This window comes from Phyllobates terribilis, unplaced genomic scaffold (genome assembly GCF_046119375.1).
Source record: "Phyllobates terribilis strain yellow unplaced genomic scaffold, ASM4611937v1 Scaffold_460__1_contigs__length_1441810, whole genome shotgun sequence".
NCBI classification, from domain to species: domain Eukaryota; kingdom Metazoa; phylum Chordata; class Amphibia; order Anura; family Dendrobatidae; genus Phyllobates; species Phyllobates terribilis.
In genome coordinates this window covers 264,089-336,177 of record NW_027363220.1, presented here as the reverse complement: position 1 = coordinate 336,177, position 72,089 = coordinate 264,089, and the positions used below count along the sequence as shown (strand labels likewise).

Sequence of the window (72,089 nt, the reverse complement as noted above, 5' to 3'; positions counted from 1 at the left end):
TCTGTCGGCTCTCCTGTGTGGTGTAGTATATAGAGGATCTGTTCTGTGCGCTGTAATATATAGAGGATGTGTGGCGCCCTGCTGCGCAATAGTGCCACAGATCCTAGAGGGGTGCTTGGACGGATTTCTCCACAAGAGGCCCTCAGAGCATACACACACCTCCACCCTACCTCAGACCACCAGACGGAGCCCGGATAGGGACATATATATACGGAGGGTGGAGTTAGGCAGGCAGAACAGAGCAGGAAGCTCCTGCAAGTACAGCCTGTGAGTCTGCTGCAGCCACAGAGCAGAACAGTCTAGTTGTGTTTTAGTGTAGGCTCAGACACAGAAACAGGTCTGCAGCCAGTTCCTGCAGGAGTCAGTCTGCAGAGGTAGGCCAAGCTAGACTCAAGTAGCTCAGGTTAGTGAGCTTAAGGTGTACCAACGCCATAAGAGAGGTGAAGCGCAGCCTGCCAGCTGCTAGTGTGTATAGCCTAGTGAGGGCCCCGAGTAGGCTGAAGGCTAGTGGAGTGAGTAGCATTGGGGGCAGAGGAGCTGTACAAGCTCACCCCAGAAACATATACCGGACACCGGGTCCGCGTCTACAGGGCCATATATTCCCCTGTAGAGACAACCGGATTCCCTGGAAGACTTCAGGTCCCAGGATCACCCAAGAGCTGATACGTACCAGAGCCAGGAGTCACGGAGGCCCCGCAAGCAGGGAGTGTGAACTCCAAGAGAAGGCCCTATCAGAAGATCAGCAGGTGCAGGACAGTGACAAAGTTAGGCCTAGCTCCAGGCAGGTCAGAAACTTACTACACAAAGGCAAGAAACAGGAGGCCCTATACCTGCTCACTGGGGAGAATCCTGATATGCACCCTTCACCCTATAGTGCTCCGGAATGTGACTGAATTTCCACCAGTAAAAGGTACTGAAGTGAACTGTGTGTGGTTGCCAATCCTTCTTCAGACCCGGCTGGGTCCCCTCTGTCCTGCATCCCTACATTTACACTGCCCTGAGGCCCAGCTCCACCTGTGGGGAGCTATACCACCCAAGCTGCCTTAACACCGGCCTCAGCGAACTGCCGCAGCGCTGGTGATCCTCACCAGACACCACAGGTGGCGTCACGAACTTTCACATAATTATCCACCTTTTTAAAGAGAGGCCCAGGGTACGGGCCCGGGAGCCGACTACCGCGACATCCCCCAAGGCCAGGCATCAAGGCCCAGGCGCCAAGTACATCCCCATCCCCTGGGCTCGTCATCTCTTTCCTGGCGTCACGAACAGGATAGCGTGCCCGCGGCTACGGAAGGAGTTGTGCCCGTTGCCACCGGGTACTGTGCGCCTTTATTCACGAACTGTATATTGTACTGTGGCGAAGATTGATGCCATTGTTACGTCACTGTGCGAGAAGAAGGGCGTAACCACGCGAAAACTAGGAGGCGTACCTGTGTAACCGCGCGAAGTCTCTGACACGCCCCACGCACTGACGCAGCGTCAGGTCCTGGCAGGAAGCCCCAACGCACGCTCTGACGTAAGACGAGAAGCGACGCAAGGTCCTATCCGACGACCGTCACCTGCAGAGCTGCGGCCTACGGAAAAAGAAGGTAGGCCACGGTTCGCTAGGGGGATGCCAGGATGTCGCAGGAGCAGCCCGATACCGGGGTTCGGGTCGAGAACCCCGATGATCCCACCGGGGATGATGCCGCGCGGGATGGAGCAACCGCCCCATCAACAGGGCCTGTAGCGCCTATCGTACCATTGACTTTACAGTACATGCCTGGAGCAAAGTGGCTCCCCCAGTACAGCGGCAAGCCAGACACCCTGTCTGGATTCAAGCGAAAAATATGCAGCATACTGGACATGTATTCTATGATGGGCAAACAAAGAGCTGCACTTGTTGTGGGACAATTGACTGGTGCTGCGGAGAGAGAAGTAGAGACTTGGTCAGCCGCAGACCAGGAGTCAGTGTCCGTAATCTTCAAAAAGTTACAAACTTCTTTGAGGCAGACCTCCAGATGAGGTTCTACCACTGCTCACAGAAACCGGTGGACAGTGTTCGGGACTATGCCTGCCGTTTGCAAGGGGCCCTGCGGGCTCTGAAACAGGTCAGTCCAACCAGCATAACTGATGAAAGTAAAATGCTAAAAGAACAATTTGTCCGGGGGCTGAGGTCCCAAGAGGAGAGCAGGACTGTGCGTTGGTGGTCCTTGGATCATCCAGATGCTACCTTTAAGGACATGGCTATAAAGGAACTGCAACCCCTGGAAACAGCAGATACTGCTATACAACATTACCAGAGTAGGGCCACTCCAACGCCCGCAGCACCCACCTTTTCCCCACTGGCTAATGAAGCTAAAGTGCAGGCAGCGCCCCCTTGTGAGCTGGACAGTCTGGGCTCAGAAGTGCGCCAGCTGACTAAAAACCTGGTCACTCTGATGAGTGCCCTGCAGCTACGGACGGAGCCAGAGACGGAGGGAAGGATCCTGCTAGCCGACTGCCCTGAGGATGTCCCCTGGATGAGAGGAAGGAGGAGGACGCCGTCGCCCCGGAGGAGGACAACGCCGCCCGGGAGGAGGAAAACGCCACCTCGTGGAAGGACCAACAATCAGCGCCACCCTCAACGAGAGTTTGTCAGCCACCGCTGCCAGAAGGCAGGCCACACAGTGCGCAATTGCCCTTTAAAAGAGCAAACCCTCGGTCCGAGGGTCAACACCCGGGAATAGACTCAGCAGGCCCCTCAGACTGGCACAGCAGGTTCGTGGGAGGAAGAACTTTCCTGTCCATAATCCTGGACGACATTGAGATACCTGCCCTGCTGGACACTGGATCTCAGGTAACCATAATGCCTGATGCCCTTTACAAGAGATTCTGGTCCATGGACAATCTCCAACCCCCAGATACAGATTTCTCCGTTTATGCCTCTAACAACCTCCCTCTTAACCTAGTCGGGGTTAAGGATGTGGCGGTAAAGGTGGGGAGAGTGGAGCTGAAGGACCAGGGGTTCATTGTAGTAGAGACTCTCTCTGATGAGAATGGACTGTATATGGTACCAGGTACTAATATTGTTGATAACTGTTTGGAGGAAGTGGTGTTTTTACTCCAACAGCTCGCTGACGTCGCCAGACCGGGGCAGAGGAGAGCCCTCCAGAAGGAGATTCGAGCCCTGATGTACCAGCAGCAAGTAAAGTTATCCGGTGGTGAGATTGGTAATGTGCGGGTAGCAGACCCGATGCCCATTGTGATTCCCCCAATGAGTGAAATGCTTATATGGTGTAGAGCAGCAATAGGTCTTAAAGGACAGAGTTACCAGGCGGTAGTAGAACCCCTTAGCTCAGAGCACAGACCTACAATCTTAACTGCCAGAGGGGTAGTGGATGTACGCAATGGGAGGGTGCCCGTCCGTCTTCTCAACTATGGGGAAGACGAGGTCAGATTACCACGATATACCACTGTTGCCAAGTTACATGCTGTAAATAACAACTCCATCCACACGGTGGAGTCCTTAACCTCCCCAGACCAAGTGGAGGATAATGACCCGGCAACCCAGGTGGAGGACTGGTGTCAACAGATCCATGTTGGGACAGACACCACTCCAGCTCACCAGAAACAGGGGGTACACCGGGTGGTTCAGGAATACGCGCAGGTATTCAGCAAGCACCCACTTGACTTTGGGAGGATTTAGGGGGTACAACATCACATCCCCACAGGCAACCATCCCCCCATCAAAGAACGGTACAGGCCTATACCACCAGCACACTACCAGAAAGCCAAGGAGATGTTGCACGACATGAAAAAGGCAGGGTAGTAAGGGATAGTTGTAGTCCCTGGGCAGCTCCCCTAGTGTTAGTCAGGAAGAAGGATGGAAGCATGAGGATGTGTGTAGATTACAGAAAAGTAAATCGCATTACACATAAAGATGCATACCCTTTATCACGAATAGAGGAATCCCTGGCTGCCTTAAAGTCTGCAAATCAAATTACTTTTCCACCCTTGACCTCACTAGTGGGTACTGGCAAGTAGCTGTGGCTGAGGAGGATAGGGAGAAGACGGCCTTCACCACCCCGATGGAACTCTGCGAGTTCAACAGTATGCCGTTTGGACTCTGCAATGCACCTGGAACGTTTCAGAGATTGATGGAGTGCTGCCTGAGACACCACAACTTCGAGACTGTGTTACTATACCTGGACGACGTGATTGTGTACTCCAAGACGTATGAGGACCACTTGAAGCACCTGGCGGAGGTATTTGAGTCACAGTCCCAGTATGGGATGAAGCTGAAGCCCTCAAAGTGCCACCTGCTCAAGAGAAAGGTACAGTACCTGGGGCACATTGTCAGTCCAGAGGGAGTGGCACCAGACCCGGAGAAGGTCACTGCCATCCAGAAATGGCCGGAGCCGAAGAACCTCAAGGAGGTACGTCAGTTCCTGGGACTAGTAGGATACTACCGGAGGTTTGTAAAAGATTACACCAAGAAAGCAGCGCCTCTGCAAGACCTCCTGGTAGGACAGTCCCCCCAAAGGCAGAAATCCCCCATTCCACTGGGGTGAGGAGCAAGCCGAATCATTTCAAGAGATGAAGGAGATACTGACAGGCGACGAGATCCTAGCCTACCCTGACTACAGCCAACCGTTCTTGCTGTATACTGATGCCAGCAATGAAGGATTAGGAGCTGTCCTAAGTCAGAAGCAGAATGGCCTAGAGAAAGTGACAGCCTATGCAAGCAGGAAGCTCCGCCCGACTGAGAGGAACCCAGAGAACTATAGCAGCTTCAAGTTAGAGTTCCTGGCCTTGGTCTGGGCCATCACTGAAAGGTTCAAGCACTACTTAGCCTCCAGCAAGTTCACTGCCTACACTGACAATAACCCCCTGACTCATCTTGAAACAACCAAGCAAGGAGCCATGGAACAGCGATGGATGGCTCGGCTGTCCAATTACCAATTCACAATTAAATACCGGGCGGGCCGCAAGAACGCCAACGCCGATGCCCTGTCCAGGATGCCTCACCAGTCAGACACAGAAGAAGAAGTGGATGACCTGGAGGAGATTGAGCTACCTGCCTTTCACCGGAATGGGATGATCCACGAGTAATGAGCCTCCAGGAGGCAGCGTGGTAAGACGTTAAACCCTTTGCCTCACCACAGCTGGAAGGAGACCAAGGACAGCGACCTGGTTGTCAGCCGTATCAAGGAGCTGATAACCCAAGAAGGTTCCTCCCTGGAGAAAGATGCATCTTTCCAAGCAAAACAGCTGTGGAATGAGAGAAGCCGGCTGTTCATCTATCGAGAGAAGCTGTGCCGGAGGTACATCAATCCCAAGACCCACGAGATGGTATGGCAGATAGTGGTCCCCAAGATGGACATCCAGATGGTGTTGGAGGCCTACCACAATCAGGCGGGGCACTTTGGCTGGAAAAAGCTAGAAACCCTGCTAAAGTGTCGATTCTACTGGGTGGGAATGCGCAGCTCCATTGAGAAGTGGTGCAGAGACTGTGGATCCTGTAGCCTCAGAAGAAAAGACTACAGCAGCCAGAAGGCGCCCCTGCAACCCATCAAGATGGCTTGACCCCTGGAGATCGTGGCGCTGGACCATGTCAAGCTGTCACCCAGCAGGTCAGGGTACTCCTATGCCCTGACCATGGTAGATCACTACTCCAGGTTCCTGGTGGTCGCCCCTGTCAAAGACCTGACGGCAGAAACAGCAGCAAAAACGTTCCAAGCATATTTCTGCAGACCCCATGGATACCCTGAGCAGGTGCTGACAGACCAAGGCCCAGCCTTCGAGGCCGAGTTGTTCAAAGAGTTCTGCCATTTGTATGTGTGTAGGAAGATAAGAACTATACCGTACCACCCCCAAACCAATGGTCTCTGTGAAAAGATGAACAACATTGTCATCGACCTGCTGAAGACCTTACCACTTGAGGAGACAAATCAGTGGCCAGACCTACTACCTGACCTGGTAGATCTGTACAATCACATACCTATGAGTTCCACCAATTGCACTCCAGCATATCTCATGCGAGCAAGACCAGGAAAGTTGCCCATGGACCTGGAGCTTGGTGTTGCAGAACCAGAAGCAGATATGTCCACTGAGGACTGGGACACGTCCAGACAGGAGCAGTACAGAAGAGTACAAGCCTGTGTCGAAGACAGTCTCGCTAGGGTGAAGGACAAGCAGGAAGACCACTATAATAAGAGTGCGCCAGCAGAACCCTTCACACCAGGATAAGTGGTATTGAAAAGGAAAAGGAGAAACCACAAACTTGATGACCAGTGGGAGACAGAACCCTACCCTGTGTTGAATTTATAGGTTTGATAACAGGAAGACGTGTTTGATTAGCAAAGATGAAGGAAGAACAACTGCAACGGTATCTAGAGACCACCTGAAGTTGTGTCCAGAACTGCTAAAGCCCCAAGAAGAAGTGCCTCTCATCACCCCGGAGGAACCTGAAGAAGCAGTAATACATACTGATTTAGGAGATTTCCCGGCAGATTGGCCTCAAATAGGAGGAGCAGTCATAATCCCAGTACTCCACTTCTTTCGACAGCCAGAAGACCCTCCACAGCCAGATGAACCTGTAAGTGCTGCAGAAGAGCCTAGTGCTGCAGAAGAGTCAGCTCAAGAAGAATCCCCGGACGAAGCATCCCCGGCAGGAGCAGAGCAAGAAGGCCCAGCCAATGGTGAACTTGCCAGGCCAAAGGGAGGTTAAGGCAGTTTTTCAATACCATCACTAGTAGAACAAATCGGGTAACTGACAACACAGATACCACACATTCTATGAAGAATCCTTTATCGTGATTAGTAATTCTTCTATATAAAGTAAATGACATGTGGGAGTATGGTGATGATTACCGCACCCATCCTTCTAAAATAATTCCAGTGCAGAAGAACAGCATGTAGTCTGACCTGGGTATCAGGGGTGTATTAAGGATAGCCAGGGCCCCGCGTGGCCCCCCCACGTGACGGGTCGGAGGTCACCATATACCTGAAACATTATTATTGAAAAAAATAGCTGCCGAGTGAAACTAACCTAAAAAACATCCATTAATCTAAAATTTACCTTCAGTTAAAAAAAATACTTTACCCATAGTATTGAACAGACCAACTTTAATATGTAATCAAGTCTCTTGCCAATTTTCACAAGGTTTTCATATCAATAGTGCAACAAACACAGAATACAGTAGAAAATATTAACAATATAACACTTCCATTACAATAGAAACATCAGTCATTATATCAATAAAGTGTCAAATGCATAACAATAAATAAATATATATTTTTCAAAAGCTGTCAGAACCATAAACTGTAGAAGCAAAGTATCCTCTCCCTAAGCCTAAGCTCCAGCATACCAGATAGTTTTGGGGTATGTTACTTGCTACATTTAATAGGTTAATTTGAACTTTAGCCTAGGGATGTTAGTAAAGATTTGTCTCTGGAAGTGTCACCCATTTCCCCTGTATGAGGTTGACCAACCAAACTGGAGGCATGAAGGAAAAAAAAAAGAAAAACCAACAGATTAAGGCAAGACCTCACCTTTTCTGAGTAATATAAGACTCATGTTTAAAGCAATACTGCAGTTTTTTTGTATTACGGCACTGGAGTAGAGCCACTAATCTAAGTTCCCTGCCCCTAGTCTCATCCTTACCAACCGGCATCTTCATCTGTATTCCGTGAGGCTCCTGACGTTCTCCAGCAGTTTGTGACCTGCCAGCTTGCTCCAGTGTTTGCTGGCCTATCAGGAAGTCAGAACTCAATTTAAGCCCATGAGATCCAGAACAAGGCCAGCAACAGGCCCCCACACTTACACTGAGAGCTTCTGACCATTACTTCAGGTCAGTCCAAAGTTGCAGTCAAAACATGGCTGTGGGACTGAAGCGGCGCTGGGAAGAGCTGAAGACAGTGGCTAGTAAGTATAATAATAGGGTTAAGGAACCACTAGTTTAGTTGCACCACACCAGCGCTGAAATAAAAAAAAACAAACCCTGGAGTGGGGCTTTAACCAGGTGACAAAACTGTCACTATCAGTGATTACTGTGCAGGCGGAGGAGAGCAGAGGTGTGTGATTCCATATACTGCTCTGCATCTATCTCAGGCTGTGTGGAATAATGCCCTGGTACCTGAGGTAGATGCTGAGCGCTGTATGTGACATGTGCTGATCGGACACTGCAGCTCTCATCTCAGTAATGTCCTGCTGCTGTGAGACAAGAACTGTAATGTGCCATCAGCACTTGTAACAAACAGCGCTCAGCATTTAGCCCAGGTGCCTGAAAGTTATTCCCCAAAGCCTGGGATGGATGCAGAGCAGTATATAGAATCATACACCACTGCACAGCAATCAATAGAAGGCAGATTTTTTTTTTAACTAGTTAGACAAGAGTATTATATACAGAGAAAGCCAGCTCTCATATCCTCTGCGATTGTGCGCTTTATCCTCTGCCTGACACCTCCTGCACATTATTGGGTAACATCATACAGGGAAAAAAGTAAATGCCCCCTTAGTTGAAGGGGAAATTGGCATAAAGTTTTCAAGTAATTGTAAAAACTAAAAATGGCTGCTGTGTCAGTCTGTGTGTTTTGTGAGTAACTTACAGTTTGGCTGGTACTTTGAAGAGGAAACACACGATGGTATGTGCTGTGCTTGAATTTTCAATACCTAAAAGAAATGAGGCAAAAAATAATTTTTCTTAACATCTGTTTACACATATACATAGTAACAGTCATCCTTCAACCTTAAAAAATAAGTCCATCTAGTTCAAGCCATAGCCTAACATGCTGATCCAGAGGAAGGCAAAAAAAAACCATGTGGCAAACACTAAGCTCCACATTGGGGAAAAAAATTCCTTCCTGACTCCATACGACAATCAGACTAGTTCCCTGGATCAACGCCCTATCAAGGAATCTAGTATACAGTGCTGTGCAAATTAATTGGGACAAAGCCAAAAAAACCCATATTTTTGAATATTTAATAATAAAATGTTATAATGCACTGTTACATACAAATTATAGTAAGAAATATGTCCTCCTTTAGCAGATATGAGATTTTCAATGCGTTTTGGTATTGATTCTACCAAGTTTTTGCATAAATTCTTCCATTCTTCATCATGGAACCACACTTGTATGGCACTGTTTATCATGCGTTCTTTGGTTGTACAGTCCATTTTGCCAAGACGTCTCTTCACAATGCTCCACAAATTTTCTATAAGATTTAAGTCTGGTGAATTGCCAGGCCAGTCCAGCACTTTTACTTTATTTTCTTCCAGGAATTTCTTCACACACTTGGAATTGTGGCATGGAGAAAAAGTACACTAAACCACTCCTCACAGAAACAAGCTCTCAACTGAAGCTGAGGGGGCAGCTAGCTGTTATTTTCTGACTAAAACCAGTCAAACCACATTTTGTTACTCACGGTTGTACACTCACACCTGTTCAAAAAAGTTAAAACTGGTTTGAATCACTGACTGGTAACCAACTTACGATTTTACTTAAAAAATGCTTTGTCCCAATTAATTTGCACAGCACTGTATATAATCTGTAATATTATACTTATTAAGAAAGGCATCCATGCCCTTCTTAAATGTTAGTAGTGAATCCCTCATTACAACATCATGCGGCAGAGAGTTCCATAGTCTCACTGCTCTTACAGTAAAGAATCCACGTCTGTGATTATCATTAAACCTTCTTTCCTCCAGATGTAGAAGATGCCCCCTTGTCCCCGTCTCAGGCCTCAGAGTAAAAAGATCAGTAGAAAGGTCTTTGTACTGTCCCCTCATATACTTGTACATAGTAATAAGATCACCCCTAAGCCTTCGTTTTTCCAAACTAAATAACCCCGAGTGAAATTGATAAGAAAGTGTGTGTCATATGCGAGTGTACTTGAGAAACACTTACTAGAAAGTCACTGGATCTCTGTTTTGTCTTTCTCCAAGAGCTTCTTGGTCCTGACACATGTTCCATTGATCAAAGCATGAGAGAAGTTCCTGCAGACAAACCCTGAAAAACATAATGCGAGTCAGTTCTGACCAGATTGTCATCTACTTTTCTCAGAACGTCTACTTCTACTTCTCTTAACGTGAGAAAATGGCTGTGGATTTTTAACATTTCTTTTACTTTGTTAGTCCCCTTAGGCAACTTGAAACTGAACGTTAGATCACTTGTCTATATTCAAAAGTACTTTTGCATTGCTACATATAAAATCACTATTGCCTGTGAAGCCCAACCACAGAATGACAGTGGCATGTGAAGAGAACCTAGTATGTCCATATCCTCAAACGCTATTGACGCACCCCCTGGGCAGCGGGGTACTCGCCAACCGGGCCTTGATGGATTTGGGGGATGTCACAGTGGCTGGCCCATTCCGTGACCCAGGGTGGTCAGTCCAAAAATAAAAGGGGGGATAAAAATGTAAACCAAAAAGGGGAAGTAGGGTAGGTTTGTAAATGTTCGTGACGCCACCCGTGGTACCCGGTAATGACTACTGGCGCTGTGACAGTCCTCTGAGGCCGGTGTTCCGGGCAGCTTAGTTGGTGCTACTCTCCACGGGTAGAGTAGGCCTCAGGGCAGTGTAGATGTGATGTAGAGTGGTGGCGGGTGCTGTGCCGCTGTAGAAAGAACAGGCAGAGATAGCGGTTGAAGTCATCCGAGTCTTTACTCACTTTTTATCAGCTCAGAGCTTCTCTCTGCTGTCACACGGCGAGCTGCGGCCGCCAGGGTGGGGCTCAGCACTTTCCAGGTAGTTCAGGAGCACCTGCCAGGACCCCGCTCTAGTGTGTTCCTCTCTTGCTCAACTTCTCCCGCCGTGTGTTCCCCACTGAGTCCCGTACGGGTGCTGCAATCTCTCTACGGGCAACGTGTAGTTCCCGGACCGACTGGGCGCCCTTTTTGGTGACTTGTGGTGAGGCTGAGGCGTAAGGCTGGGTCCCTCTGGGTAAATTCAGATTAGGGCATACAGGTGGCGACTCCGCTCCATCCATATCCCCCTGGGATCCACATAAGCCTCCGGATTCTTCCGACAGAGACGTGAAGTACAAAGTCAGATTGGGGACCGGTTACCCCTCTTGCGGCCGGGTCCCTCTGGCTAGGCCAGAATAAGGTATGCAGGTGGTGGCTCCGCTCTGTCCATATCCCCTGGGATCCTTTCGCCTGTGAATCTTGACTCCTCTGCTCCCCTCCTGGGCCTCCTACTCTCAGGACCCTGACCGAGACAGAGCCTACAGCAACTCTGCCCTGCTCCTCGTCTCGAGGCCTGAGACCGAGGACTGTGGACCCTCAGCTGGCTGCAGCGTTGTGCTGTCTACCGACCAACGACCCACAACCAAAGACAATGATACCAAGATGGCCTCCATATATATATGATCCAGCTAAGTGCTCAAAATAAATGCTTCCTCCACCCTCACTCACTACATGGTTCCCCCCAACTCCTCCATTCCGGCCCGGGGCGGCACTATGGTGCATATAGGCCCCCTTCAGAACTGGAGTGGTGTAGTGTTGAGTGTGTGTTTGGGGTCCTGTATGGTACTCCATCCTTACCTGGAAGAGGAGATATCACACCCTTAAGTGGGGTGCAATAACTCTGTGGCGACTGAGCCCGCAGGGGCGCCACATTATTGACCTGCAGTGCAGGTTAATAGTATAGAAAAGTGCCCAACCGCTGTACTGAACGTGCAGCTCATGGGAAAAAAATGGAATTTAAATCATTCCAAGAACCTTTACTGGCCTTCAGTCATACAGGTGTGTACAAAGCATCTACAATTGCAGCCCATAGCACTGCGAGTGGCTCCTGCAAGCACGTGTGACGCTCATAGCCCTCCCTGGGAAGATGGGGGGGTACTCGGAGCCGGGTCAGATGTTGGGGAATGTAGCCGTGGCCTGGACCCGTTCCGTGCCCAGGGCCGTCACATTAAAAGATTTAATGGGCTTTCAGGGTTGGTGTTAATCGAGTGGTTGTATTGACTACACCACCTGTGGTGCCTGGTGATTCTCCACCAGCTCTGCATTCAGTCCTCTGAAGCGGGATGTAGCGGCAGCAGAAGATGGTACTACTCTCCACAGGCGGAGCAGGGCCTCAGGGCAGAGAGGACAAGAGGATGGGAGCTGTTGTGGAAGATGTTGTGCGGTGTAGTGCGGTGCCGCGTTGCAATAAGAAACCGGAGGCCATAGGGGTAGTCTTCCAAGCTTTACTCACGGTAGAATGCTCAGCTGCAAGGCTTCTCCCTGCTCCTCACGGCACGCTGCGGCCACCAGGACCGGGGGTCCGACAACCTCCGGGTAGTTCAGGTGCTTTGGTCAGGACCCCGCACCAGAGTGTTCCTAGACTTTCCCACTAGGTCCTCTCCTGTCCGTTTGTGGTGCGTGTACTAAGGCCGGGTCTCCCTCTGGACTATGCACAGAACAAGGGTACGGGTGGCGACTCCGCTCCGTTACCCGGTGGGATCCACTGAGCCTCCGGGCTTCTCTGACTAAGACTTGTAATGACAGAGTCAGATATCGGGGACCGGTACCCCTTTTGCAGCAGGAATCCCTCAGACTAGGCCAGAATAGTGAGGACAGGTGGCGTATACCGCTCTGTCTTCATCCCCCTGGGATCCTTTTGCCTGCGGAGCTATACTCCTCCGCTCCCCTCCAGACCTTCTTAAGTAAGGACCTTGACCGGGTAGAGACAGCCGTTAACTCTTGCCCGTTCCTCGACTCAAGGCCAGAGTTCGAGGACCGTGTCCCCATCAACTGCAGGTTCACACAGAAAGCCACGTTCAGCGATGAAGATCACAATCAAAGACCTTGAACTTAAGATGGCTGGCTATTAAATATGAATTTAGTACGTGTAACCTCTAAGTGTATCCTCCACCCTCACCCACTACTAGGTTCCCCCTTACTTTGGTTCCCCCATCTCCACTTATCCCGGCTGGGGCAGCACCCTGGTGCCTTAAAGCCCCCCTACAGGTGGGAGAGATGTAGTGTTGAATGCAGAGGTGGGGTCCTGACAGCTGCACCATCTTTACCTCGAAGGAGAGATACCACACCTCATTAAAGAGATGCAGTACCCCTTTGGCGACCGAACCCTCAGGGGCGCCACACACGCCCTGGCACTTTGACTGATAGCTGGCTCTACAGTGATGCACTGCATCGCGAGAGGTCAAATTGCTAGGGTGTGCTTACAGCAGCCACTCGCATGTATGACTGAAAACCGGCAGTTCTTGTGATGAAGTCTATTTCTCTCTTCTCATCTCTCAAACAATCCTGCTATTACATATAGACGCTCAAAAAAATTAAAATATCTTCTGGTAAACAGCCACCTTGGGGGGCCAGCAGCTAAGGGTTTATTTGGATCCAAGGGCCCAAGCTGGGGCTGCCACCCATGTGGCTCTTGCGTGGCGTGCCTCAATATAGAGTCTACGAAAATCTTTACAAATTCAAATGGTACGAAGCAATATAAGATTACTCATACCATCACATGTACCACAGTTGGGGTGATCTACAGTGCAAAATGCCCTTGCAACAGAATATATGTAGGCCTTACATCAAGAGAACTCCGAAGAAGAACTAGAGAACGCGTCTTGGATATCAAGGCAGCAAAAGAAATTTACAATGTGGATGAGCTCAAGACATTACCGCGTCACTTTATGAAGTTTCATAACAGTGACCCTTCTGGTCTCCAGTTGAGTGGTTTTGATAGGGTCTACCCAGGCACTAGAGGAGGTAACTGGAAAAAAATCCTGGCACAGAAGGAGGCAAGGGGGATCACTGTGTTGAACACCTTAACCCTCCATGGTCTCAATGAGACAAATAGTTTTGTTTCATTTCTTTAATATTGTTGGGTGGTTCCTAGTGGAGTGCATTGTATTATGGTCATTTTACTTTTAATCTTATTTTAATTGTTTTTATTCGTTTATACTTACGTTTTCTTCTTTCCTTCTCTTCTTAGTTCTTTCGCCTGACGTTTGCTATTTTTCAGAGTTGGTCATCTTCTTGAGCGTCATCATCACCAGTGCATTTGAACCTCTTTTTATATTTTAAAGAATTTAAATATCTTCTAGTAATATATGTATAATGTCATGCATTTATGTGCCCCATGCCTTTTTGTTATATAAATATATTTTTCATCTCATCATATTTTTCACTATATATTCACTAGCACAATTGCACTGTATGGGTCATATTATATGATAGGTGTCACACTATCTATCATATATCATAGATATATAATTTTTTCATATGATATATATTCTCCTATAACATTTTCACGTTATTATCTCATATACGTCCCTGGTATCCTGTTATTAATTTCCAGGGCAGGTCCTTGTTAGCTAGTGGACTGAAAAAAAGGTAATTAGCTCATATCACCTGAAACTCACAGGAATCCCAGGCTCACGGATTAGTGTCCAGCATACACTTGTAAGGATATATAGAAAAAGTAAAATCCGGTGCCACAAGCGATAAATCCTTTATTCCAAAAATTAAAAATCACATGTCCCTAGGAGGGGAACAACTGGACGCGTTTCGAGGACACAGCCCCTTAATCGTCAGTATACAAATGAATTAAAAAACAACACATTTATAATAAAAACTGTGACCACCCCTAAGCATGTGTGATAGATTAGTATACACATTAGGATATTAACTCCTACTTAGACAAGATTTGCGTGCAACAAATTCTCATAGAATATACAGACAGAGTTAGGGGAAAAAAAAAACAAAAAAAAAACTTTTATGTAAATAATTTGCCATATAGATGCACAGAACAGAATATGCATATAATATTATAAATGCAAGTATATATATATATAATTCAATAAAAAAACATTAAATCTGATCTATAATTCATACCTTGCGGTATCCGTGCATTTAATTTCAATATCCACAATTTTTCTTTGTTATGGAGCATTTTTTCCCAATTACCGCCACGATGGGGACGTGGTACTCTCTCTATGCCTGTAATATTTAATGTGCTTATATTGCCCGCATGTACCTCTCTGAAATGTTTGGAGAGACCTGATAACCTGATGGATTTTGAGGCAGGATTTGCTCCTGTAATATGTTCTGATATTCTTGCCTTAAGGGCTCTGGTAGTGCGGCCTATATAATATTCTGAACAGCTGGCACAAGTTGCCATATAGACAACATGGGAGGTGTTACAATTTATATAAGACTCTATGTCATATTTTCTACCTGTATGTAAATCAGAGAAACTTGAACCCATAGCGACATATTTGCACATACAGCATCTATTTTCACCACATTTATACATGCCGACATATTTCAGCCAGGTGGGACTTTGTACTTTATTATCCAAAAATACGCTGGGTGACAACATATTGCGTAGATCCTGACCTTTCCTTGAAACCACCCTACAGCCTGCTTCCAATATATTAGACAATTTGTCATCCTGATATAATATGGGTAAGTTCTTGAGAAAGATTTGTTTAATGTTGTAAAAATGATCACTATATGGCGTAGAGAAAGTTAATGAAGATTTAGCCTTATTGGAACTATGTTTTACTGATTGTGTCAACAAACCTTCTCTATCTTTAGATATAGCTATAGATATAGCCCTATCGATCATCCATTTTTTATATCCCCTAGACCTCAGTCTCGCTGACATGGTTTTAGTTTCCTCCTCAAAACACTCTTGTTCACTGCAATTGCGTCTAGCTCTAATGAACTCACCCACTGGTAAATTTTTTATAACATGTTTTGGGTGGCTGCTTTCAGCTCTCAAGAGAGAATTGCCGCTAAGGGGCTTGCGGTAAAGTTTAGAGGCAATTTTCCCTGTACTCACACAACCAGTCAATACGACATCCAAAAACGGAGTGGACTCCTTGTGAATCTCCATAGTGAATTTCAAATTGTAGTTGTTATTCTCCAGATAATTTAGAAATTCAGTAACAGGTGGTGCGGGAGACCCCGATGACAGACCCCATATGAGGATCATGTCATCAATGAATCTCCCGCACCACCGAATATTGTTCCTATATGGACAACATTCATTGAAAATATATTCTTCCTCCCATCTTTTCATATAAACATTGGCCAGTGAAGGGGAAAACTTAGAGCCCATCGGACAACCGCAAAGCTGTAAGTAAAATTTATCATTGAAGATGAAAAAATTACTCTTCAAAAGAAATTCCAAACTCAAAAGCAAAAATTCCTTGACACCATCAGTAAAAATGTCAGTTAGATTCAAAAAATATTGCACAACCCTCAATGCCTTATCGTGAGGTATTGAGGAATACAACTGGACAACATCACATGTTATCCAATTACAGTCCTCCTGCCAAGACATAAGATTAATGGCCTGCATTAAATGCTGAGTATCTTTTATCATACCTGGTGATCCCTCCAGTAAGACACGCAATCTGGAATCCACCCACCCTGAAAGTCTCTCATGGAGGGTATGTATACCCGCCACGATTGGCCTCAGGGGAGGTGGAAACACTGACTTATGCGTCTTAGGGAGGGCATGAAAAATCGGAATAACAGGCTGATCTGGAGACAAAAATTCCTTCATTTTGGAATCAATGGCTCCAAGAGCTACTCCTTCCTCCAGTAGCCTGTTTAATTTTATAGTAAAATTCTTTGTGGGATCAGAGACTAAGGGGCGGTAGGTGGTGGAATCAGATAATATATCCTCTACCAATTTTTTATATAATCCTGAATCCAGAATCACCACCGAACCCCCCTTGTCTGAAGGTCTAATGACAATGGTAGAATTAGCCCTTAGGGAAATTATTGCTTCCCTTTCCCTTTTGGAAAGATTATTTGATACTCTCAATTTTCCATCATCCAAGAGATTATTTAGATCCCTTTCCATTGCGGCTTGAAAGGAATCCATAGCTGGTATCCTCGCCGCAATGGGATAATAACTTTCGTTGGATGTAGCAAAATTGAATATTTCCAAGTCATTTCTTAATTTCATACATTTTTTGATCTTAACATTGTTTTCCAAATGATGTAAATCCTTGATGCACATGGTTTCCTGTAACCCCATATGTAATGGATAACAGTCAGGCAATATAGGAGGGACACAATCATGATCTGTAGAGACCTGAAGGATGTTTCTATCATAAAAATGTCTTTTAACTGCTAAATTTCTTGTTTACATCCTTCAATGTTTGAAATAAATCAGCATTTTTATTAGGTACAAAATTTAAATCTTTCTCCAAAACTTTAAGTTCATGTTCAGAAAAAATGCAAGCAGATAAATTGTGAACAGAAACTATATCTATGTTATTTATTTCCTGTGTTTCTCTTTTCCTCCTTCTCCGTGAGCGCCTTTTCGGCCTTTGTAGCAGTTTTTTGAAACAGCAGATGTGGAGGCATATCTAGTATTGTATGCTCTAAAAGAGCCATTTCCATCCTGACCAGAAAACGGCACATCTGATTCATCTGTACTTGCTGATGAGACAGGTGAAGAAAAACTCACATTACGGTTGCTCACTTGTTCAGGTGGATTTCTCAGAATGGATTTTATGGTGCCTGATTTTGTGGAATGTTTAGGAGTTTTAGGTGTGCTAGCGGTAGATAAAAAACGAGTTTTTCCAGGAGTACGATGTTTCCATACATAGACAGAATTACTTTCATAGTCTTTTAAATCTCGTTTGTACTTGGAACTTTTTAAATCAATGATAGTCTTTTCAAGTTCATCAATTTTTTTATGCATATTCTCATATAGTGATTCATATACATTCTGAGAAATAAACTTATCCGCTGCATCTTGCAAAACCTTGATATCATTCTCTAAAGACTCCAATTTATTTTCCTCCTCCAAAATGATAAGATTCATTAATTTAAAAGAACATTCCGAAAGAACATCGTTCCACTTACTTGTAAATTCATCACTGAACGGAGTAGTTGCAATCTTTTTAATACGGAGGCCTCGAGGAATCATCTTTTTCAAGACGTATTTCTTCAAGGTGGCATGATCCCACCAAACCTTTAGATGCTGAATCAAAGCTTTTTCCAAAGTAAAAAATGCCTCATGAATTTCAGGAGCACTCCTGTCCATATTTCCACCACCAGAGAAAATAGAGTCCAGTTTTTTTGCACGCAAATCCCGGCATAATGATAGGTAGTCTCGCGTGGATTCCATGGGTGAGATTTAACCAGCCCAAATGAAAAGAGCAATGTCTTAAAAATGTGAGAGGTGAGAGCTATGCTGAGTACTAGTGGACTGAAAAAAAGGTAATTAGCTCATATCACCTGATACTCACAGGAATCCCAGGCTCACGGATTAGTGTCCAGCATACACTTGTAAGGATATATAGAAAAAGTAAAATCCGGTGCCACAAGCGATAAATCCTTTATTCCAGAAATGAAAAATCACATGTCCCTAGGAGGGGAACAACTGGACGCGTTTCGAGGACACAGCCCCTTAATCGTCAGTATACAAATGAATTAAAAAACAACACATTTATAATAAAAACTGTGACCACCCCTAAGCATGTGTGATAGATTAGTATACACATTAGGATATTAACTCCTACTTAGACAAGATTTGCGTGCAACAAATTCTCATAGAATATACAGACATAGACTTAGGGGGAAAAAACAAGAAAAAAAAAAAAACTTTTATGTAAATAATTTGCCATATAGATGCACAGAACAGAATATGCATATAATATTATAAATGCAAGTATATATATATATAATTCAATAAAAAAACATTAAATCTGATCTATAATTCATACCTTGCGGTATCCGTGCATTTAATTTCAATATCCACAATTTTTCTTTGTTATGGAGCATTTTCTCCCAATTACCGCCACGATGGGGACGTGGTACTCTCTCTATGCCTGTAATATTTAATGTACTTATATTGCCCGCATGTACCTCTCTGAAATGTTTGGAGAGACCTGATAACCTGATGGATTTTGAGGCAGGATTTGCTCCTGTAATATGTTCTGATATTCTTGCCTTAAGGGCTCTGGTAGTGCGGCCTATATAATATTCTGAACAGCTGGCACAAGTTGCCATATAGACAACATGGGAGGTGTTACAATTTATATAAGACTCTATGTCATATTTTCTACCTGTATGTAAATCAGAGAAACTTGAACCCATAGCGACATATTTGCACATACAGCATCTATTTTCACCACATTTATACATGCCGACATATTTCAGCCAGGTGGGACTTTGTACTTTATTATCCAAAAAAACGCTGGGTGACAACATATTGCGTAGATCCTGACCTTTCCTTGAAACCACCCTACAGCCTGCTTCCAATATATTAGACAATTTGTCATCCTGATATAATATGGGTAAGTGACTTGGAAATATCCAATTTTGCTACATCCAACGAAAGTTATTATCCCATTGCGGCGAGGATACCAGCTATGGATTCCTTTCAAGCCGCAATGGAAAGGGATCTAAATAATCTCTTGGATGATGGAAAATTGAGAGTATCAAATAATCTTTCCAAAAGGGAAAGGGAAGCAATAATTTCCCTAAGGGCTAATTCTACCATTGTCATTAGACCTTCAGACAAGGGGAGTTCGGTGGTGATTCTGGATTCAGGATTATATAAAAAATTGGTAGAGGATATATTATCTGATTCCACCACCTACCGCCCCTTAGTCTCTGATCCCACAAAGAATTTTACTATAAAATTAAACAGGCTACTGGAGGAAGGAGTAGCTCTTGGAGCCATTGATTCCAAAATGAAGGAATTTTTGTCTCCAGATCAGCCTGTTATTCCGATTTTTCATGCCCTCCCTAAGACGCATAAGTCAGTGTTTCCACCTCCCCTGAGGCCAATCGTGGCGGGTATACATTCCCTCCATGAGAGACTTTCAGGGTGGGTGGATTCCAGATTACGTGTCTTACTGGAGGGATCACCAGGTATGATAAAAGATACTAAGCATTTAATGCAGGCCATTAATCTTATGTCTTGGCAGGAGGACTGTAATTGGATAACATGTGATGTTGTCCAGTTGTATTCCTCAATACCTCACGATAAGGCATTGAGGGTTGTGCAATATTTTTTGAATCTAACTGACATTTTTACTGATGGTGTCAAGGAATTTTTGCTTTTGAGTTTGGAATTTCTTTTGAAGAGTAATTTTTTCATCTTCAATGATAAATTTTACTTACAGCTTTGCGGTTGTCCGATGGGCTCTAAGTTTTCCCCTTCACTGGCCAATGTTTATATGAAAAGATGGGAGGAAGAATATATTTTCAATGAATGTTGTCCATATAGGAACAATATTCGGTGGTGCGGGAGATTCATTGATGACATGATCCTCATATGGGGTCTGTCATCGGGGTCTCCCGCACCACCTGTTACTGAATTTCTAAATTATCTGGAGAATAACAACTACAATTTGAAATTCACTATGGAGATTCACAAGGAGTCCACTCCGTTTTTGGATGTCGTATTGACTGGTTGTGTGAGTACAGGGAAAATTGCCTCTAAACTTTACCGCAAGCCCCTTAGCGGCAATTCTCTCTTGAGAGCTGAAAGCAGCCACCCAAAACATGTTATAAAAAATTTACCAGTGGGTGAGTTCATTAGAGCTAGACGCAATTGCAGTGAACAAGAGTGTTTTGAGGAGGAAACTAAAACCATGTCAGCGAGACTGAGGTCTAGGGGATATAAAAAATGGATGATCGATAGGGCTATATCTATAGCTATATCTAAAGATAGAGAAGGTTTGTTGACACAATCAGTAAAACATAGTTCCAATAAGGCTAAATCTTCATTAACTTTCTCTACGCCATATAGTGATCATTTTTACAACATTAAACAAATCTTTCTCAAGAACTTACCCATATTATATCAGGATGACAAATTGTCTAATATATTGGAAGCAGGCTGTAGGGTGGTTTCAAGGAAAGGTCAGGATCTACGCAATATGTTGTCACCCAGCGTATTTTTGGATAATAAAGTACAAAGTCCCACCTGGCTGAAATATGTCGGCATGTATAAATGTGGTGAAAATAGATGCTGTATGTGCAAATATGTCGCTATGGGTTCAAGTTTCTCTGATTTACATACAGGTAGAAAATATGACATAGAGTCTTATATAAATTGTAACACCTCCCATGTTGTCTATATGGCAACTTGTGCCAGCTGTTCAGAATATTCTATAGGCCGCACTACCAGAGCCCTTAAGGCAAGAATATCAGAACATATTACAGGAGCAAATCCTGCCTCAAAATCCATCAGGTTATCAGGTCTCTCCAAACATTTCAGAGAGGTACATGCGGGCAATATAAGCACATTAAATATTACAGGCATAGAGAGAGTACCACGTCCCCATCGTGGCGGTAATTGGGAAAAAATGCTCCATAACAAAGAAAAATTGTGGATATTGAAATTAAATGCACGGATACCGCAAGGTATGAATTATAGATCAGATTTAATGTTTTTTTATTGAATTATATATATATATATACTTGCATTTATAATATTATATGCATATTCTGTTCTGTGCATCTATATGGCAAATTATTTACAAAAAAGTTTTTTTTTTGTTTTTTTTTCCCCCTAAGTCTATGTCTGTATATTCTATGAGAATTTGTTGCACGCAAATCTTGTCTAAGTAGGAGTTAATATCCTAATGTGTATACTAATCTATCACACATGCTTAGGGGTGGTCACAGTTTTTATTATAAATGTGTTGTTTTTTAATTCATTTGTATACTGACGATTAAGGGGCTGTGTCCTCGAAACGCGTCCAGTTGTTCCCCTCCTAGGGACATGTGATTTTTAATTTTTGGAATAAAGGATTTATCGCTTGTGGCACCGGATTTTACTTTTTCTATATATCTTTACAAGTTTATGCTGGACACTAATCCGTGAGCCTGGGATTCCTGTGAGTTTCAGGTGATATGAGCTAATTACCTTTTTTTCAGTCCACTAGCTAACAAGGACCTGCCCTGGAAATTAATAACAGGATACCAGGGACGTATATGAGATAATAACGTGAAAATGTTATAGGAGAATATATATCATATGAAAAAATTATATATCTATGATATATGATGGATAGTGTGACACGTATCATATAATATGACCCATACAGTGCAATTGTGCTAGTGAATATATAGTGAAAAATATGATGAGATGAAAAATATATTTATATAACAAAAAGGCATGGGGCACATAAATGCATGACATTATACATATATTACTAGAAGATATTTAAATTCTTTAAAATATAAAAAGAGGTTCAAATGCACTGGTGATGATGACGCTCAAGAAGATGACCAACTCTGAAAAATAGCAAACGTCAGGCGAAAGAACTAAGAAGAGAAGGAAAGAAGAAAACGTAAGTATAAACGAATAAAAACAATTAAAATAAGATTAAAAGTAAAATGACCATAATACAATGCACTCCACTAGGAACCACCCAACAATATTAAAGAAATGAAACAAAACTATTTGTCTCATTGAGACCATGGAGGGTTAAGGTGTTCAACACAGTGATCCACCTTGCCTCCTTCTGTGCCAGGATTTTTTTCCAGTTACCTCCTCTAGTGCCTGGGTAGACCCTATCAAAACCACTCAACTGGAGACCAGAAGGGTCACTGTTATGAAACTTCATAAAGTGACGCGGTAATGTCTTGAGCTCATCCACATTGTAAATTTCTTTTGCTGCCTTGATATCCAAGACGCGTTCTCTAGTTCTTCTTCGGAGTTCTCTTGATGTAAGGCCTACATATATTCTGTTGCAAGGGCATTTTGCACTGTAGATCACCCCAACTGTGGTACATGTGATAGTATGAGTAATCTTATATTGCTTCGTACCATTTGAATTTGTAAAGATTTTCGTAGACTCTATATTGAGGCACGCCACGCAAGAGCCACATGGGTGGCAGCCCCAGCTTGGGCCCTTGGATCCAAATAAACCCTTAGCTGCTGGCCCCCCAAGGTGGCTGTTTACCAGAAGATATTTTAATTTTTTTAAGCGTCTATATGTAATAGCAGGATTGTTTGAGAGATGAGAAGAGAGAAATAGACTTCATCGCAAGAACTGCCGGTTTTCAGTCATACATGCGAGTGGCTGCTGTAAGCACACCCTAGCAATTTGACCTCTCGCGATGCAGTGCATCACTGTAGAGTCAGCTATCAGTCAAAGTGCCAGGGCGTGTGTGGCGCCCCTGAGGGTTCGGTCGCCAAAGGGGTACTGCATCTCTTTAATGAGGTGTGGTATCTCTCCTTCGAGGTAAGGATGGTGCAGCTGTCAGGACCCCACCTCTGCATTCAACACTACATCTCTCCCACCTGTAGGGGGGCTTTAAGGCACCAGGGTGCTGCCCCAGCCGGGATAAGTGGAGATGGGGGAACCAAAGTAAGGGGGAACCTAGTAGTGGGTGAGGGTGGAGGATACACTTAGAGGTTACACGTACTAAATTCATATTTAATAGCCAGCCATCTTAAGTTCAAGGTCTTTGATTGTGATCTTCATCGCTGAACGTGGCTTTCTGTGTGAACCTGCAGTTGATGGGGACACGGTCCTCGAACTCTGGCCTTGAGTCGAGGAACGGGCAAGAGTTAACGGCTGTCTCTACCCGGTCAAGGTCCTTACTTAAGAAGGTCTGGAGGGGAGCGGAGGAGTATAGCTCCGCAGGCAAAAGGATCCCAGGGGGATGAAGACGGAGCAGTATACGCCACCTGTCCTCACTATTCTGGCCTAGTCTGAGGGATTCCTGCTGCAAAAGGGGTACCGGCCCCCGATATCTGACTCTGTCATTACAAGTCTTAGTCAGAGAAGCCCGGAGGCTCAGTGGATCCCACCGGGTAACGGAGCGGAGTCGCCACCCGTACCCTTGTTCTGTGCATAGTCCAGAGGGAGACCCGGCCTTAGTAAACGCACCACAAACGGACAGGAGAGGACCTAGTGGGAAAGTCTAGGAACACTCTGGTGCGGGGTCCTGACCAAAGCACCTGAACTACCCGGAGGTTGTCGGACCCCCGGTCCTGGTGGCCGCAGCGCGCCGTGAGGAGCAGGGAGAAGCCTTGCAGCTGAGCATTCTACCGTGAGTAAAGCTTGGAGGACTACCCCTATGGCCTCCGGTTTCTTATTGCAACGCGGCACCGCACTACACCGCACAACATCTTCCACAACAGCTCCCATCCTCTTGTCCTCTCTGCCCTGAGGCCCTGCTCCGCCTGTGGGGAGTAGTACCATCTTCTGCTGCCGCTACATCCCGCTTCAGAGGACTGAATGCAGAGCTGGTGGAGAATCACCAGGCACCACAAGTGGTGTAGTCAATACAACCACTCAATTAACACCAACCCTGAAAGCCCATTAAATCTTTTAATGTGACGGCCCTGGGCACGGAACGGGTCCAGGCCACGGCTACATCCCCCAACATCTGACCCGGCTCTGAGTACCCCCCCATCTTCCCAGGGAGGGCTGTGAGCGTCACACGTGCTTGCAGGAGCCACTCGCAGTGCTATGGGCTGCAATTGTAGATGCTTTGTACACACCTGTATGACTGAAGGCCAGTAAAGGTTCTTGGAATGATTTAAATTCCATTTTTTTCCCATGAGCTGCACGTTCAGTACAGCGGTTGGGCACTTTTCTATACTATTAACCTGCACTGCAGGTCAATAATGTGGCGCCCCTGCGGGCTCAGTCGCCACAGAGTTATTGCACCCCACTTAAGGGTGTGATATCTCCTCTTCCAGGTAAGGATGGAGTACCATACAGGACCCCAAACACACACTCAACACTACACCACTCCAGTTCTGAAGGGGGCCTATATGCACCATAGTGCCGCCCCGGGCCAGAATGGAGGAGTTAGGGGGAACCATGTAGTGAGTGAGGGTGGAGGAAGCATTTATTTTGAGCACTTAGCTGGATCATATATATATGGAGGCCATCTTGGTATCATTGTCTTTGGTTGTGGGTCGTTGGTCGGTAGACAGCACAACGCTGCAGCCAGCTGAGGGTCCACGGTCCTCGGTCTCAGGCCTCGAGACGAGGAGCAGGGCAGAGTTGCTGTAGGCTCTGTCTCGGTCAGGGTCCTGAGAGTAGGAGGCCCAGGAGGGGAGCAGAGGAGTCAAGCTCCACAGGCGAAAGGATCCCAGGGGATATGGACGGAGCGGAGCCACCACCTGCATACCTTATTCTGGCCTAGCCAGAGGGACCCGGCCGCAAGAGGGGTAACCGGTCCCCAATCTGACTTTGTACTTCACGTCTCTGTCGGAAGAATCCGGAGGCTTATGTGGATCCCAGGGGGATACGGATGGAGCGGAGTCGCCACCTGTATGCCCTAATCTGAGTTTACCCAGAGGGACCCAGCCTTACGCCTCAGCCTCACCACAAGTCACCAAAAAGGGCGCCCAGTCGGTCCGGGAACTACACGTTGCCCATAGAGAGATTGCAGCACCCGTACGGGACTCAGTGGGGAACACACGGCGGGAGAAATTGAGCAAGAGAGGAACACACTAGAGCGGGGTCCTGGCAGGTGCTCCTGAACTACCTGGAAAGTGCTGAGCCCCACCCTGGCGGCCGCAGCTCGCCGTGTGACAGCAGAGAGAAGCTCTGAGCTGATAAAAAGTGAGTAAAGACTCGGATGACTTCAACCGCTATCTCTGCCTGTTCTTTCTACAGCGGCACAGCACCCGCCACCACTCTACATCACATCTACACTGCCCTGAGGCCTACTCTACCCGTGGAGAGTAGCACCAACTAAGCTGCCCGGAACACCGGCCTCAGAGGACTGTCGCAGCGCCAGTAGTCATTACCGGGTACCACGGGTGGCGTCACGAACATTTACAAACCTACCCTACTTCCCCTTTTTGGTTTACATTTTTATCCCCCCTTTTATTTTTGGACTGACCACCCTGGGTCACGGAATGGGCCAGCCACTGTGACATCCCCCAAATCCATCAAGGCCCGGTTGGCGAGTACCCCGCTGCCCAGGGGGCGCGTCAATAGCGTTTGAGGATATGGACATACTAGGTTCTCTTCACATGCCACTGTCATTCTGTGGTTGGGCTTCACAGGCAATAGTGATTTTATATGTAGCAATGCAAAAGTACTTTTGAATATAGACAAGTGATCTAACGTTCAGTTTCAAGTTGCCTAAGGGGACTAACAAAGTAAAAGAAATGTTAAAAATCCACAGCCATTTTCTCACGTTAAGAGAAGTAGAAGTAGACGTTCTGAGAAAAGTAGATGACAATCTGGTCAGAACTGACTCGCATTATGTTTTTCAGGGTTTGTCTGCAGGAACTTCTCTCATGATTTGATCAATGGAACACGTGTCAGGACCAAGAAGCTCTTGGAGAAAGACAAAACAGAGATCCAGTGACTTTCTAGTAAGTGTTTCTCAAGTACACTCGCATATGACACACACTTTCTTATCAATTTCACTCGGGGTTATTTAGTTTGGAAAAACGAAGGCTTAGGGGTGATCTTATTACTACCGTGTTTCCCCGAAAGTAAGGCCCTGTCTTACATTAATTTTACCCCCAAAAGTCCCACCCTGCCTTACTTTCGGGGGAGGCCTTACATTGGGAAAAAAAACAGGCTGAACAGTATGCAGCCTCCCCATACAGTGGTTCTGCCCCCCACTCTGCCACCACACACACACACACACACAGCCCCATACGGCACCCATACACATACCGTACACATATCGTATACACACACACACACAGCCCCATACGGCACCCATACACATACCGTACACATATCGTATACACACACACACACAGCCCCATACGGCACCCATACACATACCGTACACATATCGTATACACACACACACACACACACACACACAGAGAGAGTTTCGGAACTTACCGTTACTTTCCTTCTGTTTCGATCTCCTCTGCGGTGCCGGGCTGACGATTCGGATGCCGGGGAAGCTGGACCAATCGGAGCGAGCCTGCAGGCGGTGACGTCGCAGCTGATTCGGCCAATCAGCTGCGAGCCGGCTAGGGAGCCTGTGGCGAACAGGCTGATCGGCCAATCAGCTGCGAGCCGGCTAGGGAGCCTGTGACGAACAGGCTGATCGGCCAATCAGCTGCGAGCCGGCTAGGGAGCCTGTGACGAACAGGCTGATCGGCCAATCAGCTGCGAGCCGGCTAGGGAGCCTGTGACGAACAGGCTGATCGGCCAATCAGCTGCGAGCCGGCTAGGGAGCCTGTGACGAACAGGCTGATCGGCCAATCAGCTGCGAGCCGGCTAGGGAGCCTGTGACGAATCAGCCTTACATTCCCCGGCCCCCCCCCCGCTACCCTGCCTTACAATCGGGGGGTGCCCTACATTGGCGGACCCCCCCGAAACCCCCCACCCTGCCTTACTTTCGGGGGGGTCTTACTTTCGGGGAAACACGGTATGTACAAGTATATGAGGGGACAGTACAAAGACCTTTCTACTGATCTTTTTACTCTGAGGCCTGAGACGGGGACAAGGGGGAAAGAAGGTTTAATCATAATCACAGACGCGGATTCTTTACTGTAAGAGCAGTGAGACTATGGAACTCTCTGCCGCATGATGTTGTAATGAGGGATTCACTACTAACATTTAAGAAGGGCATGGAGGCCTTTCTTGATAAGTATAATATTACAGATTATATACAGTGCTGTGCAAATTAATTGGGACAAAGCATTTTTTAAGTAAAATCGTAAGTTGGTTACCAGTCAGTGATTCAAACCAGTTTTAACTTTTTTGAACAGGTGTGAGTGTACAACCGTGAGTAACAAAATGTGGTTTGACTGGTTTTAGTCAGAAAATAACAGCTAGCTGCCCCCTCAGCTTCAGTTGAGAGCTTGTTTCTGTGAGGAGTGGTTTAGTGTACTTTTTCTCCATGCCACAATTCCAAGTGTGTGAAGAAATTCCTGGAAGAAAATAAAGTAAAAGTGCTGTACTGGCCTGGCAATTCACCAGACTTAAATCTTATAGAAAATTTGTGGAGCATTGTGAAGAGACGTCTTGGCAAAATGGACTGTACAACCAAAGAACGCATGATAAACAGTGCCATACAAGTGTGGTTCCATGATGAAGAATGGAAGAATTTATGCAAAAACTTGGTAGAATCAATGCCAAAACGCATTGAAAATCTCATATCTGCTAAAGGAGGACATATTTCTTACTATAATTTGTATGTAACAGTGCATTATAACATTTTATTATTAAATATTCAAAAATATGGGTTTTTTTGGCTTTGTCCCAATTAATTTGCACAGCACTGTATACTAGATTCCTTGATAGGGCGTTGATCCAGGGAACTAGTCTGATTGTCGTATGGAGTCAGGAAGGAATTTTTTTCCCCAATGTGGAGCTTAGTGTTTGCCACATGGTTTTTTTTTGCCTTCCTCTGGATCAGCATGTTAGGCTATGGCTTGAACTAGATGGACTTATTTTTTAAGGTTGAAGGATGACTGTTACTATGTATATGTGTAAACAGATGTTAAGAAAAATTATTTTTTGCCTCATTTCTTTTAGGTATTGAAAATTCAAGCACAGCACATACCATCGTGTGTTTCCTCTTCAAAGTACCAGCCAAACTGTAAGTTACTCACAAAACACACAGACTGACACAGCAGCCATTTTTAGTTTTTGTAATTACTTGTAAACTTTATGCCAATTTCCCCTTCAACTAAGGGGGCATTTACTTTTTTCCCTGTATGATGTTACCCAATAATGTGCAGGCGGTGTCAGGCAGAGGATAAAGCGCACAATCGCAGAGGATATGAGAGCTGGCTTTCTCTGTATATAATACTCATGTCTAACTAGTTAAAAATAAAATCTGCCTTCTATTGATTGCTGTGCAGTGGTGTATGATTCTATATACTGCTCTGCATCCATCCCAGGCTTTGGGGAATAACTTTCAGGCACCTGGGCTAAATGCTGAGCGCTGTTTGTTACAAGTGCTGATGGCACATTACAGTTCTTGTCTCACAGCAGCAGGACAGTACTGAGATGAGAGCTGCAGTGTCCGATCAGCACGTGTCACATACAGCGCTCAGCATCTACCTCAGGTACCAGGGCTTTATTCCACACAGCCTGAGATAGATGCAGAGCAGTATATGGAATCACACACCTCTGCTCTCCTCCGCCTGCACAGTAATCACTGCTAGTGACAGTTTTGTCACCTGGTTAAAGCCCCACTCCAGGGTTTGTTTTCTTTTATTTCAGCGCTGGAGTGGTGCAACTAAACTAGTGGTCCCTTAACCCTATTATTATACTTACTAGCCACTGTCTTCAGCTCTTCCCAGCGTTGCTTCAGTCCCACAGCCATGTTTTGACTGCAACTTTGGACTGACCTGAAGTAATGGTCAGAAGCTCTCAGTGTAAGTGTGGGGGCCTGTTGCTGGCCTTGTTCTGGATCTCATGGGCTTAAATTGAGTTCTGACTTCCTGATAGGCCAGCAAACACTGGAGCAAGCTGGCAGGTCACAAACTGCTGGAGAACGTCAGGAGCCTCACGGAATACAGATGAAGATGCCGGTTGGTAAGGATGAGACTAGGGGCAGGGAACTTAGATTAGTGGCTCTACTCCAGTGCCGTAATACAAAAAAACTGCAGTATTGCTTTAAACATGAGTCTTATATTACTCAGAAAAGGTGAGGTCTTGCCTTAATCTGTTGGTTTTTCTTTTTTTTTTCCTTCATGCCTCCAGTTTGGTTGGTCAACCTCATACAGGGGAAATGGGTGACACTTCCAGAGACAAATCTTTACTAACATCCCTTGGTTAAAGTTCAAATTAACCTATTAAATGTAGCAAGTAACATACCCCAAACTATCTGGTATGCTGGAGCTTAGGCTTAGGGAGAGGATACTTTGCTTCTACAGTTTATGGTTCTGACAGCTTTTGAAAAATATATATTTATTTATTGTTATGCATTTGACACTTTATTGATATAATGACTGATGTTTCTGTTGTAATGGAAGTGTTATATTGTTAATGTTTTCTACTGTATTCTGTGTTTGTTGCACTATTGATATGAAAACCTTGTGAAAATTGGCAAGAGACTTGATTACATATTAAAGTTGGTCTGTTCAATACTATGGGTAAAGTATTTTTTTTAACTGAAGGTAAATTTTAGATTAATGGATGTTTTTTAGGTTAGTTTCACTCGGCAGCTATTTTTTTCAATAATAATGTTTCAGGTATATGGTGACCTCTGACCCGTCACGTGGGGGGGCCACGCGGGGCCCTGGCTATCCTTAATACACCCCTGATACCCAGGTCAGACTACATGCTGTTCTTCTGCACTGGAATTATTTTAGAAGGATGGGTGCGGTAATCATCACCATACTCCCACATGTCATTTACTTTATATAGAAGAATTACTAATCACGATAAAGGAGTCTTCATAGAATGTGTGGTATCTGTGTTGTCAGTTACCCGATTTGTTCTACTAGTGATGGTATTGAAAAACTGCCTTAACCTCCCTTTGGGCCTGGCAAGTTCACCATTGGCTGGGCCTTCTTGCTCTGCTCCTGCCGGGGATGCTTCATCCGGGAATTCTTCTTGAGCTGGCTCTTCTGCAGCACTAGGCTCTTCTGCAGCACTTACAGATTCATCTTGCTGTGGTAGGGTCTTCTGGCTGTCGAAAGAAGTGGAGTACTGGGATTATGACTGCTCCTCCTATTTGAGGCCAATCTGCCAGGAAATCTCCTAAATCAGTATGGATTACTGCTTCTTCAGGTTCCTCCGGGGTGATGAGAGGCACTTCTTGGGGCTTTAGCAGTTCTGGACACAACTTCAGGTGGTCTCTAGATACCATTGCAGTTGTTCTTCCTTCATCTTTGCTAATCAAACACGTCTTCCTGTTATCAAACCTTGAATTCAACACAGTGTAGGGTTCTCTCTCCCACTGGTCATCAAGTTTGTGGTTTCTCCTTTTCCTTTTCAATACCACTTCTCCTGGTGTGAAGGGTTCTGCTGGCGCACTCTTATTATAGTGGGCTTCCTGCTTGTCCCTCACCCTAGCGAGACTGTCTTCGACACAGGCTTGTACTCTTCTGTACTGCTCCTGTCTGGATGTGTCCCAGTCCTCAGTGGACATATCTGCTTCTGGTTCTACAACACCAAGCTCCAGGTCCATGGACAACTTTCCTGGTCTTGCTCGCATGAGATATGCTGGAGTGCAATTGGTGGAACTCATAGGTATGTGATTGTACAGATCTACCAGGTCAGGTAGTAGGTCTGGTCACTGATTTCTCTCCTCAAGTGGTAAGGTCTTCAGCAGGTCGATGACAATGTTGTTCATCTTTTAACAGAGACCATTGGTTTGGGGGTGGTACGGTCTAGTTATTATCTTCTTACACCCATACAAATGGCAGAACTCTTTGAACAACTCGGCCTCGAAGGCTGGGCCTTGGTCTGTCAGCACCTGCTCAGGGTATCCATGGGGTCTGCAGAAATATGCTTGGAACGTTTTTGCTGCTGTTTCTGCTGTTAGGTCTTTGACAGGGGCAACCACCAGGAACCTGGAGTAGTGATCCACTATGGTCAGGGCATAGGAGTACCCTGACCTGCTGGGTGACAGCTTGACATGGTCCAGGGCCACGATCTCCAGGGGTCAAGTCATCTTGATGGGTTGCAGGGGCGCCTTCTGGCTGCTGTAGTCTTTTCTTCTGAGGCTACAGGGTCCACAGTCTCTGCACCACTTCTCAATGGAGCTGCGCATTCCCACCCAGTAGAATCGACACTTTAGCAGGGTTTCTAGCTTTTTCCAGCCAAAGTGCCCCGCCTGATCGTGGTAGGCCTCCAACACCATCTGGATCTCCATCTTGGGGACCACTATCTGCCATACCATCTTGTGGGTCTTGGGATTGACGTACCTCCGGCACAGCTTCTCTCAATAGATGAACAGCCGGCTTCTCTCATTCCACAGCTGTTTTGCTTGGAGAGACGCATCCTTCTCCAGGGAGGAACCTTCTTGGGTTATCAACTCCTTGATACGGCTGACAACCGGGTCGCTGTCCTGGGTCTCCTTCCAGCTGTGGTGAGGCAAAGGGTTTAACATCTTACCACGCTGCCTCCTGAAGGCTCGTTACTCGTGGATCATCCCATTCCGGTGAAAGGCAGGTAGCTCAATCTCCTCCAGGTCATCCATTTCTTCTTCTGTGTCTGACTGGTGAGGCATCCTGGACAGGGCATTGGCGTTGGCTTTCTTGCGGCCCGCCCGGTATTTAATTGTGAATTGGTAATTGGACAGCCGAGCCATCCATCGCTGTTCCATGGCTCCTTGCTTGGCTGTTTCAAGATGAGTCAGGGGGTTATTGTCAGTGTAGGCAGTGAACTTGCTGGAGGCTAAGTAGTGCTTGAACCTTTCAGTGATGGCCCAGACCAAGGCCAGGAACTCTAACTTGAAGCTGCTATAGTTCTCTGGGTTCCTCTCAGTCGGGCGGAGCTTCCTGCTTGCATAGGCTATCACTTTCTCTAGGCCATTCTGCTTCTGACTTAGGACAGCTCCTAATCCTTCATTGCTGGCATCAGTATACAGCAGGAACGGTTGGCTGTAGTCAGGGTAGGCTAGGATCTCGTCGCCCGTCAGTATCTCCTTCATCTCTTGAAATGATTCGGCTTGCTCCTCACCCCAGTGGAATGGGGGATTTCTGCCTTTGGGGGGACTGTCCTACCAGGAGGTCTTGCAGAGGCGCTGCTTTCTTGGTGTAATCTATTACAAACCTCCGGTAGTATCCTACTAGTCCCAGGAACTGACGTACCTCCTTGAGGTTCTTCGGCTCCGGCCATTTCTGGATGGCAGTGACCTTCTCCGGGTCTGGTGCCACTCCCTCTGGACTGACAATGTGCCCCAGGTACTGTACCTTTCTCTTGAGCAGGTGGCACTTTGAGGGCTTCACCTTCATCCCATACTGGGACAGTGACTGAAATACCTCTGCCAGGTGCTTCAAGTGGTCCTCATACGTCTTGGAGTACACAATCACGTCATCCAGGTATAGTAACACAGTCTCGAAGTTGCGGTGTCCCAAGCAGCACTCCATCAATCTCTGAAACGTTCCAGGGGCATTGCAGAGTCCAAAAGGCATACTGTTGAACTCGCAGAGTTCCATCGGGGTGGTGAAGGCCATCTTCTCCCGATCCTCCTCAGCCACAGCTACAGCCACAGCCACAGCCAGTACCCACTAGTGAGGTCAAGTGTGGAAAAGTAATTTGATTTGCAGACTTTAAGGCAGCCAGGGATTCCTCTATTCGTGGTAAAGGGTATGCATCTTTATGTGTAATGCGATTTACTTTTCTGTAATCTACACACATCCTCATGCTTCCATACTTCTTCCTGACTAACACTAGGGGAGCTGCCCAGGGACTACAACTATCCCTTACTACCCTGCCTTTTTCATGTCGTGCAACATCTCCTTGGCTTTCTGGTAGTGTGCTGGTGGTATAGGCTTGTACCGTTCTTTGATGGGAGGATGGTTGCCTGTGGGGATGTGATGTTGTACCCCCTTAATCCTTCCAAAGTCAAGTGGATGCTTGCTGAATACCTGCGCGTAATCCTGAACCACCCGGGGTACCCCCTGTTTCTGGTGAGCTGGAGTGGTGTCTGTCCCAACATGGATCTGTTGACACCAGTCCTCCACCTGGGTTGCCGGGTCATTATCCTCCACTTGGTCTGGGGAGGTTAAGGACTCCACCGTGTGGATGGAGTTGTTATTTACAGCATGTAACTTGGCAACAGTGGTATATCGTGGTAATCTGACCTCGTCTTCCCCATAGTTGAGAAGACGGACGGGCACCCTCCCATTGCGTACATCCACTACCCCTCTGGCAGTTAAGAGTGTAGGTCTGTGCTCTGAGCTAAGGAGTTCTACTACTGCCTGGTAACTCTGTCCTTTAAGACCTATTGCTGCTCTACACCATATAAGCATTTCACTCATTGGAGGAATCACAATGGGTATCGGGTCTGTTACCCGCACATTACCAATCTCACCACCGGATAACTTTACTTGCTGGTGGTACATCAGGGCTCGAATCTCCTTCTGGAGGGCTCTCCTCTGCCCCGGACTGGCGACGTCAGCGAGCTGTTGGAGTAAAAACACCACTTCCTCCAAACAGTTATCAACAATGTTAGTACCTAGTACCATATACAGTCCATTCTCATCAGAGAGAGTCTCTACTACAATGAGCCCCTGGTCCTTCAGCTCCACTCTCCCCACCTTTACCGCCACATCCTTAACCCCGACTAGGTTAAGAGGGAGGTTGTTAGAGGCATAAATGGAGAAATCTGTATCTGGGGGTTGGCGATTGTCCATGGACCAGAATCTCTTGTAAAGGGCATCAGGCATTATGGTTACCTGAGATCCAGTGTCCAGCAGGGCAGGTATCTCAATGCTGTCCAGGATTATGGACAGGAAAGGTCTTCCTCCCACGAACCTGCTGTGCCAGTCTGAGGGGCCTGCTGAGTCTATTTCTGGGTGTTGGCCCTCGGACCCAGGGTTTGCTCCTTTAAAGGGCAATTGCACTGTGTGGTCTGCCTTCTGGCAGCGGTGGCAGACAAACTCTCGTTGAGGGTGGCGCTGGTTGTTGGTCCTTCCACGGGGTGACGTTGTCCTCCTCCCGGGCGGCGTTGTCCTCCTCCGGGGCGGCAGCGTCCTCCTCCTTCCTCTCATCCAGGGGACATCCTCAGGGCAGTCGGCTAGCAGGATCCTTCCCTCTGTCTCTGGCTCCGTCCGTAGCTGCAGGGCACTCATCACAGTGGCCAGGTTTTTAGTCAGCTGGCGCACTTCTGAGCCCAGACTGTCCAGCTCACAAGGGGGCGCTGCCTGCACTTTGGCTTCATCAGCCAGCGGGGAAAAGGTGGGTGCTGCGGGCGTTGGAGTGGCCCTACCCTGGTAATGTTGTATAGCAGTATCTGCTGTTTCCAGGGGTTGCAGTTCCTTTATAGCCATGTCCTTAAGGGTGTCAAAGGTAGCATCTGGATGATCCAAGGACCACCAACGCACAGTCCTGCTCTCCTCTTGGGACCTCAGTCCCCGGACAAATTGTTCTTTTAGCATTTTACTTTCATCGGTTATGCTGGTTGGACTGACCTGTTTCAGAGCCCGCAGGGCCCCTTGCAAACGGCAGGCATAGTCCCGAACACTGTCCACCGGTTTCTGTGAGCAGTGGTAGAACCTCATCTGGAGGTCTGCCTCAGTGCGGTCCTCAAAGAAGTTTGTAACTTTTTGAAGATTACGGACACTGACTCCTGGTCTGTGGCCGACCAAGTCTCTACTTCTCTCTTTGCAGCACCAGTCAATTGTCCCACAACAACTGCAGCTCTTTGTTTGCCCATCATAGAATACATGTCCAGTATGCTGCATATTTTTCGCTTGAATCCCGACAGGGTGTCTGGCTTGCCGCTGTACTGGGGGAGCCACTTTGCTCCCGGCATGTACGGTAAAGTCAATGGTACGATAGGCGCTACAGGCCCTGTTGATGGGGCGGTTGCTCGATCCCGCGCGGCATCATCCCCGGTGGGATCATCGGGGTTCTCGACCCGGACCCCGGTATCGGGCTGCTCCTGCGACATCCTGGCACCCCCCTAGCGAACCGTGGCCTACCTTCTTTTTCTGTAGGCCGCAGCTCTGCAGGTGACAGTCTTCGGATAGGACCTTGCGTCGCTTCTCGTCTTATGTCAGAGCGTGCGTTGGGGCTTCCTGCCAGGACCTGATGCTGCGTCAATGCGTGGGGCGTGTCAGAGACTTCGCGCGGTTACACAGGTACGCCTCCTAGTTTTCGCGTGGTTACGCCCTTCTTCTCGCACAGTGACGTAACAATGGCGGCAATCTTCGCCACAGTACACTATACAGTTCGTGAATAAAGTACCCGGTGGCAACGGGCACAACTCCTTCCGTAGCCGCGGGCACGCTATCCTGTTCGTGACGCCAGGAAAGAGATGACGAGCCCAGGGGATGGGGATGTACTTGGCGCCCGGGCCTTGATGCCTGGCCTTGGGGGATGTCGCGGTAGTCGGCTCCTGGGCCCGTACCCTGGGCCTCGATTTAAAAAGGTGGATAATTATGTGAAAGTTTGTGACGCCACCTGTGGTGTCTGGTGAGGATCACCAGCGCTGCGGCAGTTCGCTGAAGCCGGTGTTAAGGCAGCTTGGGTGGTATAGCTCCCCACAGGTGGAGCTGGGCCTCAGGGCAGTGTAAATGTAGGGATGCAGGACAGAGGGGACCCAGCCGGGTCTGAAGAAGGATTGGCAAGCACACACAGTTCACTTCAGTACCTTTTACTGGTGGAAATTCAGGCACATTCCGGAGCACTATAGGGTGAAGGGTGCATATCAGGATTCTCCCCAGTGAGCAGGTATAGGGCCTCCTGTTTCTTGCCTTTGTGTAGTAAGTTTCTGACCTGCCTGGAGCTAGGCCTAACTTTGTCACTGTCCTGCAACGTCTGATCTTCTGATAGGGCCTTCTCTTGGAGTTCACACTCCCTGCTTGCGGGGCCTCCGTGACTCCTGGCTCTGGTACGTATCAGCTCTTGGGTGATCCTGGGACCTAAAGTCTTCCAGGGAATCCGGTTGTCTCTACAGGGGAATATATGTCCCTGTAGACGCGGACCCGGTGTCCGGTATATTTTTCTGGGGTGAGCTTGTACAGCTCCTCTGCCCCCAATGCTACTCACTCCACTAGCCTTCAGCCTACTCGGGGCCCTCACTAGGCTATACACACTAGCAGCTGGCAGGCTGCGCTTCACCGCCCTTATGGCGTTGGTACACCTTAAGCTCACTAACCTGAGCTACTTGAGTCTAGCTTGGCCTACCTCTGCAGACTGACTCCTGCAGGAACTGGCTGCAGACCTGTTTCTGAGTCTGAGCCTACACTAGAACACAACTAGACTGTTCTGCTCTGTGGCTGCAGCAGACTCACAGGCTGTACTTGCAGGAGCTTCCTGCTCTGTTCTGACTGCCTAACTCCACCCTCCGTATATATATGTCCCTATCCGTGCTCCTTCTGGTGGTCTGAGGTAGGGTGGAGGTGTGTGTATGCTCTGAGGGCCTCTTGTGGAGAAATCCGTCCAAGCACCCCTCTAGGATCTGTGGTACTATTGCGCAGCAGGGCGCCACACATCCTCTATATATTACAGCGCACAGAACAGATCCTCTATATACTACACCACACAGGAGAGCCGACAGATACTCTATACACTACACCACACGGGACACATCCTCTATATACTACACCACACGGGACACATCCTCTATATACTACACCACACGGGACACATCCTCTGTATACTACACCACAAGTGACACATCCTCTATATACTACACCACACAGGAGAGCCGACAGATTCTCTGTACACTACACCACACGGCACAGATCCTCTATATACTACACCACATGGGACAGATCCTCTATATACTACACCACACGGGACACATCCTCTATATACTACACCACACGGGACACATCCTCTGTATACTACACCACAAGTGACACATCCTCTATATACTACACCACACAGGAGAGCCGACAGATCCTCTGTACACTACACCACACGGCACAGATCCTCTATATACTACACCACACGGGACACATCCTCTATATACTACACCACACGGGACACATCCTCTGTATACTACACCACAAGTGACACATCCTCTATATACTACACCACACAGGAGAGCCGACAGATCCTCTGTACACTACACCACACGGCACAGATCCTCTATATACTACACCACACGGGACACATCCTCTATATACTACACCACACGGGACACATCCTCTATATACTACACCACACGGGACACATCCTCTGTATACTACACCACAAGTGACACATCCTCTATATACTACACCACACAGGAGAGCCGACAGATCCTCTGTACACTACACCACACGGCACAGATCCTCTATATACTACACCACATGGGACAGATCCTCTATATACTACACCACACAGGACAGATCCTCTATATACTACAGCACACAGGAGAGCCGACAGATCCTCTATACACTACACCACACGGGACAGATCCTCTATATACTACACCACACAGGAGAGCCGACAGATCCTCTATACACTATACCACACGGGACAGATCCTCTGTATACTACACATCATGTGACACATCCTCTATATACTACACCACAAGGGACATATCCTCTATATACTACAGCGCACAGGACAGATCCTCTATATACTACACCACACAGGAGAGCTGACAGATCCTCTATATACTACACCACAAGGGACACATCCTCTATATACTACACATCATGTGACACATCCTCTATATACTACACCACACGGGACACATCCTCTATATACTACACCACACGGGACACATCCTCTATATACTACACCACACGGGACAGATCCTCTATATACTACACCACACAGGAGAGCCGACAGATCCTCTGTACACTACACCACACAGGACACATCCTCTATATACTACAGCGCACAGGACAGATCCTCTATATACTACACCACACAGGAGAGTTGACAGATCCTCTATATACTACACCACAAGGGACACATCCTCTATATACTACACATCATGTGACACATCCTCTATATACTACACCAACACAGGACACATCCTCTATATACTACACCACACGGGACACATCCTCTATATACTACACCACACGGGACAGATCCTCTATATACACTGTAACATACCTGGTGGCGGGCTTGCATGGTGTACCATCTCTCACTATGCAAGATTGCAAACTTGATCTTCAGTCCAGTCTGCTAGCCTGGCTTCTATTCATGCTGTCTGTTTGTCTCTGCTCTGACTGCTTAGGGCAGCGGCCCGGTTACTTCCTGTTTTTTGTAACTGCTGTGGGCACACCCCTAATGCGTCCTCAGCCTATTGCTGTCTGTCACTGGATATTTAAACCAGCTCCACCTTGAAGCTGGTGCCTGAGCAACTCTTATCCTCAGAGGGCTTCTTGCCTGATGTGCCAGGTCCTGTTCTGTTTTTCCTGCCTGTCCGCCTTCCTGGAGGCTGTATTCCCAGGCCTGTCTGAACACTCTCCTAGCCTGTTCGTCCCGCCTTCTGGGGGCCGCATACCCAGACCTGTTATCTGTGTCTTCTAGCCTGTTTGTCCGCCATTCTGGGGGCCGCATACCCAGACTCGCTCCTGTATCTCGCTGCAGTGTCAGTTCCTGTCTGAACACTCAGTTCCTGTCTGAACACTCTCCAAGCCTGTTACCTGTTTTTCTCTATGTCCGTACCTTCCCTTTTTCTGCAGAGTCTGAACCTGCACCTAACTCCTACTCGTTGTCGCTGTACTTCCGTTTGTGAGTTTAGAGTCCACTCTCTACTTCATTGCAAGTATCTTGTGTATATCTGGTTCTGCCTTTCCCTTCCAGTCTGTTCCGTGTGAACAGAGCCCTGTCCCCTCTTCTCTGCCTTGCTCACCGCTCCGGCGGTTCCTGCCTGCTCTGCCTTGCTCACCGCTCCGGCGGTTCCTACCTGCTCTGCCTTGCTCACCGCTCCGGCGGGTCCTGCCTGCTCTGCCTTGCTCACCACTCCGGCGGTTCCTGCCTGCTCTGCCTTGCTCACAGCTCCGGCGGTTCCTGCCTGCTCTGCTTTGCTCACCGCTCCGGCGGCTCCTGCCTGCTCTGCCTTGCTCACCACTCCGGCGGTTCCTGCCTGCTCTGCCTTGCTCACCGCTCCGGCGGTTCCTGCCTGCTCTGCCTTGCTCACTGCTCCGGCGGTTCCTGCCTGTTCTGCCTTGCTCACCGCTCCAGCGGTTCCTGCCTGCTCTGCCTTGCTCACCGCTCTGGAGGTTTCTCCCTGCTCTGCTTGTCTACCGCATCTGCGGTTCTGTTCCTGTATCCCAGTCTGTACTGGACTCTATCCAGCCTGTGCTCCAACCTGCTAGTACCTCCCCGTCTGCACGCCAGCCACACTTGTCAGTACCCTCCTGTCTGCATACCAGCCATGCCTGCCAGTATCCTCCTGTCTGCACTCCAGCCGTGCATGCCAATACCCACCTGTCTGTGTGCAAGCCTAACCCGCCTGTTCCTGTATTCCCCGGTGTGGGTCAACAGCCGTGTCTGGGATCTGGCCTGGAGTAGCACCTGGTCTCTCTGCTCGGTTCCTCCCTGGTGCACGGCGTCGTTAGCCGTCGTGCGAACTTGGCCGGATCGGGTTGATACTTAGCTACGCCCCTCCAGGCACTCTCCGGTTCATGGCAAAGTGGAATCACTAAATCACGCACATGCCAGTCAGCCCAGGCGTGTGCATAACATACTACACAACACGGGACACATCCTCTATATACTACACCACACGGGACACATCCTCTATATACTACAGCGCACAGGACAGATCCTCTATATACTACACCACACGGGACACATCCTCTATATACTACACCACACGGGACACATCCTCTATATACTACACCACACGGGACACATCCTCTATATACTACACCACACGGGACACATACTCTATATACTATACCACACGGGACACATCCTCTATATACTACACCACACGGGACACATCCTCTATACACTACACCACACGGGACAGATCCTCTATATACTACACCACACGGGACACATCCTCTATATACTACACCACACGTGACACATCCTCTATATACTATACCACATGGGACACATCCTCTATATACTACACCACAAGAGACACATCCTCTATATACTACACCACACGGGACACATCCTCTATATACTACACCACACGGGACAGATCTTCTATATACTACACCACACGGGACACATCCTCTATATACTACACCACACAGGACAGATCCTCTATGTACTACACCACACAGGACAGATCCTGTATATACTACACCACACGGGACACATCCTCTATATACTACACCACACGGGACACATCCTCTATATACTAGACCACATGGGACACATCCTCTATATACTACACTACAAGAGACACATCCTCTATATACTACACCACAAGAGACACATCCTCTATATACTACACCACACGGGACAGATCCTCTATATACTACACCACACAGGATAGATCCTCTATATACTATTCCACACGGGACACATCCTCTATATACTACACCACATGGGACAGATCCTCTATATACTACACCACACAGGACACATCCTCTATATACTACACCACACGGGACACATCCTCTATATACTACAGTTCACTGGACATTTCCTCTATATACTGGAGCTGTGTGACGGCTTATTTTTGCCTTGGCTAGATGATGCTTTTATTAGTACAATTTTGGGTGAAATACATATACACTGCACAGTACCACTTCTCCTGTCCTGAATAGTGGATGTAATTCTCAGTATCTGTATTATTCTGTATATATACACTGCACAGTACCACTTCTCCTGTCCTGTATAGTGGATGTAATTCTCAGTTTCTGTATTATTCTGTATATATACACAGCACAGTACCACTTCTCTTGTCCTGTATACTGGGTGTAATTTTCAGTATCTGTATTATTCTGTATATATACACTGCACAGTACCATTTCTCTTGTCCTGTATACTGGGTGTCATTCTCAGTATCTGTATTATTCTATATATTATACTGGGTGTCATTCTCAGTATCTGTATTATTCTGTATATATACACTGCACAGTACCACTTCTCTTGTCCTGTATAGTGGATGTAATTCTCAGTATCTGTATTATTCTGCATATATACACTGCACAGTACCACTTCTCTTGTCCTGTATAGTGGATGTAATTCTCAGTATCTGTATTATTCTGTATATATATACTGCACAGTACCACTTCTCCTGTCCTGAATAGTGGATGTAATTCTCAGTATTTGTATTATTCTGTATATATACACTGCACAGTACTACTTCTCCTGTCCTGTATAGTGGATGTAATTCTCAGTATCTGTATTATTCTGTATATATACACTGCACAGTACCACTTCTCTTGTCCTGTATACTGGGTGTAATTCTCAGTATCTGTATTATTCTGTATATATACACTGCACAGTACCACTTCTCTTGTCCTGTATACTGGGTTTAATTCTCAGTATCTGTATTATTCTGTATATATACACTGCACAGTACCACTTCTCCTGTCCTGAATTGTGGATGTAATTCTCAGTATTTGTATTATTCTGTATATATACACTGCACAGTACCACTTCTCTGGTCCTGTATACTGGGTGTAATTCTCAGTATCTATATTATTCTGTATATATACTCTGCACAGTACCACTTCTCTTGTCCTGTATACTGGGTGTAATTCTCAGTATCTGTATTATTCTGTATATTATACTGGGTGTCATTCTCAGTATCTGTATTATTCTGTATATATACACTGCACAGTACCACTTCTCTTGTCCTGTATACTGGGTGTAATTCTCAGTATCTGTATTATTCTGTATATTATACTGGGTGTCATTCTCAGTATCTGTATTATTCTGTATATATACACTGCACAGTACCACTTCTCTTGTCCTGTATACTGGGTGTAATTCTCAGTATCTGTATTATTCTGCATATATACACTGCACAGTGCTACTTCTCTTGTCCTGTATACTGGGTGTAATTCTCATTATCTGTATTATTCTGTATATTATACTGGGTGTCATTCTCAGTATCTGTATTATTCTGTATATTATACTGGGTGTCATTCTCAGTATCTGTATTATTCTGTATATATACCCTGCACAGTACCACTTCTCTTGCCCTGTATACTGGGTGTAATTCTCAGTATCTGTATTATTCTGTATATATACACTGCACAGTACCACTTCTCTTGTCCTATATACTGGGTGTAATTCTCAGTATCTGTATTATTCTGTATATATACACTGCACAGTGCCACTTCTCTTGTCCTGTATACTGGGTGTAATTCTCAGTATCTGTATTATTCTGTATATTATACTGGGTGTCATTCTCAGTATCTGTATTATTCTGTATATATACCCTGCACAGTACCACTTCTCTTGCCCTGTATACTGGGTGTAATTCTCAGTATCTGTATTATTCTGTATATATACACTGCACAGTACCACTTCTCTTGTCCTATATACTGGGTGTAATTCTCAGTATCTGTATTATTCTGTATATATACACTGCACAGTGCCACTTCTCCTGCCCTGTATACTGGGTGTCATTCTCAGTATCTGTATTATTCTGTATATATACACTGCACAGTACCACTTCTCTTGTCCTGTATACTGGGTGTAATTCTCAGTATCTGTATTATTCTGTTTATATACACTGCACAGTACCACTTCTCTTGTCCTGTATACTGGGTGTAATTCTCAGTATCTGTATTATTCTGTATACATATGTGTCACCCTGGCCTTGATGCCACAAGTGTAAATAAAGCTGTGTCTGAGAGCAAGGGGGAGGTTCTCTAGTCAGGGGAACATTAGCATGCAATGCCTCCTGCCTCAGGCCAATAGGGGGAGCTGTCTGCCCCTATAAAAGCTGGTACTGAGGGCAGGGTTAGGGAGAACTTGATGGCCTGTCTCAGGACTGAGACTTGTCCCAGAGCAGAGCAGGGACAGACAGTTGTATTGCACCTAAGAGGAAGTGTGGCAGGAGGAGAGCCACAAGCCAGAGACAAGAGGCGAAGAGAGCCTGTCTTGACAGATAAAAGACTTAATTTACCAGACTTTGGTGTCTGAGGCTGGAAGGATTCCACATCCCCCAGCAGATAACCAGTCCGCAAGGGACTGTATATTCCTTGGCCTAAGAAGCCTGGAGGCCCTGCCACAACCGAAGGGACCAGTAAAGCCGTACCAGGCCGGGAGCAGAAAGGAACCCACGTCGCAGGCCATACAGGCGAGAATACACGGAAAGCTCGGAAACGTGGGCTGTTACCCTATAACAAGGAGTTAGCCAGAAGGAGCGCAGAAAGCACGGTAGGCCTACACCCTCACCCTGACCAGGGCCAATTTCCCCGTTGCTCTCAGACATCCAGGTCCCTTCCTAGCTGGGACTGTTTGTGGGTCAATTTACCTGTTCTAGTAAAGACCCTGGACTGCAACCTGTTGTCTGCGTGCTCCTTGCTCCTCCAGCACTATCAGCACCGGGACTCTCACTACCATCACTCCCAACATCCACTACACTGCCCTGGGGCCGCACTCTTCCCGTGGGGAGTCACACCATCCCAGCTGCATACATCATCAGCCCCAGCGGTCTGCCTTGCAGCGGCGGTTCCTAATGACCGCAAATCCACGGGTGGCGTAGTCGGACATAATCATCAGCACATAACGGACTACCACTGGCCTGACCACCCTGAGCCACGGAACCGGGTTGCCACTACTACTCCCACCGTTTCCCTATTGCCCGGATCTGAGTGCCCCACGGCCCAGGGGGCGAGTCACATACACTGCACAGTACCACTTCTCTTGTCCTGTATACTGGGTGTAATTCTCAGTATCTGTATTATTCTGTATATATACACTGCCCAGTACCACTTCTCTTGTCCTGTATACTGGGTGTAATTCTCAGTATCTGTATTATTCTGTATATATACACTGCCCAGTACCACTTCTCTTGTCCTGTATACTGGGTGTAATTCTCAGTATCTGTATTATTCTGTATATATATGTGGCACCCCAGGGGTCTGGTTTCCACAGTAACAGCAATGTTATGTCTGAGAGCAGGTGGGAGGTCTCTTGGTCAGGAATCCTATGCATGCCACACCTCCTGCCCAGTCCTGGGAGGGGAAGAACTTCCCCTATATAAACCTGGGCTGAGGCAGGGTTAGAGAGTTCAGAGGGAGAGTTCAGCCAGGAGGGCTGACAGGGAGCTGTGGCTCCGGCTGGGCCCAGCTCCTGGGCCATGCCAGAAGTAGAGACAGAGAGGAGAAGCAGCTATAGGAAAGAGAGATCAGGAGCTCTGGGGAAGTCGTGCTAAAAGGAATCAGGGGCTGGCAGCTGTAGAGCTCGCCCTGATTGAAGAGTTACCACCGGACCCGGAGTCCGAGGCTGTGGGGACTAATCCTTACCCAGCAGCAGGAACCGACCGGCAGGGGATTTCAGGTCATCTGGCCAAGAAACCCGAAGGCACGGTCACACGCGTGGGACCAGCACTGCCGTCGTGGAGCGGAAGCCACTAGAAGGCCCCGAGTCACCGGCCATACGGGTGAGCACCACACGGTACACTCAGGGACGTGGGCTACTTATACCCGCTTCTAGCAAGGTAGCCAGAAGAGTATCGTTAGTTTGGGAGGCCTACAACTCCGCCTGGCCAGGGGAGATCCCATCTGCTCAAGGACTGACCAGGCCCCAATCGCTAGCCAGTACTCCGGAAGGGTCTATCGTTGTCACCAGTAAAGACCCTGAACTACACCGTACCGTCTCTGAGTGGTTCCTGCTACCCCCATCATCCACGTCGGCTGCCCTGAGGCCATACCCCTCCCGTTGGGGGTTATACTATCACGCTGCACAATCCTACCACCGGCCTCAGCGGTCTGCCCTGCAGCAGCAGCTCCTTAGCTGTACTCAACGGGTGGCGTAGTCGTCCAACATCTACCGCTAATACAGCGCCACTTAGTCTGACTCCCTGGGCACGGACCGGATCACCGCCACGGGACTACAACCCTCAAGAGATCCGGCTCCGGGTAAGCTCCCGCGTGCGCAACGCAGCGCGACACAGGCCCAGGGGCGCGTCAACTTTTGGCGTAGTCGGCAGGATTTCGTGCCCGCAACCACCGGGTACTGCGTGCCTGAAAAAGACTGTTCAAACTTACCTGTGGTGAAGATTCCCGCCATCCGGCGCCATCTTCCGCTTCCTTCCCGCCATCGGTGGAGTTTTCCCGCCATCCGGCGCTATCTTCAGCCTTCTTCCCGCCATACGTGGAGTTTTCCCGCCATTGGACGCCATCTTGAGGACGCCGCGCGGGAAGAAGAGGGGCGTGGACTCCGAAAGCGCGCGAGAACTGAAGCCCCGCCTCACGTCCGGACGTTGCGTAAGGTCCTGGAAGGAGCCCAGCAGACGCCGACGTCACAGGAGCGCGACGGAAGGTCCTCAACCCTGACGATCCACTGCGGAGCCGCGGCCTACGGAAGAGGATCATCGCAAGGTAGGCCACGGTCCACTAGGGGGGAGAAGGATGCCGGATACGGAGGAGAGCTTCACCGCTTCAACCCCCGCCAGCGCCACCGCTGTTGCGGTCATGCCTTTCACCATGCCCTATATCCCGGGGGCAGCCTGGCTACCCCAGTACTCAGGGGAGTCATATACCCTGCATGACTTTAGAGAAAAGCTGGATAGCCTCTTCCAGGTGTACCCCTCACAGAGGAGCAAAAAGTGAGCATCCTGGTGGCCCAATTAACCGGGGCAGCCCAAAGGGAGGTAAAGTCCTGGCCACCTGGGAGGAGGACTGTCGCAGAGATACTAACCCAGCTAACCGAGGAGGAGCTGCAGTACTACCAATACGAGGAAAGCCAAGAGGACCCGGACGGGTCTGAGGACTACCCTCAGGAGGGAGCACAAAGAGGACATAGCTACTGAAGGGAAGTAGCGTGAATAAAGAGCTGTAAATAGTTACCCGTAAGGGTACAAGGACTGCTGCTAATTAAAATATGGTCCCCGTTGGGATTAGTGAATTGTTCCCCATGTGCCCCTATCTTAAACCAGGCTGAGGACTGTGAGCAGCCATTCCTTATCCCCACTGGCCGAGGACTGAGAGCGGCCATATCCTGTAAATAATTATGTGTTTCTAGTAATTTATGGGAGTCTTTGGTGGATTTACCGGGAATCCTTTGTACATGGTTGGAGCGTAACCCAGGAATGGACTAAAGACTGTTAAGGACTCGGGGCAGGACAGACCCCTACCTGGTTACGTCTCCCTGTTTTGGTGAAATGGACACCTTACTTTTCTTCAAAGACTGCACCCAGTTGCGGACACGCCGTAACCATCTTTATGTGTTTTTCTTATTGTATTATTATTGTTTATACCTTGTTATGTTTTTCTAAAAATATGTTTAGTCCCGGAGTACTAAATTTCACTAGGGGGGAATGTGGCACCCCAGGGGTCTGGTTTCCACAGTAACAGCAATGTTATGTCTGAGAGCAGGTGGGAGGTCTCTTGGTCAGGAATCCTATGCATGCCACACCTCCTGCCCAGTCCTGGGAGGGGAAGAACTTCCCCTATATAAACCTAGGGCTGAGGCAGGGTTAGAGAGTTCAGAGGGAGAGTTCAGCCAGGAGGGCTGACAGGGAGCTGTGGCTCCGGCTGGGCCCAGCTCCTGGGCCATGCCAGAAGTAGAGACAGAGAGGAGAAGCAGCTATAGGAAAGAGAGATCAGGAGCTCTGGGGAAGTCGTGCTAAAAGGAATCAGGGGCTGGCAGCTGTAGAGCTCGCCCTGATTGAAGAGTTACCACCGGACCCGGAGTCCGAGGCTGTGGGGACTAATCCTTACCCAGCAGCAGGAACCGACCGGCAGGGGATTTCAGGTCCTCTGGCCAAGAAACCCGAAGGCACGGTCACACGCATGGGACCAGCACCGCCGTCGTGGAGCGGAAGCCACTAGAAGGCCCCGAGTCACCGGCCATACGGGTGAGCACCACACGGTACACTCAGGGACGTGGGCTACTTATACCCGCTTCTAGCAAGGTAGCCAGAAGAGTATCGTTAGTTTGGGAGGCCTACAACTCCGCCTGGCCAGGGGAGATCCCATCTGCTCAAGGACTGACCAGGCCCCAATCGCTAGCCAGTACTCCGGGAGGGTCTATCGTTGTCACCAGTAAAGACCCTGAACTACACCGTACCGTCTCTGAGTGGTTCCTGCTACCCCCATCATCCACGTCGGCTGCCTTGAGGCCATACCCCTCCCGTTGGGGGTTATACTATCACGCTGCACAATCCTACCACCGGCCTCAGCGGTCTGCCCTGCAGCAGCAGCTCCTTAGCTGTACTCAACGGGTGGCGTAGTCGTCCAACATCTACCGCTAATACAGCGCCACTTAGTCTGACTACCTGGGCACGGACCGGATCACCGCCACGAGACTACAACCCTCAAGAGATCCGGCTCCGGGTAAGCTCCCGCGTGCGCAACGCAGCGCGACACAGGCCCAGGGGCGCGTCATATACACTGCACAGTACCACTTCTCTTGTCCTGTATACTGGGTGTAATTCTTAGTATCTGTATTATTCTGTATATATACACTGCACAGTACCACTTCTCTTGTCCTGTATACTGGGTGTCATTCTCAGTATCTGTATTATTCTGTATATATACACTGCACAGTACCACTTCTCTTGTCCTGTATACTGGGTGTAATTCTCAGTATCTGTATTATTCTGTATATATACACTGCACAGTACCACTTCTCCTGTTCTGCTGAAGAAGAGGTGGCATTGGCTTTGGGGAGGGTCAGTACTGATGGGTTTATTATTTTCTATGTCTACAATCCTATGGTTAAATAAAACTTAATCCTGAACAACTTGTTTAAAAGGGTTATCTGAAGGTTGGAAATTGTCCTCTATCATTGGGATATGGAATAATTTTCTGATTGCTGGGGGTCCAACAGCCGGGACCCCCACTGTTTCCGAGAACCAGGGATTTGAAGAGCTCTGGGTGAATGGAGCGGTAGTCGATCATTCGCACTGCAGCTCCATTCACACGTGGCTTAATAAACATCCCCTATAATGGAGTGGTGAGGGGCATGAACAAGTAAAGCAAAATGTGCTGAACTTTTCATTGTGCCTCAATGGGATGAGGGGGGTGGTGATGTGGTATGTGGGCTGGTGGGGTTTGTGTGACAGGCGTGCATTTTCATTTTTCATCCCAGTCCAGCCCTGATTTATATATATATATATATATATATATATATAAATATATATATATATATATATATATATATATATATATAAAAATGCTTTTAAAAGCAGAAGTGTTAATATGTATTTTTTATCGCTTAGCAGAATGCAGAGTGAAGTTTGATAGATATAAGAAAATCTCAATAAATATAGAAGTTGTTTTTTTTTTTTTTATTAAGGATAGGGTAGAAGGATAAGGGATGAACAAAATCAGGGACAGAAGCAGTAGACAAAATCATAGTCAGGAAGAAATCCGGGTCAGATACCAGGTGATCAGTTTAAAAAGCCAAGTCAGGCGAGCAGTTTGGATACAGCGGAGCCTGGTGACAGAGGCATTACTGAAACAAGTCCGGGTAGAGGTGTTACAGTTAGAAGGCCACAGGTAGATGGTGAAGGTCCTTCTTTACAGGTCCAGCAGTGATGGTGGATCGGCTGTACTCCGCTAGATGCGGAGCTTTTCCGTCTTTTAGATGACACTTGGGCAACAGCGACAGCATGCAAATGCACGAGCTGCCCTGGATAGTCCACGCCGGCAGGATGATAAGATCCGGCGGAAGATGGAACCTAAGAGAAGAGAAATAAATACAATGTAAGTGATGGGACTCCATATTACATGATGCTACTGTGCGGTCAGTGTGGCCGGCCGGCCGGACAGCAGAGGAATCTTATTCACACAGATGTCCGGGGTCATTGTCAGCCATCATACATGTGACAATCCCATCACTGACAGATGACATCTGCTCCCCATGACTTATTCTCATCACTAACATCACACAACATGGAGATGATTCTCACACTTACCTCGTCTCTTTTTCCCCTTTTTCCCATTTTCTGAGTTTTGTTGGTCTATACTCAGATTCATTTCAGATTTTCTTTCCTCTTCAGTTGGAAATTCTGATCAGAAAGTAAAAAAAACTCAGTAAAGAAATATTCTTATAGGATCTGCTTTGTGTACTGTATATAGAAGAATTGTTCTAGTCCTGTCCCCTATAGTCCTGATAATCTGGCATTGCATTATTATAGGGCAGAATAAGTCCTATATACCGTTCATGACCTAATCTGAGGGGCATTAGATGTATCACTGATATAGAGCAGTAAGCGCCCTGTGTGCCGCCACGTGGTGCATCACTAATGAGCGATATTCTACTATAGGAGACGATGTCTCCTTATATTGAAGTGAGTTCCTGGATGCTAAAACGTATTTTACAGAATCCATGAAAACAATTCCTGGATAAAATGAAGGAAATAGAAATACAGTATGGGCCCATGGAAAACATAATTGGGATCCATGAAACCTGGACAACATAGGAGACCTAATACAGAAAAACCAAATATTTGAGCCTTGAAGTCAACATTCACCTTTTGATGCTGTACATACATACCTGATGATGGGGACGAGGATGACAAGCTGTTTATAGCATTGTCGCTATCAGATTCAGAAAACGATTCTTTCTGCCTGTCAGGAAGAATCAGGGGGTCGGACCAGAAGACCCAGGAGGTAACTTCCAACTCTCCCATTCTATGATTTAAGAAAAACATGTAAATCACAAGTCAATGCAGAATAAAAGGGGTGGTCTCACTAGAAGAACACCGACTAGAGGGCCTAATAGGACATATGACAGTCATAGTGAGGAAGGTTTTATGCTCCAATCTACCTTCTATGGATCAGAGCGAAAAACAACTAGCAATAATGGCTGGCATGTCATACTACATCTCTCCTACAGTATGGGCAGCTCTAATACGTGTGAATGGCTGCAATTATGAGCTATTATCACCAACGGTTTCTGAAGCCAAAAGCACAATGACCGCTAATCATTGAGGCTGAATTTGATATTATGGTATTTATGTCCTATATTATGTGTTGTGCATATATATCAGCCTGGAACTCCCATTAATGACCCCATAATCTACTCACATTTCTGAGATATTTGTATTGGTTGCTGGCGTACACTCTGGAGGAGACTTCTGGTCCTCATCATTCATCTTTCTGGTAGTGATGGTACAGAGCTAAACATGGACAAAAACAAGATATGAAATACTTTTTTTTACTTTTAGAGGTCTTTTTTGTTTCACATATTTTGGATTTATTGCGTACATACGGTACTTACTTTAGAAAGCCTTTCAGAAGAAGATGTAAAATTTTGGAAGTCAAGGTTCTCATTGTTCACACTTGTACCCTCCTCATCCTCTGAGACCGAATGGTCTATTTCAGAGTGATCTACAAAAGTAATGAAGTATTATTAGAGGTTGTTAGTATAAAACAGGCGTCATTTATCACAATATTAGTGGGTACTGATTATTACATTTTATGGAAGACAAGACAAACAGCCGCTTAGTCTAGATGATGTCTTCTTCTACTTACCGATAAATAAGCTGTTGTCCACATCTGAGGCAAGCTGAGGAATGTACTCTGGCTTCTGACTTAGAAGGTTGTTAAAATCTAAGTCACTCAGGAATGGATGACTCTTGATCTCAAGTGATCCTCCTGGAAAAAGAACAAAACAAAAGTGATGTGGACATTGTCAGAGATTGCTTCACATCTGAACAGTTTAACTTAATCTGAATTAATGACATAACTGAGTCAACATGAAGGAAGAAGACTGAAAGTCATAGTGTGGAGAACTAGAAATGGACAATCTGATAGAGAAGTGTTGATCCTCAAGGACATGAGTGATAAGTGTGATAGGTGAATATTAATACTAATATGAATAGTATTATATCTCTTACCTGTCCCAAGTCTATCTGCAGGATTTGTTCTGAGCAGCTCAGTAATCAGGTTCTGTGCATTGGGAGTAGGAGCGGAATTACAATCCCAAATTATGTCACCTGTTATACAGAAAATAAAATCTCTTTACTGGACTGTAAGCTAAAGCAAAGTAAACACCTAAACCAATGTAACTGATCAAAGCAATGGTCGGATCATTCCACTTACCAATGACAATCCTGTCATAAAGCTCAGCTACAGAATCTCCATCAAATGGTACAGATCCCGTGAGAAATTTATGTAGGATTATCCCCATTGACCACCAGTCAACAGGTCTTCCATAGCCTTCTTTCAGGATGACCTCTGGGGCGATGTAATATGGGGTGCCACATAACTGGAAAACAACAGAAGATAGAGATGAAAATGATAAAATGATTATTATAACACGTTCTCGCCATAAAAACACAATGACAAAAGATAAAATATCAATGGAAACGTTCTCTAGAAATGAAGAATGTAGAGAAGACACAATAGTGTGATGAGATTTGTAAAGAAAAAAAAACATATGCCAAAGGCAAGGTGAACAGATGGGGTATATTAGTTAACCAAATACCAAAGCAAAACAAAGAAAACCCCTTAAAATATAATCTTTAATAGCTACATTTAAAAGCACCCATATCAATATATGAAGACAAAATCCATAAAATGTACAATATATGGGTAGTGGGATAAACGTAGGATAATTGACATGCAGGCTTGCCCTAGAGATCCCAAATGGGCTGAGATCCCGCCTGCCAGTGGAGGTTGACACCCTAGCTAATCGGTTTGGCGCCCCCGCTCCACATCGGCACACCCTCCGTGACCCTATCCATCCCTAGACAGACATACACATATACAGATAATGATGAAAGGCAGACAGTCATGTTGCTGCTAACATGCTGAATGAAAAAAAGGCAATATTCAATGTATCAATTATATGGAAACAGGGAAGCTGATATAATGTAGTTCCACTAGTACAGAGAGCGATATCAAATGCACCAATCTATACACAATTCAGTATGATATATAAACCATCATTCAGAAGCCTATTATAGATACATAAAGTACATTAGTGCTGGCAATTACGGGCAACAAGAACAATATTATAAAAGCACGTGTGCTCAATTAACGGTAAACATAGGAACATAAATATGTCCAAAGTAGTAACAAGTCACCTATATAATGACATTGAGCATGAAGATAATAGTCTAGGACAGACGGTATATATAGACAACCTCATAACCACCCTGGCTAATCTATAGTCAGGACTGATCTACACAGGACACGTCCAAATGTTGGGACAGAGCATTATCCAGTGTGCGAATTACAAAAAAAGTTGCCAAAAAAGCATTTTAGTCAGCAGTAACCAGAGGACTTATCTGTAAATTGTCCCAACACGTTTCTCCCCCTCCTAATTTGGGGTTCATCAGGGGATCATAGTAGGAGATAGCCACAATGAGTCAGTGGACAGACGCGGGAGATAAATACACCCCGATCGGAGAATACTGCTGCCGCCACATTTTATGGATTTTGTCTTTATATATTGATATGGGTGCTTTTAAATGTATCTATTAAAAGTTATATTTAAGATCTTTCTTTGCTTTGGTCCTTGGAGATTTGTAAAGAACAATCTAAATTCCTGTAAGTGTTACCCACCTCACGGTCCAGGAACTCCCTGGTGATGTCCTCCGCTAATTCCTTGTAGGTGTTGGTTTTTGGTATCATGACACCAACTTTTGAAATCCCAAAATCGGTAACTTTTATGTGTCCAGCAGATGTAATCAGGAGGCTGTGGAAGAGAAGATGGTTTTAGCCTCACAGACCGTATGATAATAAATGATAACTTCCCCCCTTTATTATACTACGAGGGGCACTTACTTACCCGGCTTCAGGTCTCTGTGCACCACACCGTAGCTATGGAGGTATTCCACAGCAAGAACCGCTTCTCCAAAGTATAAGCGGGCCAAGGGGACAGATAGAGGACCCCTGGTGCTTAGGAGGGTCTCACAGTCGCCACCTATAGAAGAAAGGAAATATGACCGGTGAGTGGTTTATACAGCAGATCACCATGATGTATAATGGGAAGTGAGCGGAGACATTGGGATAGGAGAGAATATAAACAGATATAATGTATAGTGCACATAATATTAGTCTGAATCGATGGAGAAATGTCCTCCATGTAACTAATAACATAAAGTGATGTCACATCTCGTCTACAGCTGGAGATACTGACATGCTCAGTGCGGACTTACAGGGAGATCACACAGACTGTGGCGGACAGAGAAATCTCAGGGCCCCATAGCAAAAGTTCTAACTGCACGCCCCTTCAAAAAAAAACCCTTATTGAAGTCAATCGATGTTCTCAACAGCAATACACCTTTTATAGCCATTTTAGCGTATGATGCTCCCAAAAATGCCCCCACCCACAGACTGAGTTAGATATCCCCACAGTGAAATCTTAATCCAGTTTCACCTTACAGATATGATGTAGCACCTGTCTATAATGTCCCCACTCAGTATGAGGCCAGTCACAGCCCCCTACTTAGTATAATGGCGCCCAAACCCCCCCCTACTTAATATAATGGCCCCCATAGCCCCTCAGACAATATAATGGTCTCCACCACTGCCAATCAGTATGATGGCCCCCAAAGCCAATCAAACAGAATTAGGATCCCCACACAGAATAAGGACCCCCACTGCACACCATTCAATATGAGGACCCCCAGGGGGTGTAGGGGCATGTACAGTCACCAACTCAATATAGCGGCATTCACAGTCCCCTATAGCCCCTCACACGGCACACCATTCAGTATTATGGTACCCACAACCCTCAATTCTCAGTATTATGGCTTCCACCAATCTCACAACTCAGTATTATGCCCCCACCAGCCCAATAACTAAGTATAATTGCTCTCACCAGCCCCACCACTCAGTATTATGGCCCTCAGCAGCCCCACCACTCAGTGTTATTGCCCCCAACAGTCCCTCCACTTAGTAGTAAGGCACACAATAGCCCCACTACTCAGTATTATGGCCCCCACCAGCCTCAAGACTCAGTATTATGGCGCTCACCAGCCCCACCACTCATTGTTACGGCCCCTACCAGCCCCACCACTTAGTAGTAAGGCACCCACCACTCAGTACTACCACCTCCACCAGCCCCACCTCTCAGTATTATGGCCCCCACCAGCATCAACACTCAGTATTATCGCTCTCACCAACCCCACTACTCAGAATTATGGCCCTTATTAGCCCCACCACTCAGTGTTATGGCCCCCACCAGCCCCACCACTTAGTAGTAAGGCACCCACCAGCCCCACCACTCAGTACTATAGCCCCCACCAGCCCTACCTCTCAGTATTATGACCCCCACCACTACTTAGTGTTATGGCCCCCACCAGCCTCACCACTTAGAATTATCGCCCTCACCAGCCTCACCACTCAGTATTATGGCCACAACCAGCCCTACCACTCAGCATATGGTCTCCACCTGCCCCATCACTCAGTGTTATGGCCCCCACCAGCCCCACCTGTGCAGTGTAAGTACTGAGACTCCACACTACAGATGCAATATTGTGGCGTCATCGAAGAACCTGCAGTACACGGAGTCTCGGACCCATCTGCGGAGGCTGAATGGTGGATTTAGGAACCTTTGGCTCCCTGATCCACCATTGTTTTCATCGGTATTCATATTCTGACAATGTGAATACCACTGAAATTGTGATGACAGGTGGTGGAATGGGGCCCAGTGCCGAGCGGTGCCAGGCCCGATCTGACTCACTGGCACCATAGCACTGCTGCACACAGATCAATGAATTTCCAGACATCTTGGTAATAGAAAACCTACAGTAAATGCACTGTGAGGATGTAACTGTCCTAATTTTCCTAATTATATGAGCAGTGATAAGATGTAAGCAGACATGGGCTGAATATACTACAATATACATGTCCTACCTCCTACATACTCCATGACCATACACAGGTGAGATTTCGTTGGAAAGGAGCAGAGCATGGAGACCACGAAGGGACAATCAGCGAATGTTAGGATGTCCCTCTCCAGAAAGGCCAATGCCACTCTTTTTGGAGTGTTCAGGTTTCGCTTGAACATTTTCTTCAAAGCAAAGATCTGGTGTGAGTCTTTATGGTGCGCTAAGTAGACGGCACTGGAGAGAAAGAGAATCAATGGTTAGAATGAATCTTTACTACAAGAACATCTATAGAAGTCATTATATAATGTTTTGTACTAATGTTTAATGCTAGAAGTCTGTCCGTCACTGGAAGTCCATGTCTAGAATTTGATAAAAGATCACTACATAGATCACCTATGGGAGGTGTCCACAATGCCACGTCCGCCGGAGCCCTCACCCAGGTCACATTACAGATGAGAGAATCTACTGAAATTATTCTTGGGCAGATTCACTACATTTGACCAGTAGATACGATTCAGTGCAAATAAAAGTTGGCCCAAATTAAAAGTGCTCCAATTGCCATAACATGACGTTAATTATGCTCCCGCATACCCCAAGACATAACAACATACTAAATGGAGGGGAGCGAAGGAGCTACAAAAAATGAAACCCATTATAGCCACTTGTCCTCTGTGCCAGTCTTTATTGCTGAGACCAGGGAGTAGACTCACATGGTCATGGTGGAGGTTGGGGGGTGCAGATGTCATTGATGAAATTTCGTGTCACCCCCTCACTTGACCATGTGTTGCCAATTACTCTTATCAGTTCGCTAATGGATTCCGAAAAGAACAGACCGGTGCGGAGGATCGGGAAGCTCTGATGGGGGTGGCAGTGTAAGAACAGATGAGGGTCTAGGACAGGCAGGTGTAATATATTATTCTATTTTAATCCCTTTCCTTAACAGTTTGTTTTCCTACAGATCATATAATTTCCCTATGATAACACTGAAGGGCAGAGCACAGAGTCTGGAGCATTGTCATTGGGAACCTTGAGAAACGTGGATTATGCCAACAGAAAACTCACCCAAAACTTCCACTGCTGATCAGTTTGGATGTCCCATAGTCGCTCTTATGCGGCTGTCTTGACGGGGTCAATGATTTGATCACGCTCTATAAAAGAATAAGAAATTATATAAAGATATAGAAGCTGCTGGAAAAAAGCTCTAGATGCAAAAACGTCTCCCTTCTGTCATCTCCTCTTAGAATAGAGACATCCCATGGTTATATGGGGACAATACTGGACGTGTCATTCCCACCCCATAATCTGGTGATACACCGACATCTCTCTCCATGATACTTACACCGTCAGATTGTTGGATCTCCGGGATCTCACAGATTCTACTGTCAGCATACGCCAACACAGTTGTTTCTAAAAGAGTGAAAAAATTATGAAGAAATAAAATGTATTAGACGATATTAATCCTACATATATATTACAACAATATAACTCAGACATGACAAGATGTCTGTAAATGGGAATAATACTTATTATATAGGGATTCCAAATATGTGAACGTACGGCGCATCCATGAATAAATGTAATGGAAATGATGGAGGACCCCCCAATGATCACATGAATGAGGACCCCCCCACCCTCGCTGTACATGTGAGTGATGGTAAGAGAGCTGAAGCATAGGAGCAATATGCAGATTATCCTGGAAGTGCACTGGGGGCGTGTCACAGTATGGATTTCTTCTTCCACGCCCCCAGTGCACTTCCATGCTGATTTGTATACGGCTTCTACATTAGATTTCCCTTGACTGAGACATTGGTTTTCTGCAAAAAATTATTACAGAGAAATGGCCAGTACAGTCATACCACAATATGCAAAAATGTGCTGACAGGCTCCCATTACACAGAATATACAGAGTAAATGTAAGATTATTCCCTGTTCTGTATAATATCTGGATATTTCTTGTAGGAGGTCGGGTGATCGGCTTACCTGTAGTCAGATCGCTGTTCAGTCCCGGGATTAGATTTTGCTCGTCTTTGGTGTCGCCTTCTGCTGTTTCCTGATAGATATAATATATATAATTAACATGTGGAACCTTACACTAAATCATCACATAGATAAATCAGGAAGGACTAAACCTGCATTTACAGATGCAGCCAATTGTAACTGTACAAATCAGACGTGTGCTAGAGAAGATGACGGCTCCTTACCAGGCGTTCCAATGAGCGAGCCGGACGCTCCAGTACACACAGGACTTTTTCGGCCAGGTCTTTAATAAAAGCCAAATCTCCATATTGAGATCTTTCTTCAGCCTAAAAAGAGGAAAAGAAACAAAAAGGAAAATTTTGAGATGAGAAAGGTCACAATGGAGGAGGCCGCCATTGTATGTGACATTTGCTCCTCTCTGCAGATACAATAACTCTGGGGACTCATCGTGTTTTATATTGGAGGAAAGAAACTTCTATCCCACCATTATCTATAATATAACCAGGGATGGGTCCTTCTTTCAGAAGCCGCTATAGACTGCGCAAGCGCACTGTACGAACACATCCACACCGGGAGGAGGACGGGGATGGAGGAGGAGTGTGGTGCCAGAAATAGAGGTATGCGTCATTTCATCATGGCTATGGGGGGTCTCCTGCTAAAAGTGGGGAGGCTATGGAGGCAGTGGCGTACCGCCAATGGCGGCAGGCCACGCCACTGCTATGGGGCCCGTGAGCCGGGGGGGGGGCCCATAGCAGTCGCCTGCACCGTGTATGCCCCGCAGCGGGGCCCTTGCAACAGGCTCCGCTCCCAGGCCCGGCGTTAGCACCCGGGCAAGTGTCGGGTCCCTGAGCAGGCGGGGGGCCCCGCTCCGCTCAGGGCCCCGGCACAATACTTACCTCTCCCCGTGCCTCCGCAGCTCCGGTGTCTTCCGCGTCCTGTGCTGTGACGTCTCAGGTTAGAGGGTGGGATGACGTCTTTCCACCACACCCTCTGCTGAGCAGTCACAGTGCAGAGCGGGAAGACAGCGACGCTGAGGAGTCCAGAGCAGAGCAGCGGCAGCAGGTGAGGTGAGTATGTCATTTTTTTTTTTTTTTAATGTATGGAGGCCTGGGGCCCATACACTATATAAGGGCTCGTACACTGTATGGAGGACTATATGGGGGCCCATACACTGTGTGGAGGACTATATGAGGGGCAGTATACTGTATGGATGACTATATGGGGGCCAGTATACTGTATGGAGGACTATATGGGGGCCAGTATTCTGTAGGGAGGACTATATGGGGGCCAGTATTCTGTAGGGAGGACTATATGGGGGCCCATACACTGTGTGGAGGACTATATGAGGGCCAGTATACTGTATTGAGGACTATATGGGGGCCAGTACACTGTATGGAGGACTATATGGGGGCCAGTATTCTGTATGGAGGACTATATGGGGGCCAGTATACTGTATGGAGGACTATATGGGGGCCAATACACTGTATGGAGGGCTATATTGGGACCCATACACTGTGTGGAGGACTATATGAGGCCAGTATTCTCTATAGAGGACTATAAGGAGGCCGGTATACTGTATGGAGGACTATATGGGGGCCAGTACACTGTATGGAGGACTATATGCAGGCCAGTATACTGTATGGAGAGGACTATATGGGGGCCAGTATTCTGTATGAAGAATGTCTTATACTGTGTGGAGGACCATAGGGAGTGCATTATACTGTGTGGAGGACCATAGGGAGTGCATTATACTGTGTGGAGGACCATTGGGAGTGCATTATACTGCGTGGAGGACCATAGGGAGTGCATTATACTGTGTGGAGGACCATGGTGAGTGCATTATACTGTGTAGAGGACCATGGCGAGTGCATTATACTGTGTGGAGTACCATGGCGAGTGCATTATACTGTGTGGAGAGGTGTGGGGCCATTATACTACATGGAGGGCTGTGTGGGGGTCACAGTTGGGGGATCATACTGTGTTGGAGTCACCATACTTTGCCTTGAGAGTTGAGGTGGGGTACGGTAGAGTCATTATACTGTGCATGTGGAGGAATTCACCATGGGGGTAACATACTGTGTTTAGGGGGGGCACTGTTGTTGGCATCATACCTTATGGGGAAATAAAAGAGGAATCTAGGACTTCAGCAGGAGAAAAATTACTGTGTAAAGGCTGGAAAGTTATGAGATATGCTCTTCCTTGATCCCCGACAATTTTCACTTTTTTGGAGGGGCTCCATTTAGCGCTTCTGCTATGGGGCCCCATGATTCCTATGTACGCCTCTGTATGGAGGTCTCCTGCTGGACGTGGAGAGGCAATGGGGGTCTCCTGCTGGACGTGGGGAGGCTATGGGGGTCTCCTGCTGGATGTGCGGAGGCTATGGGGGTCTCCTGATGGACATGCAGAGGCTATGGGGGTCTCCTGCTGGACATGCAGAGGCTATAGGGGTCTCCTGCTGGACGTGAGGAGGCTATGGCGGTCTCCTGCTGGACATGCGGAGGCTATGAGGGTCTCCTGCTGGACATGCGGAGGCTATGGGGGTCTCCTGCTGGACGTGCGGAGGCTATGGGGGTCTCCTGCTGGACGTGCAGAGGCTATGGGGGTCTCCTGCAGGACGTGCGGAGGCTATGGGGGTCTCCTGCTGGACGTAGGGAGGCCATGGGGGTCTCCTGCTCGATGCGTTGAGGCTATGAGGGTCTCCTGCTGGATGTGGGGTGGCTATGGGGGTCTCTTGCTGGACATGGGGAGTCTATGGGAGTCTCCTGCTGGACGTGCAGAGGCTATGGGGGTTTCCTGCTGGACGTGGGGAGGCTATGGGGGTCTCCTGCTGGACGTGGGGAGGCTTTGAGGGTCTCCTGCTGGACCGGGGAAGGCTATGGGGGTCTCCTGCTAGACGTGTGAATGCTATGGGGGTCTTCTGCTGGACGTGGGGAGGCTATCGGGGTCTCTTGCTGGACATGCAGATGCTAAGGGGGTCTCCTGCTGGAGGGGTGGAGGCTATGGAGGTCTCCTGCTGGACGTGGGGAGTCTATGGGAGTCTGCTGCTGGACGTGCAGAGGCTATGGGGTCTCCTGCTGGACGTGGGGAGGCTATAGGAGTCTCCTACTGAATGTTGGGAGGCTATGGGGGTCTCCTGCTGGACATGAGGAGTTTATGGGGTTCTACTGCTGTACATGGGGAGGTTATGCGGTATCTTGCTCAATGCATTGAGGCTATGGGGGTCTCCTGCTGGACGTGTGGAGGCTATGAGGGTCTCCTGCTGGACGTGAGAAGTCTATGGGAGTCTCCTGCTGGACGTGCAGAGGCTATGGGAGTCTCCTGCTGGACATGCAGAGGATATGGGGGTCTCCTGCTGGATGTGGGGAGGCTATGGGGGTCTCCTGCTGGATGTGCGGAGGCTATGGGGGTCTCCTGCTGGACGTGTGGAGGCTATGGGGGTCTCCTGCTGGATGTATGGAGGCTATGGGGGTCTCCTGCTGGAGGTGGGGAGGCTATGCGGGTCTCCTGCTGGACATGCGGAGGCTATGGGGGTCTCCTGCTGGATGTATGGAGGCTATGGGGGTGTCCTGCTGGATGTGGGGAGGCTATGGGGGTCTCCTGCTGGATGTATGGAGGCTATGGGGGTCTCCTGCTGGATGTGGGGAGGCTATGGGGGTCTCCTGCTGGATGTGCGGAGGCTATGGGGGTCTCCTGCTGGACGTGTGGAGGCTATGGGGGTCTCCTGCTGGATGTATGGAGGCTATGGGGGTCTCCTGCTGGAGGTGGGGAGGCTATGCGGGTCTCCTGCTGGACATGCGGAGGCTATGGGGGTCTCCTGCTGGATGTATGGAGGCTATGGGGGTGTCCTGCTGGATGTGGGGAGGCTATGGGGGTCTCCTGCTGGATGTATGGAGGCTATGGGGGTCTCCTGCTGGATGTGGGGAGGCTATTGGGGTCTCCTGCTGGATGTGCGGAGGTTATGGGGGTCTCCTGCTGGATGTGTGGAGGCTATGGGGGTCTCCTGCTGGACGTGGGAAGGCTATGGGGGTCTCCTGCTGGATGTGGGGAGGCTATGAGGGTCTCCTGCTGGACCAGGGGAGGCTATGGGGGTCTCCTGCTGGATGTGCGGAGGCTATGAGGTTCTCCTGCTGGACATGGGGAGGCTATGGGGTCTCCTGCTGGATGTGTGGAGGCTAAAGGGGTCTCCTTCTGGATGTGGGGAGGCTATGGGGTTCTCCTGCTGGACATGGGGAGGCTATGGGGGTCTCCTGCTCTATGCGTTGAGGCTATGAGGGTCTCCTGCTGGATGTGGGGAGGCTATGGGGGTCTCTTGCTGGATGTGGGGAGGTTATGAGGGTCTCCTGCTGGACCACGGGAGGCTATGGGGTCTCCTGCTAGACCTGCGGAGGCTATGGGGGTTTCCTGCTGGACGTGGGGAGGCTATAGGGGTCTCCTGCTCGATGCATTGAGGCTATGGGGGTCTCCTGCTGGATGTGTGGAGGCTCTGGGGGTCTCCTGATGGACGTGGGGAGGCTATGGGGGTCTCCTGCTGGATGTGGGGAGGCTATGAGGGTCTCCTGCTGGACCGGGGGAGACTATGGGGGTCTCCTGCTAGACGTGTGGAGGCTATAGGGGTCTCCTGCTGGACGTGGGTAGGTTATAGGGGTCTCCTGCTTTATGCATTGAGGCTATGGGGGTCTCCTGCTGGATGCAGGGAGGCTATGGGGGTCTTCTGCTGGATGTGGGGAGGCTATGGGGGTCTCCTGTTGGAGGTGGGGGGCTATGGGGGTCTCCTGCTGGAGGTGGGGAGGTTATGGGGTTCTCCTGCTGGACATGGGGAGGGTATGGGGGTCTTCTGCTGGACGTGGGGAGACTATAGGGGGTCTCCTGTTGGAGGTGGGGAGGCTATGGGGGTCTCCTGCTGGACGTGTTTAGGCTATGGGGGTCTCCTGATGGACATGGGGAGGCTATGGGGGTCTCCTGCTGGACGTGGGGAGGCTATGAGGGTCTCCTGCTGGACCGGGGGAGACTATGGGGGTCTCCTGTTAGATGTGCGGAGGCTATAGGGGTCTCCTGCTGGACGTGGGGAGGTTATAGGGGTCTCCTGCTTGATGCATTGAGGCTATGGGGGTCTCCTGCTGGACGTAGGGAGGCTATCCTGCTGGATGTGGGGTGGCTATGGGGGTCTCTTGCTGGACGTGGGGAGTTTATGAGAGTCTCCTGCTGGACGTAGGGAGGCTATGGGGGTCTCCTGCTGGACGTAGGGAGGCTATGGGGGTCTTCTGCTGGACGTGGGGAGGCTATGGGGGTCTCCTGCTGGACGTGGGGAGGCTATGGGGGTTTGCGTGTGCGCATACTACGCTATCCGGCTCCATTTTATTGAAGACACTCTATGTGTGAATTCGCAGACACAGTGTCTTTAAAAAAATGGTGCCGAAATTGTACCAATAAAAATGCTTGTCACCAGGGTGTAGAACGGGTTCAATTATCTATATGGAGAAGTTTTGTGCGGAGCGTCCGCTATTTACCTGCTGTAGTAATGTCCTGATGTTATGAAGTAAATCCGTCACATACTCTGAGGTGAGATGACCTTGTTGGTATTTGGTCAGGCAGTTCCTTACTAGCTGCACCACCAGCCGGTGAGTGAAGCTGAGGACGCCATCGGGTGGTAGAAGCACAATGTTAGGGCGATTGTTGATAAGAATACCCCATAGTGCTTGTACCTGAAAATTATCCAGAAAAAATCCGGCCATAGTGAGAAACTGTAAGTGCGCTCAGTAACTAGCTATGGAGCCAAAATGGCACCCGCTACCCTGTGTACATTGTAGAAGTAGTGACTGTGAGCTGTGATGTCATAATGGGCGAGCATCACCAGTGATGTCATGATGGAATCTTGTGATAGAATCTTCAAGAGGCGACTCTGCACAAACAGATGCTGCCGAGCAATGTGTACAGTGGAAACTCCATAGAATAAAATCCATCTCCATGTTATCATGACCGTTCTCTTTTATTTCCAATTAGAACACAACCAGTATAAGGGTAAGTTCACACGTTGCATTTTTGCAGCATTTTTTGTTCAACAAAAACCAAACTGGTGGCAGGAAAAACATTGAGTAAAATACGCACGTTTTTGCTGTGTTTTTAATTGTTTTTTTTCTCATTCATTTGAATTGGTGAAAAACGCTGCAACGGCCCTAAACGATTGACAAGCTGCAGAATACTAAAAACACTAGAAAAGAAACGCAGCATGTGAATGAGACTTCAGAAATCTCAGTCACTAAGCTCGTACTTTAAAGTGCAGTGTTATTGCCGCAGAAAAACAGCCAATTGTGAACACACCCAAAAGATATACTCCGTCATATGGGAAATAATGTGTAGATTTATTCCTCATTTGTCTTTTTTTTCTCCATAGAACATTTTAGTTTACTATTAACAACTGTGACAAATATTGAAGAATTAATAAAAAGTGATAAATCATTTACATCATTGTCATTGATCGTTGTGTCTTTATAAAGTTCAATCCTTTACCTTGTTGTGTTTAGGTCGCGAGATCGTGCAGCTGCAGGAGCGGTGAGCCGCTGTCAGAGTCGGCCAGACTCCCTATAAAGCCGGTTTCACACGTCCATATATTTCCAGTACCGGAAAGGAAAAAACGGTACCAGAGATATCCGTGTCCCATGTGTCCCTGTTTGTCACACGTGTGGCAACAGTGTGCCGCATCAGGATCACACGTACCGGCACCTGGGAATTAGCGTTACATTTTAGTGGGTTTGATATGGTTATTTCTGCTAACATCCATCCACAGTTTTAGTAAAGTGCCGTGAGCAGCAGAAAGTGCACACAGTGTAAGATCCTCACCATGGTCCTCCACACAGTGTAAGACTCTCGCCATGGTCCTCCACACAGTATAAGACACTCGCCATGGTCCTCCACGCAGATTAATGCACTCCCTAAGGTCCTCCACACAGTATAATGCACTCCCTAAGGTCCTCCACACAGTATAATGAACTCCCTATGGTTCTCCACACAGTATAATGAACTCCCTATGGTTCTCCACACAGTACATTGCACTCCCTATGGTCTTCCACTAAGTATAATGCACTCCCTATGGTCCTCCATGCAGTAAAATGCACTCCCTATGGTCCTCCACGCAGTATAATGAACTCCCTATGGTCTTCCACGCAGTATAGTTCACTCCCTATGGTCTTCCACACAGTATAATGCACTCCCTATGGTCATCCACACAGTATAACGTACTCCCTATGGTCCTCCACACAGTATAATGCACACCCTATGGTCCTCCACACAGTATAATGCACACCCCATGGTCCTCCACACAGTATAATGCACTCGCCATGGTCCTGCACACAGTATAATGCACTCCCCATGGTCCTGTATGCAGTATAGTGCAGCCCTCCAAAGAGTAAAATGCGGTCCCCCACCATAGGGTAAAATGCAGCCCCAGTCCTCCAGTATTATCAGGACATACTGATTTAAAAATAAATAAATACATACTTACCGCTCCTCGTTCCCCGCTGCTTCAGTCTCTGCAGCTGATCACCTCAGCAGCTGCCAGCTCCACTGTCTGGCACAGCGTGGCGCGTCATCATGCCGCAGCGTCAGACGCAGAGGAGGAATGATGGGAGAGGGAGTGTCACATGAAGCTCCCTCCTCCATCATTGCTTTCAACCAGGGCCGGCTCCAGGTTTTCGTGGGCCCTGGGCGAAAGGGTCTCAGTGGGCCCCTGTAACACTGTAAAATAATACTCTTTCTGTATTATTTTTTTCTACTGAGGACTTCGCAAAGTATCAATATCACGATATTCTTATAAAAAAAATGTATCTATTTATTCTTGGATTGTCCATTAAATAGAATCAGATTGCAGCAGGTACATACAATAATTAGTTATAAAGTAATTGTCCATTTGTCCATAATTAGCTTAATTGTTGAGATTCACCCATCTTTCCTTGGATTCTGGCTGGTAAATCATGTCTTTGTCCAGCACGTGTCCAGGCCTACATGTCAGATACTTCTCAGCATGAAGATTCTTCTTGTGGGGTGGGCAGAGCAAGAGAGCCCCCCCTTTGTGTACCATGGGCTTTTATAGCCAGTCGTATGGACACCTGTTCTACATATGGTAGTGAACCAAAAATACACACACAAATAGCGCATGTCAACTAGACACGATGGCTGAGGCATAGAACTCAGATTTAAGAAAAATGATTATCGATTATTAATTATTTAACATTCCCCCCTTTTTGAGGATAAAAAGGACTGAAAAATCCTCAAAAGAAAACAGGTTTATCATTAGGATAACAATAATTTTTTTTCCTTTTCTTCTTCCTTGGCAATATTATTAAATTTCCATAATAATAATAATAATAATAATAATAATATCAATATCGGATTATTGTTATATAATGATGTGAATTCATGTTATGGTAAGCCGTGACTAATATTCATTTAATATGTATAATTATACTTCCCTATATCTAAATCGAAGCAATCGCGGGTCCAATCGTCATCATCTGATGTCATCGGGTCGTCGTCTTGTCTTCTTCTTGGTTGTTTTATAACACAGTCTATAAACTGTGCTCTTTATTAGAAAGATCATGTGTGTCAATTGATAAGAAAAAACAAAGTCCATGGATGAAATGTAGCTTTAATATCTGTGTGATGTCACCTGGACTTACGTTGGATAGTTCTGGAATCTTCCGTGTCGTCCGCACTGGTCTCGTGTCACTTTTGGAACAGATGTGACGTCTTTGGTCAGTAAAGCAAGGGTTAACTTGACACTTCCCTGCTTTATATAGCCCCATAACCAGTACTCAGTCCTTTATATACAGGACACATATGCCAGGTATTACCTGTTCACCAGCTTTCATTGAAGCGTTGCAGGTGATAGGAAACCACTGGAACGTGATGAAACTTGAACACAACACAGTACATATAGGATCATCGTCCTCTGCCGTCCCGGTGATCAGTGGTGTGAATTGTATTGTATGTAATGGACACAGTCTATGATCACTCAGCATTCACACCTGTTACCTTCTGAGACCTCCGGATATCGGTTGCTTCTTCTTGTAACCTTTGAGAGTCTCTTTGATTTATAAATATGAAAAGTCTTTATTAAGATAGAATTCATAATTGCGATGTCTTGATTGATGTCTTCATTCCCTAATCTGGTACCAAATCTGGCAGTTTTTCCTAACCTATAATATCACAGCGTACCATAGCAATCAATAATATCCATCTAATTATTATCAAAATATAAAAATAAATTATGTTTGGAATAATAAACAATAATAGATAATAATTCATTATTAATCAAGTTCTCCATATGATAGAACATTTTTATGTCATAGGGGTAATTACCTTTTCCAACCCATAGGTGTCAGTGTGTTTTGAAACAAGTGTTTATATCTTTATTAAACCAATAATACCAAAGAATGTATACTGCTGAACTAAAATGAATAAATATATGAATGTATGAAGGAATGAATGAATGAATGAATGAATTGTTGTGTTTACTCAGAAAATGTAAACATTTTTCTTATATTAATTCATATCATCATTATATTTGATGAAGCAATATTCTTGTACTTGACATTACTCCATTAAATATTAATGTGTTTTCTCAATTGAAATCTTGAACTGAATTAAAATCAAAAATTGAGAATTAAAAATGAAAAATGGAAAAATAAGAAAATAAGTAAGAATACAATTTTAAAAATGAAAAATAAAATTAAGAGTAAAAATAAGAATAAAAATAAAAATAAGACCTTTAAATTGTAATGACAAATGCAGAGTAATTATATTCTCCATAAAAAATACCCTTATATCTCCATTATCTGGATGATTTCATATTTGTCATAACCTTGTATCACCAAAAAATTATTAAACTATGCAACTTTGCATGTAATACCCTTCTTAATTATACCATAGTACCTTATTATTATTTCTTCTTTATTAAAATGTGTGGAAAATAAGTATTGATCAAAAGTGATTATGTAATCAGGATCAAAAACACATTTTCCCCCTTAATACAAAAAATATTATTTTATAAAATTTATGTATATATCAGAACCAAATTAAAATAATTATTCTTCTAGAAATATTTTACATAAATTTCATATCGATGAGTAGCATAGATTTGACTAAAGAGAGGTGTGTACCTATTTAGGTAACCATTAAAAATAATATCATAGTTATTCAAGAATATTATCATGTGGAAAATTATTCTAAATGTAAATTTGCTTTGTAAACCATTTGATGTGTGGTTGCTCTTATCCACTATTAGTTAAATCAAGAAATAATAATTATTAAAGAAATATAGAAATATATATATGTAGATAATACCTAATTATGTATTAGAATTTCCTCAGAATTAAATATATTTTTGTACCTTCACATAAAGAAACATTTTTTTTTCTTTCCAAACATACAAACATACGAGGCCTCTGTCACATCAATCACACTTAGCAGCTGCTGATTTACTCATCTGTCACCTTCACTCTGACATTCACAGATCTGTTCAACTCAAACATTCCACATATGAAGTTTTAGATATATATATATTTAACCCAAAATTGTTGTATCCCAATTTATTAATGCGCATTGTCATATCTTAATATTTCTTTGAATATTCCCCAAGTACATATTATATAATATGAGAGTAAGTCACTGGAATTTCAGACACTTGAAAAAACTCTTGACTTAGATTCTTTTTTCACTGGCTGCCAGGTTTTAAGTTACATCAGCTGAAAATAGAATGAATGGGATCTATACTATTAGCTCAAAGTTCAAAGGCCGCTGCTGTCACACGTCATGCTGTAAAGCTACTTGTTATAACGAACACTTCATGCACAGAAAATATTAATTCATAAGTGCTACACATAATAATCCAACTAGTTATATTGTTATTATTTTAAAATGTTATACACATAAAATCATGCAATTTTTCAACTTCCTGTGTGAATAAAGAAATAAATCCATTTTAGAGTTGTTTGATCAAATCCTGCTTTGGAATGAAACCTCTAAGGAAATATAAGAAGATAAAATTAAATATCAAATTCATACAGAAAAAGAATTATTTAAATATCTTATACATATATTGGTTGGTTCTAATGTAATTCAAAATATTGCTACTTAAATTTATATATGAAGTTCTAATTTATTAATTAATATATATATATTTTTTATAAATATATATATAAATACAATTATACACAATCTCTACTTAGACAAGTGTATATATATATATATATATATATATATATGAACTATTAGAAACTATGTAACTACAATTTTACTGTATAAGATTATAAATAAATATTGAGACATTATAACACTTCTATGCTACATTATAATTACAGTTTTTCCTTAGCCACTCCCTAAACCAATCAAATCTTCTGTCTCTCTCAAATATCTCCAGGAACGTCCTATTTAGGAAGGACATTTTTCTATCCTTCAAAACCTCAGAGAACTGCCTGTCCTTCTGTCCACATTCCCTGACGTCACTCTCACCTGGTCGTCTCACCTGTCTCTGTCCGTCTATTTCGGCCATTTTCTTTTCTAGGGAAAAGTCACAGCTTTGCATTTTTAACTCTTTCTGTGGAGATATGGAGTTTTGAATCATCTGATATGGCTTATAACAGATATGAAATCTCCTGCGTATTTGATAGAGTTCACTATGGGGATGACTCAGTCTAGGAGAGTTTGATATTGGCTTTTGGTAAGATTTTACCTTTCCTGGTTTTATAAATTTAACTTGATTTATTTTCTTTTCACGATTCTCATGTTTTCTAACAGAATCCAGCAACTGCGCACATTTGAATAGGGATTCTTTTTGTGACGCTATAACTCTAGATACTGGATCTAGGAATTTGAATTTTTGTACAAAAGTTGTTACCATTTGTTGTACTTTTCCATTTTTGATGAGAGCTTTGTACAACCGTTCAAATATGGACATGAATGTATATGTACATTCCTTCCTACCAATCCTTAGTTTCTGCAGATCTTCTATGTTGGGAAAATCCTTTGTGACACAATAAATCAAATATCTTAACCTGTCCGAATCATTTTCCCATCCATTAGGAGAGTCATTTTCACAGGGCATTAAATGTAAACGTCTGGACAATGTCACAGGAATCCATATTTTAAATAATTGATTCCTCTCCTCATTGGTTAGATCAAACTTATCAGAGAAGCTCTCAAATGTCTCTGAATTTCTACAGGCATGGATTTTGACATCATATTTTGGCATGATTTTGTATAATTTCAGCAAATTTTTCCTCATTTTAATTTGCAGTTGAGCCTGGGTAATTCCTGAATTCTCTGATATTTTTAGTGGCTCTTGTACGTCCGCTCCTCTTACGTCACTCACGCCTCCTCCCACATCACCTAGTATGTCGGTTTCTCGTATGTCAGTCATGTCTCCTCCCATGTCAGGTTTCTGTATGTCCGTCTCTTGGTCAGACCCAAGGTCACCTTCAGTTACAGACACGTGTCTTACTTCTTGTTCATTTTCCACATTACAGTCAGAATCAGTATCACCATCTGACACTTCTACACTATTTTTCTGCTTAGAAATCTCTAACACAAGACTATGAAAAAAATCTACCAAATGTAGAATATTTCTCAATTTCTGTTTGTCTCTATTTACCAATTTAGAAGTTAACTGTAAATTCTGCAATTCACATTCTTTGTATAAACTGAGCCACAAAACTTCTATGTCATCTCCTACATTAACTTTGAAATTAATATTACTTTGTTTAGCAAAAGAAGAAATTATATCCATATTTTGCTTACCTTAAGATTCCTTGGCTTCCCTTTATCAGCACGTCCTGTCTTCAGTTCGTCTGATTCTTTTCCTGAGTGATTCTGTTCCTTGTTAGTACCTCTGCTTCCTGTTAGTCCTCAGTCTATAGGCTCCTTTCTGCTTCTCGTGACAAACTAGTGAATTTACTGACACGTGAACAACAGCTGTCCAGCTCGTCAGGACTTCCCCCCTTGTTCACGGAAGAAATTCACTTACTTAATTTAAAAAAACGAAAAAACAGGACTGGCTGGCTCACCATTGTAAAATAATACTCTTCCTGTATTATTTTTTCCTACTGAGGACTTCGCAAAGTATCAATATCACGATATTCTTATAAAAAAATTTATCTATTTATTCTTGGATTGTCCATTAAAAAGAATCAAATTGCAGCAGGTACATACAATAATTAGTTATAAAGTAATTGTCCATTTGTCCATAATTAGCTTAATTGTTGAGATTCACCCATCTTTCCTTGGATCCTGGCTGGTAAATCATGTCTTTATCCAGCATGTGTCCAGGCCTACATGTCAGATACTTCTCAGCATGAAGATTCTTCTTGTGGGGTGGGAAGAGCAAGAGAGCCCCCCTTTCTGTACCATGGGCTTTTATAGCCAGTCGTATGGCACACCTGTTCTACATATGGTAGTGAACCAAAAATACACACACAAATAGCGCATGTCAACTAGACACAATGGCTGAGGCAATCCTTGTATAGAACTCAAAATTAAGGATAAAATGAATATCCATTATTAATTAACATTCCAAATGAATTTCCATAATTAACCATTTAACAGTGTTCAAAGTGTGTATCAAATTGCATGTCCATCTAATAAGCTTAATGCTAATGGACCTATGTCCCCCCATCCTGTCCTCTGCACAGTTATCCTCTGTTCACTGTAAAGGACCAATGGGAATAGTTTCCTGTGCACGGACACAGAGATCTGGCTGTGGAGACTGAGCATGTGTGTCCTCTAACACTTTTTTTTATACTTATGCTATAAAATCCTATTCTACTGGAAAGTGAAAGCGGTATCCCAACAAGAGACGCAGTCTATAGATTTGTCATGTATGACACTTTATGGGATATTCCTATCAAAGGAAACCTGTGATGTCTTCCAAGTCTCCCAAACTGTTATTATCCTTCATTATGATGCAGGAACCAAAAGTTGATTGCTACGTGCAGTAAAAACATTTCTTACATCGCTGCTAGCAGTATGCAAATTGGCTGGAACTAGTCCAGAGGGGGGGGGTCTATTGGCTGGGACTAGTCTGGAGGGGGGGGCAGCGGCATCTATTGTCTGGGACTAGTCCAGAGGGGGAAGTGGGGATGCGCAATCTATTGGCCGCCAATACTAGTCCAGAGGGGGGTGGGCATCTATTGGCCGGGACTAGCCCGGCCTCATGTGCTATAATCATGCCCCCTCTTTGTGACTGAAGAAGAGTTCAATGTCCCTGTCATAGCGTAAGACGTCACTCGCTTCCCAAAATCTCCTGCACCGAGGCTGTGATGGGGACAATAAAGAAACATCCAATTCTAGTCACCTGAGCGCTGCTGCCAATCACAGGCTTTAGCAGTCTTGGGTCCTCCAAACGGAGCAGGCAGCACCGACCTCAGAGCGAACTGCGTTGGATTTATTTTTTAAATATATATTTTTTAGGAGCATCCATGCCTTACAAGAAATTCTCAAATCTGCTGAGATATTTTTCCTTTATAAACACAAATTCTGTACTGAACTTTATTGCAGATTTGGATGGTGAATCCTCAATAATTACGCCCCATGTAAACATATTGTAGCCTTACAATAGTGAGAGCATTAAAAGTGTTGGAGCGAGTAACTGTTCTTCTTGTGCTTATTGCCCTTAAGATCATTCAATACAGAATAGAATATTAAGTCTTTACAGCAGACGGCGACTCGGGGCTCATATTTCCGGGTCATAACCTCATTCTTTGGGTTACACTGTAACAGCATGCTTATTTCTGCCTGTGCTGTTATATTAT

The 72,089-nt window shown here is 46.1% G+C and overlaps 1 protein-coding gene across 1 annotated transcript; it reads right to left on the bottom strand.

Moving 5' to 3' along the window:
- Positions 1-22,129: 22,129 nt before the first annotated feature.
- On the bottom strand, positions 22,130-55,175 carry LOC141229225 (microtubule-associated serine/threonine-protein kinase 3-like). The gene is made up of 8 exons (XM_073667424.1): positions 55,167-55,175; positions 51,575-51,740; positions 51,370-51,468; positions 51,005-51,127; positions 50,751-50,860; positions 50,558-50,649; positions 50,025-50,161; positions 22,130-22,221 (listed from the first exon to the last, which is right to left on the bottom strand). Exons 1-8 carry the CDS (start codon positions 55,173-55,175, stop codon positions 22,130-22,132), a joined length of 828 nt encoding a protein of 275 aa, XP_073523525.1.
- Between the last annotated feature and the right edge of the window lie 16,914 nt (positions 55,176-72,089).

What these genes read in the sequence shown, in the direction of transcription:
- LOC141229225 (XM_073667424.1), bottom strand. An exon ending in CTTCTGAAAGGCTTTCTAAA is followed by an intron (nt 50,650 to 50,750) that starts GTAAGTACCGTA and finishes GTCCATGTTTAG; the next exon opens with CTCTGTACCATCACTACCAG. An exon ending in ATCCTCGTCCCCATCATCAG is followed by an intron (nt 22,222 to 50,024) that starts GTATGTATGTAC and finishes TTCTCTTCTTAG; the next exon opens with TTCTTTCGCCTGACGTTTGC.